This window comes from Cajanus cajan, chromosome 7 (assembly GCF_000230855.2).
Source record: "Cajanus cajan strain Asha chromosome 7, NIPB_CcT2T_4, whole genome shotgun sequence".
NCBI classification, from domain to species: Eukaryota; Viridiplantae; Streptophyta; class Magnoliopsida; order Fabales; family Fabaceae; genus Cajanus; species Cajanus cajan.
The window spans coordinates 13,668,021-13,740,109 of NC_138523.1; the positions used below are offsets into that span (position 1 = coordinate 13,668,021).

Sequence of the window (72,089 nt, forward strand, 5' to 3'; positions counted from 1 at the left end):
GAATTCCCTTTCCGAAGCTCAACACGGAACTTCAATCCACCCAAAGCAAGCTTCTTAGTCCAGAGTCCTTCTCTCTAAAACTTCTCTCTAAAAACCTCTATTTCTCTTCAACCACCCAACTCTATTTATAGACATTCAGGCGTGGCCAAAACGACCTGTTCCGAATCCGAAACGGCCCGTTCTGCACCCCTTCATCATGTGCAAAATTTACATGCAAAACGGCCTGTTCTAAAATCAGAACGGTCCATTCTAGGACTCATCCAGAACGGCCCATTCTCCATCCAGAATGGCACGTACTCCCTCCGAAACGACCCGTTTTGAGGTTTGGAAAGGCTCGTTCTCCTTTCAGAATGGCTCGTTCTCAACTACAATTTATAGGTCAATTAGTAGTTTGGAACGGCCCGTTCTGGGCTATTGAATCACCTAACCTACTATGTTACACAGCGCCGCTAGGTCAGATTCATTCACGGCACGCAGCGCTGCTAGGTCAGTTTCGTGCTTGGCACGAATGCTTTGCAGGTCGACGGCGTGTTGTTGCCGCATCTGTTCGACCTATTCGATTAGTCTTCTCAGTGCTGCTTCGTTGTCCATTCTAGTTGTGCGATCTAGGTCGTCTGATGCTCGTCTACTATGGTTTCGGGTGAAAACCTTAAGCGTGGCCGATAAGAGCTGTCTTGATCGGCCCCACGGTGGGCGCCAAATGTTCTTACCGGAGATCGGTCGTAGGGACGATCTGCTGGGCAAGATCGGTGAGCCTCCTTTGCTGGGTACGGTTGCTGTTCCAAGTGGGGGTGGTACCTGCAAAAGAGACTCCGATGCTAAAGTTAGTGTTTGTGGATGTATGAGTCTTGTATAAGTAATGCACGTACCTTTGTGTAGATTAGGGTTTTTCTGGGCCTTAGGCCTGAGATCGGTTACAATCTGTTTGGGTGTCGGGCTGACGTCGCCTAGCGCGTATCCAAGGTCGTTCTACGCTGTGAAGCCAAGCTGGAGCTCGGCTTAGCGGTACGGATAGTATATATATATATATATATATATATATATATATATATATATATATATATATATATATATATATATATATATATTATTCAATGATTTTACACACGAAATTTTAAATATACCAGACATGTGTAGTAAAGAGATTTTATATATAGTTAATATTTATCTATATTTTAAAAAATATATTATGTATTAAATAGTATTGATACAACATTTAAAAAAATGGATGATATTAATTAACTCATCATAGATGCTTTTAATTTGTAAACATATAGCCACTGGTCCTCCTCGCAGCACCTTCAATAAAATCGCATGAAATTATTATAGCTAGAGTTCAAAATTATTATGATCCTGACTAAATGGATTTGAATGCGTGTTAAAGTTAAGTTTACGAGTACATGCAAGTTTGGATAAATTTGTTCAAATACTTTTAAATAAGAAGAAATAAATAAATTATTTTATAAATTGAAATTAATATATGTATAAATTAATTTGTAATTTTTTTAATGTTATTTTTAACTCATGCATAACTTATTTTCTTAAGATAGTATTAAAGTCTATCTTTGCGATTATTAATGACTCGTTATTGGACTATCTTTAGATAACAAATCCTACAAACTTCTCACCCAAGAGATTCAGTTCTTAGTGTAAGAGGATATGTTGAAAATTTTACATCAACTATATATAAGGTAGTTAAAGAGCATATAAGTGAAGATAAATTTTCACTTTACAAGCCGATTTTATAAAGTTGAATTGGACTTTTAACTCATTTTCTTAATATAGTTTCAAAACCTATCTTAATAATTCCTATTGTTGGACTTATCAAGTTACTCGTTATTGGACCATTATCAGATCATCTATAGATGTTCAACCTTAAAAACTTTATGTTTGAGATATCCAATGTTTGACGTGTGGATGAAGTGTTGAAAATCTCACATTGTCTAGAAATGGAGAACAATCTTTACCAGGGGTGGCAAAACGAGCCAGCCCAGCCCGTTTTGGCCTGGCTCGCCAATGGCTAGCCTAAAACGGGCTGGGCCAGGCCGGTCCACCAATGAAAAATGGGTGGCAGATTATGAACACACCTCCACTCTCCTATAAACACACCACCTTTTTTAAAAAAAAATAAAAAATATTTAAATTACCCTTTAAAAAAATGAAAATTTTAAATTTACACCCTCTTTCCCCCTTTCTCCTGCATCCCCCTTCCTCGCACTACCCTTCCGCCATCCCACACCCCCTTTCCCCGCAATATATAATAAATAATAGTAGCAATATATAGATTCAATGTTACTAGAAGTCATAAGAGTGGTGACGGTGGTGGTACATGAAAGAAAGTGCGAGGTGGGGCAAGATAATATGAAATTGTAAAGCGATCACAATAAATAGGCCATGATATTAGCTACGGATCAGTAAATACAAATTAAGAAGTTGACAGGTGAAGGAGGATTTGAAAAGATTGACCTGCGTCTCCTCCATGCACCCTTTCGTTTCATTTCACAGGAAAAATACAAAAAGAAAGAAAAAAGAAAAAAAAAATGGAAGTGTTCTCCCTGTCCCTTATCCCATGAAACTGCACTTCAAATGGTGACCATTTGAAAAGCCTAAACCCAAAAACTAAAAAGAGGAAAACCCAACCAACAAAATACCATAGAGCCATCCAAGACATAAAAATCACAAGTGCAGTGAATACCAGTCTATTTCAAGTGACCAAAGAAGACTCTTTCATGCTCCATCCATCCCTCCACAATTCTCCATCGTCCATGGCTGCATTTCAAATAGCTTAGCTTAGCTTTAAATCCAAGCACAACCTCAGCTTGTTGGGCTCGATGTGGGACAAACCCGGGACAACCCCCTTGAAGAGGAAATCCGAGGTTAGGGTTCTGAGGATGTCCAAAGGTGTGACCCCATCCACGGTTCTCACATTGGGGTCCGCGTGGTGGTCCAGCAGCACCGCCACCATGTCCGGCGACACCATCTCCGCCGCAATGTGGAGCGGCGTCTTCCCAGGGGGGCCGGAGGGGTGCGGGGAAGGGGAAGGGGAAGGGGTGTGCGGGAAGGGGGTGCAAATTTAAGAATTTTATTTTTTTTAAGGGTAATTTAGACATTTTATATATATCTTTTTAAAAAAGGGGTGTGTTTATACGAGAGTGGAGGTGTGTTTATCATCTGCCAAAATGGGTTAGAAACGCTGGCCCACCCCGCCTAAGGACGAGCTGGCGGGTTGGCGGGCCAGCCCGCATACCACAAAAAAAAATTGCAAAAAAATGGAAAAAAAAATATATTTTATGTTTAAATAAAAAACTGTTACAAATAAATAAATATAATCATATGAAATTAAAAATGCATACATATTGTACATAATATATGTTCAACTAAAGCAAATTACAAACTTAGAACAAAATCAAATAGAAATTAGTCCACTTATACTAAAATCAAAACCAAATTATAAACTTACAAATTACTAATAATCTAAATTTTTTGATAGTCCACAAAACAAGTCCATTACTTATACAAGCAACTGAAGCCCAATTACTTATGCAGGTTGGCGGGTTGTGACAGGACAGCTAGCCATTTGGCTCGACGTGTAACAACCCGCCGTGGCCGTCACACTATGGAACAACACTACATACTGCTCGAAAATATACTAAAATAGTATAATAAATATTTACAACACAAGTTGTTAATCAAGCAACAAACAACTAGTTATATACAAGAAAATATGCTACTATAAGGTAGCCTACAAAAAAATATCCATCTTCAGGCACCTCCTATGGCCTCTAGCAGCTACCTCCCAGCCTATCCCTGCCTGCTCCCATACCACGTATGATCATCGCAGTCCAAACCACATGGAGACATGCAAGGGTAAGCTAGAGACAATAAACAACTCATAATAATTTAATATTCAACATAACAACTATATAATCATCTTCGTATTTGACACTTGAGACAAACAACATATATATATACTATACATCTTAACATTCATTTCAACTTACAACATAACAACACTATCGTCATCCTCAACAAGGTCAACATACAACACAATCACAGCTTAACAACACAACAACAAATATACAACTCATATCAACAACAAATCAACTCATCAACAACTTATGCGTCATCACGCATTTCGACTCAGAGATCTCCTACAACATGGTAAGTTGTCTAAGTGGCTAAGTCCTACCGAACCGACAACACAGCAAATTTGGATATCAATCCACAACACGATAATGGTTTCTCAGACTTTGCCACTTAAACAAGGAAGTATAGTACTCGGTTAGGAACTAAGTTCCTGACTTCGTACTTTACTCAAATTGACCACTTGTAATCGGTATAGATCGACTTGACCCCTATACCGTGGTCGCTTTGTAATCAGTATAGCTCGACCTTGCCCCTATACCGTGGTCGCTTTATAATCGGTATAGCTCGACCTTGTCCCTATACCGTGGTCGCTTTATAATCGGTATAGCTCGACCTTGCCCCTATACCGTGGTCGCTTTATAATCGAAATAGCTCGACCTTGCCCCTATACCGTGGTCGCTTTATACACATGTGCCTCGACCTTGCCCACACACGGGATCAACTAAGTCCTAGAGGAGAACAACACAACGACCACTCCAAGAGACAACTTCCCAAGGAGGGTTTTTCAACAAATTGGGCTCTCAGAGCACCACAACTATCTCAATCCACACAATGGGATAAGCAACTTCGAAAACATCTCCCCTAGTCCTAGTGATCAACAACTTATCATCACAGCTTAATCAGCTTACAAACCAACAACACAGCTCAGCTTAACAACTTACACAACACACAACTTTTCAACTCATCATCTCAATCAACTTTCAACTTGAACAACACAATCAACTCACAACTTTAACAACACATTTTATCAACACAACAACTCATCAACGCTATTTAACAACACATTTTAACCACACAACATCTCATTTCAACTTTAAACAACATAATCAACTCAACAGCTTATTAGCTCAACTCATAATTTACAACTCAATTATCCTAAGATAATATCTTTTCAACACATGACACAACATACAAATTTTTAGCAACATACACTCTTCTCTAACAACTTGACAACACAGTCTAATAATAACATCTCATCATGCTTCACAACATAAACATGTCCACACATAGCAACCTTATCAACTTAATTTCAACTAATTTTAACAATATCATAGATTAACACATAACTTGTAAACAACTTCACAAGTAAACCACAACATGCATCTCATTTACATCCCATTTTCATCATGAAAGCATCACCAACAACATCATTAATAAATATTTAATCATATATTAGCAACACCCAATATTTTCATCACATAACACAACTCATACTACATATTTACAACCCATATATCATGCCAACTTAAATACCTAAACAATACTAATCAACCTAAGCACCCAAATGAGTTCTCAACTCACATACAACCAACAACTTTACAATCTAGCTTCCCTTACCTAAAGATTGGCTCAAAATAGCCAATAACTGAGAAGAAGTAGAATTCCCTTCCGAAGCTCAACCCGGAACTTCAATCCTCCCAAAGCAAGCTTGTTAAACCAGAGTCCTTCTCTCTAAAACTTCTCCCTAAAAACTTCACTTTCTCCTCAACCACCAACCCCTATTTATAGAAGTTCCGGAGTGGCTAGAACGGCCTGTTCCGAATCCGGAATGGCCCGTTCTGCACTCTTTCACCAAGTACAAAATTTACATGCAGAACGGCCCGTTCTAGGACTCATCCAAAACGGCCCGTTCTCCATCAAGAACGGCCCGTACTCCCTCCGGAACGACCCGTTTTGGGGTTTGGAACGGCCCGTTCTCCCTCCAAAATGGACCGTTCTCAACTACGTTTTACAAGTCAATTTAGTAGTTTGGAACGGCCCGTTCCAGTTTGAGAACGGCCCGTTCTGGACTACTAAATCACCCATATTGGACTTTTGGGCCCTCTAAAACAACTTGCTACATTACACGACGAGTTGACAAGTTTGGCGGGTTGAAATGATGGGTCCAACCTGTCAATTTTTGGCGGGCCAACGGGCTGGCCCGTGGGTCACAGCCCATTTTGTCATCCCTAATCTTTACCCTATAAATTGATTTTATAAAATTAAGTTTTTAATCCTCTTTCCTACAAAAAGATAGACTTATCCAAACATATATATATATATATATATGTATGTATGTATATATATATATATAGGAGGGATCCGTATATTCTAGGAGTAAGTCTACTTAGACTTATTTCGTTCAATAATTCATGTTCTACATCAAATTTGAACGATCCAACTGTTGAATTTAAAGTTCTTAATGCATAGACCAAATCTGCAAATTTTAAAAAAATTTGAAAATCATTTGATACTTCATTTCATTAATTCAAATAAATGTATAAAATAATTTTATGATTATCCGTCAATTTAAATTAATGAAATGAAGTATCAAATAATTTTCAAATTTTATAAAAATTTGCAAATTTGATCCATGCATTAAGAACTTTAAATTTAACGGTTAGATCGTTGAAATTTAACATAAAACATGAATTATTAAACGGATAGATTTATTCCTGAAATAAAATGATCCCCTTTGTATATATATTATTTAATATTGACAAGAACTATTCACACAAGACAGAGCTAATAATTTATCCTCTACCACAGTTTTAGATTCAGGTTACAAAAAAATCTAGGGTTGAAGATGATGAAGTGGTGAGCTAGCCTCGCCTACTCTGGATGTGTCGACCAACCACTACCTTGTAGCTGCTCACTAAACTCAGCCTATGGCGGCTGATGGTGACAAGACATGGTTGTTCTTTCTTGTAATTTTTATTTTAATTGCTTCAATTTACAACAACAATATAGAAACTATAAATGTAACTACCAAAAATAAAAATATAAACTATAAATGTAATCATGTAGATTTCAAGAATATTATAGATGTATTGATGGCCAGACCAAAATATTCTTCTACCCACCATAGAATTCATCTTGAAATTTGGTGGAACAGTTTTGCCTTCTTTTTGTCAGACATGTGAACCAATTCAAGGAAAATATGGTCCATTCTTTCATGTTTAGACCAGGTTATACTAATTTGGTTTTGTAAACAAGAATGTTAGATTATGTCTGACTTAGTTAAATTGGCCTAGCATCTTTTTAGGGTTTAATACATTGACTGAGACTGTGTTCGTAATGATTATGCCTTAATTCAAAGCGCGGCATGCAAAGCATATAGATGATTAGTTAGTTGGTTATAAGTTACCAATTCTCCATTCTTAACATTAGGGATTAGAAAATTTGCATTTTTATAATAATTATTTCAAAAATTATGTCAATAATTGTAATTAATTATTAAATAATATAAAAGAAATTAATACACTCGTAATACATGTCATTTAAACTCAAAAATTAATTAGTGTAACTATGACTTTTTAATTTTAATTAAAGGTAATCATATATTATTAAGAAAATTGTCCTATAATAATATATGACGTAATATTTATCTTAAAAGATTATTTTTATATTATATATATAATATATATTAATATATTATTAAAAAGTATATATAAATTATAGTGATCATAGAATATATATTATGAATTTTATTCAAAATAAATACTAAAATTATATATATAATATTTCAAATAAATTTATATTTATATTATATTTATAGTGTGCATAGTATTTTAAATTAATTTATATTTACATATTATTTAAAATAATATTTTTATATATTATTATATATAATATTTTTTTGTAGTGTATGTTTGTAATTCCTAAACCTAGGTGTCTATGAGATGAGTCTGTCACACTCAAAACACGCACCAAGATTAGGAAAAAGGGAGAGAGACTGGGATTTCTTGAACTAGAAGCCTATCTGCTCCTGCTGTTCCCGTTTCGTTCTTTAGGCTTTTTGACCATATTGAACATTTTTAGAAACAAATTATGAAAGGCCTTAAAAGATTATTTACTAATATGAAATGAGATTTATAATTTGGTCAACTTCTATATCATAAATTATTATAAAATTGAAACATGAGGGAGAAAAAGTATTAATGTAATGAACGGACAATCATCTAAAATAATGGACAAAAACATTGAACATATTTTTCTCCAAAATTTTTGTTCATATTTTGATATTGTTTGATTAGTGTCTAGAAAATAAGTAAAGAGAAAAAAAAATATATATTGTACCTGCTCAAGGATACACTCGTAGTCTTCTTGGTAAGAAGGGTCGAACGGATACTTCAAACGGATTCTTCAGAGGGGGGAGGCACCTGCAAAAGGCACTCCAACGCTCAAGTCAGGATAAGCACGATATTCTAGGATAATTAATGAACAGTGACATACCTTGTTACGTGTGACCTATTTATAGCATCTGACATGGGCCTGAGCGTGATGGGCCCTCTCAGATATTTACCAAATTAGGTAATACGGTACTAATTGGTCGTTTAGGCTTTAATCATGTACTTACCTTTCTTGATTGTGATTACTTGTTATGACTTGCTTAACCCTTCGGCAAGAGGCCGAGCCGGCTAATCAATACTAGTCGGAACGGCAAATGACCGAGCCGTCTAGTCCGTATACGGCAGCCTGTATACTTCCGGTATGTTCTATGTCGGAACGGTACCTGACCGAGCCGAATCGATGAGTGATGATGGTCCATATTTTCATTAACCAGACTGATGTCGGTTCTCGGCCTCATGCCGAGCCGACGTTGATGGTGATGCTTGTACGTGGCTATGCATGGGTGTCTGACGAAATGGCACGTGTTGGCCCACGTGACCGATACGGTCTCTCCGGTACACAAGCCCCCCAGCCTTTGAGGAACGAAGCGACGCGAAAGGTTAATGAAATAAAAAGAGGATTTTTGAATCGGTGTCGTTAAGAAGAAGCCAAGGGTTACAACTGATGGTGGGAAGCGAAGGGATATAACCGTTGGTCATTAATGACGCATGCGAAGAGTTGCGCGCCCTAGACCGTTGGATCTTAATGATCCAACGGTAGGCACGAGGGGGTGTCTCTTCAGTTGCCTATTAAGAACGCCTATAAATAGATGTGTAGGAGGAAGGGTTTCCACATGCAAACTTACTAGCTGCTCCGAGCCGAAGATATTTGAGAGCGTTTTGAGTACTCAACAGCAATTGGTCAAGTTCAATCATCAGGTACGTAATGGCTAACCTGGACATTGTTCATGTTGACTCCTCTGGGGACGAAGAGGGATCTAGATTAAGGACGACGCCGAACCAGGAGGTAGCGTCGGCTTCAGCTTCGAATGGGGGCGATTCCGCAGAGTCGGCTTCGGGGTCCGATCGGTCGCAAAGCGGGAATGATTCGGCATCGGCTGTGGGTTCTGAAGATCAGCCGAGTCGGGGTGGGGAATCGTCAAGAGTTTTTCCTCCCATATCGACTCCCGGGTATTCGTGGGTACATGGTGAAGTTGGTAGTGTATACTCTCGGTATACGAGCAAGAAGTCTCTTGTGGACTTCGTATCAGCCGTAAAGTTTTTAAACTTTCCCGAAGATGAAGAGCCTTCTGCTATCTTTTTCCAACCGTGCCGAGGTGACGGGGCTTCGAATCCAGACTTCGTTTATTTGAATCAAGGGTCGTCCAAATACCCATTCTTTTACGTGTATGATTATATGTTCCGGGATCTGAAGATATCCCTCCCTTTTGACGATTACTTCATGAGTATACTTCGACTTCTTAATGTGGCGCCGAGCCAACTTCACCCGAACACCTGGGCCGCTATGCAAGGGTTTAGGCATTTGTGTCTAGGCCTCGGTCTCCAGCCCACTCCACATCTATTCCTGCACTTCTATACGTCTCGGCCAACGAAAAAGGCTAAGTGGCTGTCGTTGATTCGTCACAATGATTGCTTGCTGCAACCTTTTACCACCTCGTACAAAAAATTTAAAGTGGGATTTATGAAGGTGATGATTCGGTCAGAACCAGGAAAAAAGTATTTCTTTGATGCCGAAGGGAATCCCCTATTTCCCTTGTATTGGACCCGGAAGCCGCGCAAGTACGACACGGTTTCCAAATCACGCATGTCCCCGGAGGAGAGAGGAAGTCTTGATTTTTTAAACAAGTTGCCTCGGCCCTTACCATGCCGTCCTCTTGTCCGATTGTTTGATTCGGCCGATGTGGTCGAAGAATTAATCGGTATGGTATTTTTCCTACTTGTTTGAATTCAAGTATTATCATTGATTTTGACTAATGATGTGCAGGTATAATGGCGGCTCATGATGATTTGGATATCCGCAACTTGCTTCGGAACCAACTTGCACCGAATACCGCGAATAGGCCTGCGCCCGCCGCGCGCGTGAATCAACCAGCTGGTCAAGGTAGCGGGGTCGGACCCACGTCTCGGCCGAAGAAGACCACCCGGCCCCAACCTGAAAAAAGAAGGCCTGACTCTAGGGCCGAGGAGGAGAGTCGCCGGGCAAAACAGCGCCGAGTGGCCAGCCCCCCTGTTCCCGAAAGCTTGTCGGCACCAAGTTTCTTGGCTGGCAATGTTAACGCTCAGGATTTCCTGAGTCAAGACCTGACCTCCGAGGTAGGGCAGGGGCTGCTGAGCCGAATGAGTTCGGCGCAGAAATGGAGCTTCTTTTGTGAGTTCCAAGTGCGCGCTGTGGCCATGGCACAGAGTATTGTCATGCAGCCGAACGGTGAGGCTGATGAGTTGCGCAAACAGCTAGCTGAGCAGGAGAAGTCTCTTCAAGAGACACTGGCTGCTTTGACCGACGCCCAGACGGCTAGTAGCAAGTATCAGGCCGAGATGGATCGCCGAGGAAGAACCGCTGATGACTTGGCCTTAAAGGTATAGCGTCTCGAACTTGCTCTGAAGGGCGAGACTGATAAGGTGACAGCTCTGAGCAAGGAGCTGGATGCTGAAAAGGCTGCCTTTGGTGCTTATCAGGAAAAGGCGCGCGCCAAGGTTCTCAGTCAGCATCAGGCCGGTTTTGCTCAAGCTGCTCGGCAGGCTTGCTACTTCGGCGACTTTCCTCCTGACTTCCACCTGGACATGACAAAAGATTTTTTCCAAGGGAAGTTGGTGGATATGACCTCCATTCCACCTGATCGGGAAGCCGACGAGGAGGCTCCGGCTCGGCCAGCTGGGCCGAACGAAGAGGAGACTCTGAACGAGGAGGCTGCGCCTGAGGATGGTCCAGTTCAGGGGGAGGCAGAAGTAGTGTCTTAAATGTTTCTTTTGTATTATGGGGCCGATAGCGCCTATTGATAATGTACCTTTCTCTTTTAATGAAATTTCTCCGTTCTTTATGTTATAACTGGCGTGAACTATTGTGGTGATTAACAACTTAATTTGCGTGAGCCGTCTCCTTGGTCGAGAGATATCTCGGGAAGGAAGACTTGAATAATTAATTAAAGCCACATCCTTGGCCGAGAGATATCTCGGGAGGGAAGACTTGAATAATTAATTAAAGCCACATCCTTGGCCGAGAGATATCTCGGGAGGGAAGACTTGAATAATTAATTAAAGCCACATCCTTGGCCGAGAGACATCTCGGGAGGGAAGACTTGTAGGATTGAGAGTCACATCCTTGGCCGAGAGACATCTCGGGAGGGAAGACTTGTAGGATTGAAAGTCACATCCTTGGCCGAGAGACATCTCGGGAGGGAAGACTTGTAGGATTGAAAGTCACATCCTTAGCCGAGAGACATCTCGGGAGGGAAGACTTGTAGGATTGAAAGTCACATCCTTAGCCGAGAGACATCTCGGGAGGGAAGACTTGTAGGATTGAAAGTCACATCCTTAGCCGAGAGACATCTCGGGAGGGAAGACTTGTAAAAACTTTAATGTTAAAAATGTATAGTAAGTCAAAGATAATTGAACTGTGTTTTTATTGATTGGATGCCTCATTAAAAACCTTGCCGGCCAAAACCTCTTTTCACGATTTTTTAAGAGGAGAAAAGACCGGTTCAAGGAAAAGAGTGCATCATCATAGTTGAAATGTAAATACATGATGTTGATTCAACTGTAATATGTCTTCAAATGAGTAGAATTCCATGTCCGAGGAACGACCTTGCCGGACAGCTCTTCTAACTTGTACGCTCCATTGTTGAGGACATGCCGTATCCGGAAAGGGCCGTCCCAGTTGGCTGATAGCTTCCCTTCTGAAGAGTTGCGTCTGGCTGACCCGGTTGCTCTCCATACAAGATTACCTTCGTGAAATGTTCTCGGCTTAACACTTGAATTGAAACGGCGTGTCATGCGTTGTTTACATGCCTCGGCCACAATCTGTGCTTTTTCCCGTGCTTCATCGAGGACATCAAGCTCGGCTCGGAGTGAATCATTGTTAGACTCCTCATGGAAGTGCTGTCTTCGGAATGATGGCTCTCCGACTTCAACAGAGATCATGGCGTCCGCGCCGTAAGTCAAGCGAAAGGGTGTCTCTTTAGTTGCTGATTGTGGTGTACATCGATACGCCCAAAGGACCTCTGGCAACTCTTCGGCCCATGCCCCTTTTGCCGAACCGAGCCGTTTCTTTAGTTCGGTGAGGATAACCTTATTGGCCGCTTCGGCTTGGCCGTTCGACTGGGGGTGTTCAACTGATGTAAACCTATGCCGGATGCCAAGGTTTTCAAGGAAAGAGTTGAACTTTTTGTCCGTGAATTGTAGGCCGTTATCCGAGATGATGGCATATGGGATGCCGAAACGGGTAACTATGTTCTTCCAGACAAATTTCTGGACATTAGCGGCGGAGATGCAGGCAAGCGGCTCGGCCTCAATCCACTTTGTGAAGTAATCGACAGCTACGAGGAGAAACTTAACTTGTCCCTTCGCCACCGGAAATGGGCCGAGTACATCAATGCCCCATAAAGTAAACGGCCATGGAGAGTTGATGCTATGCAGTTTAGCAGCTGAGGCATGGATGAGGTTCCCGTATTTTTGGCACTGAACACATTTCTTGACAAAGTCAGCGCAGTCCCCCTTCAGAGTTGGCCAATAATAACCGGCCCGCAAGACTTTAGCTGCTAAGGTTCGTCCTCCGGAATGGGAGCCACAAATACCCTCATGGACTTCCCTCATCACGTAATCTGCTTGGAGACTATCTATGCATTTGAGCAGCGGGGTGGAGAACCCCCGTCTGTAGAGGTCCTCGGCTATCATGGAGTACCGAGCCGCCTGTGTTCGCAACTTCTTAGCTTCCAACGGGTCGGCCGGTACTGCGCCGTTAGTGATATAGTTCCGAATGGGTGTGGTCCATGAGGGTGATTCATCTATTGCCATGCACTCGGTTGTTACGCTTGGGGAGGGAACTTCAAGATGAATAGTGGTGCGCAGCTGTCCTGGCTTCCGGCTGCTGGCGAGCCGAGCTAACTGATCAACTCGTTCATTATTGCTACGCAAAACATGGCGAACCTGAACCTCGCTGAATTCATCCTTCAATTTTTGGAATAGATGATAGTATTGTAATAAGCTCGCATCTTTAACTTGGAAATTATCATTGACCTGCTCGGCCACTATCTTTGAGTCGGTCCAGCATATGACTCGCTTCACATCCATCTCGGTTGCCAACCGCATCCCAGCTAGTAGGGCCTCGTATTCCGCTTGGTTATTGGAGGCACGAAAACCGAACCGAAGGGACTGCTCAATTGTGACGCCTGAGGGACTAGCCAGTATCACTCCTGCTCCGCTGCCTTGGGCGTTAGAAGACCCATCGACATGCAAGGTCCATGATTCGTCTTCAAAACGCCCCGAAGGGGTAAATCTCGTTAACAAAATCAGCCAAGTGCTGCGACTTGATTGGACCTCTCGGCTCAAAGGACAAATCGAACTCTGACAACTCGACCGACCATGCCATCATTCGGCCGGCAATCTCTGGTTTTCTTAATACTTTTGCCACTGGACAATCGGTCCGAACAATTATCTTGTGGCTATGAAAGTATTGTCTCAGTCGACGAGCAGTGTAGATGAGTCCTAAGGCTACCTTTTCAATTAACTGGTATCGTCGTTCGGCCTCCTGCAAAGTCTGACTAATGAAATACACTAGTTGTTGCCCTTCTCGGTTTTCTTGTATTAGCGCAGCGCTAATTGAGCTGTCGGAAACCGCTAAGTATATGATCATGTCAACGTTGGCAACTGGTTTGGAAAGGACTGGGGGTGTACTAAGGCGCTCCTTGAAATGTTGGAATGATGTTTCACACTCCTGGGTCCATTGGAATCGCTCGGTCTTCTTGAGCAAAAGGAGGATGGGTCTAGCTATCTCAGCTAGGCAAGGAAGAAAACGGGAGAGCGAAGTGAGCCGGCCTGCCAACTTCTGAACTTCTTTCAGGGTACTTGGGCTTTTCATGCTTAGAATGGCTTGGCACTTGTCAGGATTTGCTTCAATGCCGCGACTGGACAACATAAACCCTAAAAACTTGCCGCCTGAGACCCCGAATACGCACTTGTCGGGGTTGAGTCTCATTTGGTGGTGCCGAAGCGCGTGAAACACATCAGTCAAGTCCTGTGCGTGTACAGATACGCTACTTGACTTTACTACCATGTCATCAACGTACACCTCCATACATCGGCCAATGTGGTCACTGAAAATTTTGTTCATCAACCGTTGGTAAGTGGCTCCGGCATTTTTCAGGCCGAAGGGCATGACTCGGTAACAGTAATTGGCTGTTTCGGTGATGAACGTCGTTTTCTCTTCATCCTGAGGGTGCATTCGGATTTGGTTATATCCGGAATATGCGTCTAGGAATGACAGGAATTTGTGGCCAGATGCCCCATCGACGAGCCGATCAATGTTTGGTAGCGGATAGGCATCCTTCGGACAGGCTTTGTTCAAATTAGTGTAGTCAGTACACATGCGCCATTTCCCATTCGGTTTCTTGGCCATTACTACATTAGCTAGCCAAGTTGAGTAGTGTACCTCCCGGATGAACTTGGCTTCTAGCAACTTACTCACTTCGGCCTCTATTGCCGCCTTCCTGTCCTCCCCAGCCTTTCGACGCCGTTGAGCGATCGGTCTTGCTTCTTTGCTTATGGACAATTTGTGACAGAGGAAATTAGGATCAATGCCGGGCATGTCAGAGGGATGCCAAGCAAATAGGTCACTATTTTTGAGGATCACTTGGCTGACAGCCAATTGTTCCTGCTCGGACAGGTTGGCTCCTATATAAGTGACTTGTGACTCCAACACCCCTACTTGGATTGGTTGCTTGTCATCAACAGGTTCGACTCTTTCGTCCTGATCGATCCGGGGATCAAGGTCCACAGTCGAATGATGGGACACCGAGTGAACCCCACTCGGCCTCCTAGGTACCTCGTCTTTTATTCTTGCCAGTCGCAAACTAGCGAAGTAACATTCCCGCGCCGTCTTTTGGTCGGCATGAACCGTGACGACTCGTCCTGACTCGGCCGGAAATTTCATGGCCAAATGAGGGGTAGATACGACTGCTCCGAGCCGATTCAGTGATGGTCGTCCAAGGAGAATGTTGTAAGATGTGCTGGCGTGTACCACCACATATTTAACTGAAACATCTCGGTATTCGGCGCCTTCAAATCCAAACCGAGTCGACAACTTGATGTATCCCTTGGTCTTGACCCGTTCGCCGGAGAACCCGACCAAGGGTTCATCATACGGAACTAGCTCGGACTCCGGGATGCCCAACTGCTTGAACGTATTCCAGTAGAGGATGTCGGCCGAACTTCCTTGGTCGACCAGCGTCTTGCGTACAATACAATTGTGAATTTCGACGCTGATTACCATTGGATCATCCTGGTCCGGATCGATGCCTTTAAAATCAGCTTCTGTGAAAGTTATAGTGGGAAGGCGGCGACGAGCGGATTCGACGGCATGAACATGCCGGACAGCTCGCAGGTGTCTTTTTTGTGCAGATGAAGACGAGCCACCTCCAGCGAATCCCCCGGCAATGGTATTGATGACTCGCTGAGGCTGTGCCGAAGGCTCATCCTCTCTTCTATCTCTAGACCGACTACGTTCTCTACGAGAACGTGTTTCTGTCCTTTGTTCGAGTTGGTCGCGTCTCCGTGGCCGGTCTTCGTATCTCGATCGATTTGGACGCTCAACGAAACCTTGCAGCTGTCCCTGCTTGACTAAGTCTTCAATCTTATCCTTCAGAGCCAAACAATCGTCAGTTGAATGCCCACGGTTGTGATGATATCTGCATGACTTGGTTGTATCGGCCCGGGGAGGGGTTGATGCTCGTTTTGGGATGACCAGTATATCCGAGGCCAGTGCTTGTTCTAATACTGCTGACCGGCTAGTATTGAGGGGTGTGTATTGTGAGTACCTTGGTCCCCGAGGAGGCTTCTCGCGGGGAACCAACTCTTTCGGTCGACTCCGAAAACTCGGCTCGGCCAGCTTGTCAAGTTTTGTTGACACTTCTACTCGAGCTTGGTTCCGGAACTCGGCCAATTCCTCCATCTGCATATACTTGTCGGCTCGCCGACGCAAATCATCCATGTCTGTAGGGGGTTTCTTACAAATGTTGTTGGCAAATGGCCCTGGCTTCAAGGCAGCGGTAAGGTGGTGTAGAGCTACAGCAGGGTTTAAGTCTCGAATTTCGAGCGCCGCTTTGTTGAATCGGCTCATGAATGTTCGAAGAGATTCCTTCTTCTCCTGACGAATGCTGATTAGTGCCAACGAGGTCAATTGGTGAGGCCGACTGGTAGCAAATTGAATTGTGAACTGGGAAGCCAACGTACTGAACGAATCGATAGAGTTGGCCGGAAGCCGAGTAAACCAACTCAGTGCTCGTCCCTTTAAGGATGTTGGGAAGATTCGGCATAGAGCAGCATCATCGTTTGTGCTTAGAGTAACTTGAGTCAAGAACACATCCACGTCTTCGTCTGGATCGGTAGTGCCATCATACTTGTCTAAGGGCAACGACTTCCAATGGTCAAGGAGTGCCATCTGCATGATGTTCGGGGTAAAAGGATGCCGATGTGCTCCGGCCGGCAAAGGTTGGATCGGTCGACCGACCGAAGCATGCGCAGCTGGAGCGGCGACGGAGGTGCGGGGAAGAGAAGAGTGAGGGCCCTGCGAGTGGAACGACCCCTGTGTGTGAGTTGTCTCAGATGGTTTCCATGTGGGATCCCGGTATTGATTTTTCAGCACAGCATTCTCTTCTCTCAATGCAGCCATTTCGGCAGCATCTCTCTCTCGCTGTTGTTTCATGGCGATCATTTCTTCCTTCATCTGGCGCACCATATCGGTCAAGTTTGTCTCCTCAACCGTCTCGGCCCCGGACTGATGCTCGTCTTCAGACTGTTGCCCTTCGAAATCGGTATTCCTTGTCTTTACCATGATTCTTTTACTCGTAAACTTTCAGTGCTTCTGCAATGCTATCGGTTCGGCCCCACGGTGGGCGCCAAAATGTACCTGCTCAAGGATACACTCGTAGTCTTCTTGGTAAGAAGGGCCAAACGGATACTTCAAACGGATTCTTCAGAGGGGGGAGGCACCTGCAAAAGGCACTCCAACGCTCAAGTCAGGATAAGCACGATATTCTAGGATAATTAATGAACAGTGACATACCTTGTTACGTGTGACCTATTTATAGCATCTGACATGGGCCTGAGCGTGATGGGCCCTCTCAGATATTTACCAAATTAGGTAATACGGTACTAATTGGTCGTTTAGGCTTTAATCATGTACTTACCTTTCTTGATTGTGATTACTTGTTATGACTTGCTTAACCCTTCGGCAAGAGGCCGAGCCGGCTAATCAATACTAGTCGGAACGGTAAATGACCGAGCCGTCTAGTCCGTATACGGCAGCCTGTATACTTCCGGTATGTTCTATGTCGGAACGGTACCTGACCGAGCCGAATCGATGAGTGATGATGGTCCATATTTGCATTAACCAGACTGATGTCGGTTCTCGGCCTCATGCCGAGCCGACGTTGATGGTGATGCTTGTACGTGGCTATGCATGGGTGTCTGACGAAATGGCACGTGTTGGCCCACGTGACCGATACGGTCTCTCCGGTACATATATATATATATATATATATATATATATATATATATATATATATATATATATAATAAGTGAAAATATAAGTTATTTAATTGAAGAGAAATAAAATAATAAAAAAAGATTGAGTGAAAGTTAAAATTTTAAGAAGTTATTTGGTTAAAAAAAATGAAAGATAAAGTATTATAACAATATTCTTCTTCTTATTATTGGGAATCGTGGACTAATAACAATTGCGGAAACATTTACCGAATGCAAGTAAAATGACATAATATTGTGATTAAAAAAAATTACTTCTTTTGAGTAACTTTTGTAGAGTTTGTGTGATCATTCACGTAATCCAACAAAAGAAAGGTAGACCTCCACGAAATCTGCACAACTTCTTCATCGATCCACAACTAGGAGAGTTGGTCGTGCTAACTATGCATGTCCAACTGCTAGGGTTTCCACACACAATAGATATATTGTGTGGTTTCTAAAACGCAAACTCACATTAGGCCTCAAGTGATTTCTATTTATAGGAAAACGACAACACTTTAAATTAATAACTTTTGGGTTCCTTACATTAAGAGTTCTATATTGAGATCTTATCTCCTTTCTCTCATATTAATTTTGATCTGCCACATTTTTTTAATTGTCTCATACATTATGATTCAAATAAAAAAGCACATTACTGTCACAATTCATTTATTCTTCTTCTTCTTATAATATATTTTATGTGCGTAATCTAATATAGGTTCTCATCATGTTAACAATAATATTTAATATTATAAATAACGAAAAATTGCTAGCATACACATCATTGATATCCAAGTAATAAAAATATATTGTGATTTAATAGAATTCCATGACAATATTTTTTATTTATTTATGTAACTTTATCTCATTATCCTAGATATCATAATTAAAAACATGACATAATTTTTTGTCATTGTATAACACATTTCTATTTTATTTCTTGATATTTGAGAAGATATTATAAATTAATATCTTATTGATTTTCTCGTTATGTTCATGGATAATTTTTCTTATTTTATCAAGAGGGTTCATACAAATAATTAATCCTATAATGAAGGAAGAACAAGTCTTATTTAGATCACTTACATTGATCCTCTTAATAATTCGTTTTATGTCTAATAATCAACTTTATAACCACCTTATTATAAACAATGTTTGTTGGTATTAAAACATGTAATTTATCATATAGGAATTATAGTGACTTCAAATTCAGAGTCTTTATACAATATTAATTGTTACATCAAAAATCACTTCAGACAAACATAATTTTTTACGTAGTGTTTTCATAGTAGGTCTCTCTAATAAATCGTTACACTAATCATGTACCTATATGAAGACTCCATATCTCATATTCATAAAAGAAATTAGTCTACTCACATACTAGTTGTAATCTATTATTGACAATAATACTTGGCTACAGATATTTAAGAATGGTATACACTATTCTATGAACTTTATCATGTTCCAATACACACATAATAAATTAAATTTCTCATTTTATTAATAAAACTAGGAAAAAAAATCCAAATATAACAACATAAAAAAATATTAGCCTCTAAAATTTACACCAATTGTATTATATAAGAATGGATTAATATGGGAGGGGGTAATCGATTTAGAAGAGTGGGTGAAAATGCTTTAATCGATTTTTTTTTTTATCAAGAAAGATTACAAAGACAACAATAAATTTAAATTTAGAACTTTATGCATATTAACTCAACTCCATACCACTAGATTGGTTATAGTGATTTAGATGTTTTAATCAATTAATAAAATGGACATGTTTTGATTGATACTAACATGAAGAAAAAACATTAAAAAAATAACAATAGAATTAATTATGTTGCTTTTGATAGCGTAAAAATCATATATATATATATATATATATATATATATATATATATATATATATATATATATATATATATATATATATATATATATATATATATATATATATATATATAGGGAGCATATCAAGTGAGAAGAATTTATTATGAGAGGGTGAGAAGGTTAAAATATAACCCTTAGATTAATTTTCTCTCGCTTGATTAAATCTCAAATTTTCTCTCACTTAATTAATCTAAGGATTATATTTTAACCTTCTCACCTTCTCATAATAAATTCTTCTCCCTATATTATATATATATATAACATAATTGATTATGTGCATTTGTATTGCTTTTTCTTTGTAAATTTGCACTATTTTGCGAAGAAGATTTTTTTTTTTTTTATGGGATCCATGTCGATTTCCTAACATTTTATTGCATCTTCTCATCTACCAAATTGTTGGTGTAGAGCAACTTGTACGAAATTTTTACCTTTGCCTCTCTATTTCATGCTCACTAAACAGTGTTAAAAAACTTCTTAGTAAAACCGTGTAAGGTATAAGGTATAACTTATTGAATTTAGTATTGTTTAATCTTTATCATTATGACTTCATCTAATTTTAGTTTTTTTTTCTTTCAATTTTTTGTTAATATCAATTATCAATTATATATTTTATTCATTTTGACTACTTTCAAATTATTTAGAAACATTTAATGAAGAATATTTAATGCTCTTTAATCACATGATTAGAAATATAATAGAACCATATAATAGTCATATTCAGTGATGGATCTAGAAATTTTAGATAGTGGGGGCAATAATTATTTATATATTTATAATATTAAAATTTTTACATATAATTTTTAAAAATATAAATATATATCATAATTATTTTTTACAAACTTTTATATCTATACTTACGATTAAGGATGAAAATAAATTAAGTCAAACTATATTATATTATAATTTAGTAAGTTTGATCCTAACTTTTTTTTAAAATACATGTCCTAAGTATGACTTATTTATCTATCATAGACATTTTTTAAATATTTAGTTAGAACTACAATCTTAAGAATATACTTTATAATAATTTAATACTAATAAAAACATAAAAATAAATATGTTAAATTGTATAAAAATCAAGTTTAATTTATTTATAATATAAACATGTTTTTAATATCTAATATAATATTTTAGATAATAATTTATTTCAAACATATTTTATAATAAAATTTTTAAATAGAATATAAATTTTCCAATCTTTTCTATTTTGATTTTTTTAATTAACGTATAGAATCTTACAATTTTTACTATTTTGATTTTTTAATCAATGTATACATAAATAAAAAGTACAAAAGGTAAATATATATATTGCAAATTTTATTTTATCAAAAATTAAACTTTAAAAAAAATTAATTCGTTATTAAAGAGTATTTTTTATTACATAAGAGAACTAATCTCCTTCAAAAATTTGATAAATATCAAATAAATGAACAAATCTTTTAAATTTATATTGTATAATATGATAATTTAAATATATATGTTTCTTTAATTAAAATATAACTTTTATTTTTAAAAATATATTTTTTTGGGATAAAAAAAATATGTGTGTAAAATGGTAGTGGGGGCATGTGCCCCCACTCTCTTCTTCGTGGATTCGTGCCTGGTCCTATTCCACACAAATAGAATTATATAATGCATAGAGTATATGTGATCTCTATTAAAATTCATCTTTTTTTTTTGGCATGGCACTAGATTAAGATACTAAAGGAAAATAATAGAAAAAAAAACTATAGATGAATGAACCAAATACCCATGACATCTACCATTGACAATTCCAAAAAATTTCTTGGGGGCATTTAAATTCATGACCTAAAAGTTTATCCTTAATTTAGTTCTAACTTTGCTAAGAATTTTACACAATTATTTTCTCTCTTGAGTAAGTCATGAAGTGTAGGATCTTAAATACTAGTTGGACACAATAAAAATATTAGTTCCATAATTCTAGCACAACTAAACATTTTACTTTGTGAAGAATAAAAATAAGCATGAAATTTGAGACATAAATTGTGTAACTAATTCCTTTTGGTGTAACTAATGCACCTGGAATTTTTATGAACTACATGAATATGATTTTTCATCCTTACCTTAATAAGTTCGTAGTGGTCTTCATAGATGATATCCTCGTATGCTTTAAGAGTGGGAAGGAACATACCGAGCACCTTAGAATAGTGTTGCAAACTCTTAAGGATAAACAATTGTATGCTAAGCTATCCAAGTGTGAGTTCTGGTTAGATAAAGCTAGCTTCCTATTATATGTAATTTCTAAAGGTGGTATAGTTATGGATCCTTCTAGATAGAAACAATACTTGAGTGAGGAGCACCTAAGTCAATGTTTGGGATTATGAGCTTTTCAAGACTAGTTGGTTATTATAGGTAATTCATAGAGAATTTATCTAGGGTAGCTTTGCCTTTTACTAGGTTAATTAGAAATAATCAACCTTTTGTTTTCAACTTTAGGTGTGAGGATAACTTTTAAGAACTTAAGAGGAGATTGATCAATGCACCTATCCTAATATTACCTAACCCTAGTGAGGCCTTTGTAGTGTACTATGAGGCTTTTAACAGGCGGTCAGGAGTACTTATGCAGAAGGGGAAGGTAGTAGCTTATGCATCTAGGTAGTTGAAGAACGACAAGCAGAATTACCCTACCTGTGACCTAGAATTAATTACAATAGTGTTTGAATTGTAATTTTGGAGGCATTACCTGTATGATTCGAGGTTAGTGTTTAGTGATCATAGGAGCCTTAAGTACCTTTTTGACCAAAAAAAGCTTAACATGAGGCAAAGGAGGTTGCAAGAGTTCCTTAAAGACTACATATGACTTTGAGCTTAATAATCATCCTAGTAAAGCTAATGTAGTGGATGATGCCTTAAGTAGGAAATCTCTTCAGGTATCCACTTTGATGGTTAAGGGGCTTGATTTGTTCACTACAAGAAAAAGTTAAATTTCCCACGGATAATTTCCCACGGATAAAAATCCGTCGGAAATTTCCCACGGATTTAGATCCGTCAAAAATTTTCGACGGAATTTCTGACGGAATTTTAACTGATGGAATTTTCGACGGAATTTTCGACAGATTTAAATCCGTCTGAAATTTTGACGGAATTTCCCACGGATTTAAATCCGTCTGAAATTTTTGACGGAATTTCCCACGGATTTAAATTCGTCTGAAATTTCCGACGGATTTAAATCCGTCTGAAATTATTAAATAAAATATAAGCCAATTATTTTTCAAATGCAAGCAATCCTGATCCCATCGATACACACAACAATGCACTATATAATATTTTCATTATTATATGGGTGTTTTCAAAATATAAATATATTGTAATGAATAAGATAAATATAAATCAGAGTGAGTGAGGTATGACTTACCTATATATAATTATATGTTTAGATTATTATAAATTATAAACTAATTAGCGTAAATGTGTTTTTTTTTACTTATCTTGAAAAATACCAGCACATGACGTCCAAATTTAAGAATAACATATCTTTTCTTTAATTTTTAAAAATCACTCATCTCTTTGAAAATAACGTTATTAATTAAATAAGGGGAAAAAAAGTTAAATTATGTTCTGCAAATCATATATATGTATCTATCATTTATTTCTAAATTACATCCAATACTAAGTCATTTTCATGAAAACTTTCATTGATCTTCAATTTTGAAAGTAAGATTTTTTTCAATTCATTTTTAAAATTATTACTTAAATTTAATATATATTTTAAATCACAGTGTGCATGATATTTAAAATAAATTTCAAAAAAGTTGAAATAATAAAATAAGAGATCAAATCTCATTTAATTATTGATATTTGTAATAATAAATTATTTTCTCTTAATTGTATATAAATAGTATTATCTTATATAAGTAGTTGTATGTGCCACTTAAATAAATAAATATGAAAATTAATACTCACTTAAAAATTTGAGAAGAGATATACGTATGACGTTATTGAGAAAAACTTCAAGTAGGGGTTAATGAAATTTTTTCTAGATTAAATCTTCTTTATTTAAAACTTAAAACATTAAAGTTAAAATAATTACACTAAATAATTATTTTTGTTCCTAATAACTGATTGATTTAAAAATATCTCTTCAAGTTGTAGTAATTTCTTAAATTTACATTTTATTGATTTCTGAATTTTGTATTTAAGTAAATCAGTAAAATACAAAGTAACGAGTATAAATATGAGTATTTAAAACTTCAATGAATCTATATATAGAAAGTAGAGATAAAGACAGAGAAAATGAATGGAAGAAAAATAGTTAAATATATAGTTGTTTGATTATCTATAGTAATAGATAAATGGAAATATATGTCATCTTGTAACTGATTTTGTCTAAAAAATAATAGATAATCATACCTTTAATTCTTAAAAAATAAATAAATAAATTTTAATTATTTTACTTTTAAAAAGATTTAAAGACACAAAGTGTCTGTTTCCTCTTTTAATTCTCCTAGTATATATATATAATGATACGTGATAAACTAATTTAATATGTGAGTTTAGAAACATTATCTTAGTATGTGAGTTAACTCTTAGAAGCATTAAATTAGGAACCTTGAGAATGACCAATACTTTGATAGATTAGAATAGAGGGACAGAAGGTAGATCCTTTTTTGTTGAGTTAGGTGGAGAAGTTGAACCAAGGAAATGATAGTGAGTTTAGAGTTGGTGTAGATGGGGCGTAGAGACTTAAGGATAGAATGTGTACCTTGTGTTTCAGAATTTAAAAAGATGATCCTAGAAGAGGGATATAAGAGCAGCCTTAGTATTCACCTAGGAGGCATTAAGATGAACTAAGACCTTAAGAGAATGTTTTGGTGTCTTAGGATGAAGGAAAAGGTAGAAGAGTTTGTGTACACTTGGCTAGTTAGTTACAAGTCTTAGGTAGAACATTAAAATTTGTTAGGAAAACTGCAACACTTAGATGTATCAATGTAGAAGTGGGATAATATTTCCATAAACTTTGTGGTTGGGTTACCTAGAATTGCAAAAGACCTAGATTCTATTGGGTTATAATACTGGATAGACTAACAAAATTTGTCCATTTTTATTCCTATCAATGTTGGATACCTTTTAGAAAGATTGACCAAGTTGTACATAGGGGAGATTGTGAAGTTACATGAGGTTTTAGCTAGTATAACTTTTGATAGAGACCCTAGATTCACTTTTTGATTTTGGGAGAGTTTACATAGGGGACAATGCATAATTGTCACTTGGAGTATTTGCATATTAAAGGACATACCTTTGAGTTAGACACTTCCTTGATTTTGCTTGACTCGCATAGACCTAAGGCTTTTGTCTCTATGATGCCACCAAGAGAAGACATTGAAATTTTGAGTGTTGACTTTGAGGATGAAGTTGAGCTACAACGTGTGGCAAAGGAGGCAACCACAAACAAAGAGTTTGTCGAATCCCCTATTTATGAATCCACAAGGAGGTCCACTTACTACAATATGAAGGAGTACCTTCATATGTGCTACTAGGATGAGCAACACACCACCATCCATCATAGAACATGCACCATCACTAAAGTTTGTCCCCTTAATTTGTATAATCAGCATCGTCTAAATGCTCAAACTTTGAGGCTTATCAATCAACAACACCATGAACTTAAAAAGGAATGTTGTTTCTTGATTGCTTTGGAGCTAAATTATAAGGGAACCCCTCATAATCTTCCTTTGATGATTGATGGACCTGGACTACCATGCATAATCTAGCCTTGGACCAATTTCTTCATTGCTCATTACAAGACCAAGGTTGTGCAACATTTTGTCTACAAAAAGAAGGAGAAGAAGGCTGACTATCTCAAGGATGTGAGGTACATCAAGTTTGCTTGACATCATCAATCTAGGGTCTCTAACATGGAAAATGACTATCTGCTATATGTCATAGGAAGTTGTATTCAACAAACTCCACCTCTTCCAACCACACTACATTTTGACAACAATGTTTTTTACCAACCAGGTTGCATATTCCATTATTTCACTCCTCTTAATATTCAATTTTTTATTTATTTATTTGCCTATAGATATTGTTTTCTTTTATGATTTTTATGAAGGTTCCCCCTATCTTGATCCTCTTGCACATAAACTTGAACCAGCTTAATCTGCAAGTGAAGCACTTTGCACTTAGTGGTTCAATTTCTCATTCTAGTGCTTCTTGCCTCCATTCAAAGGCAATCGGTTTAAGCAAAAATTCTAAAAGTTTCTTGCCATGCTTAAGATAGAGATAAGCCTTGACAAGGATTCTAGTTGATGTGGACTAGCTTTTGTTGGTGCCAAAAAAGGGAGTAGTATTGTTGTTTAGTAATGTTGTTTGAATAGTTTTGGAACATTTTTTTTTCAAGTTTTTAGTCTTTTGAACAATTGCTTCATCTCAGGGGGAGCTACAAATATTTATGATTATTATTGCAAATGCATGATTATATTTTACTCTAAATGTTTTGATACTATTTGAATGATATGCTATGATATATAGATATTTGAATGCTCTAATATAGTTAAATGTATTGATATACTATGCTCTAATATTCAAAATGCTCTAATATATTATGCTTTATTATATTGCTTTGATATATACAAATGATTTAATATACATGCATGAATCTTTCATTGCTTTACTATGATCTAATAAAAATGCACAAGTATGAATGACCTTTGATTTGATGAATCATTGTATGTATGCTTTGAAAATTGTAGGATCTAATGATTAGCATAATAAGCATGTTATTGGAAATTTTTTGTATGAGTTGACTCTGATATTTTTTTATATAGTCATTCGTGATGTTTTACCTTTGATAAAAGTCTTAGTAAAATATCATAATCATCTTAATAAAATCTTTGATTTGATTCAAACACGCATTTTTTACTTTAATAAGACAAACCTTTTATAAAAACGCAACAAATCTTATAAAAAGTAAGATAATGTCTATGGGTTTTCAAAAGCAATCTTTCGTCTATGAGAAAAATCAACTAGATTTGCATCAAACACTTTTTCTTAAGTACATGTTTGTTACCATAAAAAAAAGTGTGATTATTAAGTTAAAAGATAATCTTAGATTTCTCAACTATAAAGTTTTAATGATGACAGACACAAACATTGTTTGAGAAAAGTTTTAAAACCATTTAATAAGATGAATGCATTAAGACGATTCGTTATCTTGACATAAGTGTCTAATAAACAAAATACTTCATTTGTTAGGTAGTTACATTGAATAATATCAGTTATGATGTCTGGTAACTAAATTGATATTTGTGTATATTATTCCTTAATAGATCAAAGAAAAATAACTTCCTTGGTACTTGCAATGACAAAAGAGAAGGAGGACATGCTTTTCAACGAAGAAAGACAATTGGATTCCTTGAATCATGAAAATTCTCTAAAAAAGTTATTTTGAACTGACACATGCATGACTTCACTTGTTTGATACCTAAAAGGTGATAAGTAGTTTTCTTGATCAAATAAAAAGTGATAATTTGGTAAAATACATTTAATGCAAGTAATTAATGCACCAACTAACACTTCTCTCTACAAAGAAAGGAAAACAAAAAATAGACAAAACAAGCCTATGAGAGAAATTTAAGGATTTGCAATGGTCATCTCTATTGAAGCCCTATAAAAGGAAGTTTGAAATCCAAAAAGAAAGAGATAACACACATTGTAAAAATTATATTCATTCTTTCTATAAAAAGTTTTATACTTAATTGGTTGCATCACGTCTTGATGGTGAGAAAAAATAATATTGTTAGTTTACTCAACTTTAACTTTATGTTATTGTTTTGAGCTTAGAGAGACTAGTTTGTTAAAGAATACTCATATATTTTTTAGCCTGAAGAGACTTGACTGTAAAAGAATAATTGGGTGTTTGAAGTCTAAAGAGACTTTGTGTAAAAAAATATTTGGATATTTGCTTGAAGAGATAGGTCAAATATTACTTAGGTTGAGCTAAAAATGGCTTGTAAAAGAATATTTGTATTTTTACAAAAAATAGTGAAACTTGATCACATTTGATTAGGCATGGCAACGGGGCGGGGCGAGGGCAGATTTTACGTTCCCTACCCCCGCCCCCACAAATTTAAACCTCCCCCGATACCCGCCGGGGTAAAATCTAGGTCCCCATCCCTGCCCCCGGCGGGGTTCGGGTTTCCCTGCCCCGCCCCCGCTCCTATTTTTTTTTCTTCTTTTTTTATTTTTTTCTTTTAAATAAATATGAACAATTTATAAAAAATAAAAGAAAAAAAAATAATATAAATTTTTACATATAAATATTTCTAATTTTGGTTTATATATATATATAAATAATTTTTTAATTATATTATTAAGCGGGGCAGGGGCGGGGGCGGGTATGGGGGCGGGGGCGTGGTGGGTATTAACATTCTCGTCCCCGCCCTCGCCCCCGATTTTATCAATTGGGGAAAACCCGAACCCGAACCCGAACCCGATAAACACGGGTTTTTCCCGTCCAAATCGCGGCGGGTTCGGGCGGGTATCCACGGGGACGGGTTAGATTGCCATGCCTACATTTGATCAAGAGTTGGATGTAACCTCGATGGTTGAGATGAACTAATATAAAAATATTTTGTGTTCTTTTGATATAACTCGTTGTTTGCACTCCTACAACATTTCATACTACTTCACTAATTCAAAAAAAATGTGTGTTTTTGATGGACACTATTCAATCTCCTTTCTATTATCTTTTTGTTCTCCACATAGTGAAACATGATTAAAAACTGAACATAGTCTCACTGGTTAAAACAAATTAATATAAAAATATCTTGTGTGATTTGATTTTCTTTGTTCGCATTCTTTTAAGCTTATGTTACTACTTCGTTTTTCAAAAAAAAATGTTAAGTTTTTAATTAACATTATTCAATTTCCTTCTAGTGTATTTAATTATATTCTCCACACGCATAATTTCATTTAACTAGTGTCATTTAATTAGTCCCTAACAATAGTGCCATAAACTTGATGCATTTATAACATGCTTAAGGGCAAGTGTATTCTATTACAATAATAACAATGGACAGTGTCTAAATTATTGTACCCAAAGGACTAATTGTGTCACTTTCTTATATAAATTCAAATATAGTCTAAGCAAATCAAATTGAGTTTTCAGTGTAGTAATTTAAAATATAAATAAGTGAGATTAAAATTATAATTTCAATTGATATAAAAACAAGTTGCTATAGTTCACCAATGTGCTTTCAATCATTTTTCTCATACCTAATTAAAGACTTTACATTTTAATATCAATTGCCAAATTTTCCAATCTTTTGTCAATTATTAGTCATAAATTGAAAATTTCATTTTTTAAATGGATTCTTATTTATTCATTCAAAACATGAACTCAAGAAATGGTTTAGTATAAGTGAAAATAAAATAATTGAAAATTTGATTTGTAATTTGTTCATTAAACGTTCTAAGATTTATTTGTCCTTCATGCCCACCAATAAATTATGATATAATCGCCAATAATTTAATTGATTAAAAACGATTCAAATAGTTATCACATGTTAACAAACTTTATAAATGAAAGTATAATTCAATTAATTAGAAAAACATCAAATCTCAATTATATCGTGATTTTATATGAATTAAGTATGACTACTACAAACCTTATTTATAGAATTAGTTTTTCACAAAACAAATCTTATTTATAGAATTAGTTTCTCACAAAAAAAGGACATAATCTCTTCATTGTGATATATACAAGGAGGGAAAAAGAAAACCTTAAATAATATCCTTTCTACTTTGATCTAAAAATTCAAGGTTGCCTTCCTTTTGTTTCAAGGCTATCTTTGTTTTCTTTTCAAACTAAGAATAAGAGGAAGTAGAATATTTTTTGTATCCAACTTCAAAAATAAGGTAAAAGATATCTCATTTCTCTATCTTCTTTCAACATATATGTTGGGGGCGTATTTTCTCATTATTTGCATGATCTTGCATAGTCCTACATGATAGTACTCTAGATCCTTGATATTTTTTAGTCCGATGCTCTACATGTACAATCATGCTTAAGATAACATGATTGTGCTTCTTTAAAAGGGATAACATTTCCTTTATTTTTAAGGTTTTATCATAATCGGTGCTAACTTAAATTTCTACATCAATATAACTCAAAATGAGGTTAAATTGTTTAAATAATTTATCAAACATTATCAAATTTAACCTAAATTTATTATATATAACCAACAAAAATATGATTTGTCATAATACATTTGATTATTTATTTTTAATCTTTATAAATTTTTTTACCAAAGACTAATTTAAATGAATTCAATATTTAATAAATTAAAATAAAAATATATTTCAAAGACCGAAAAAAATTACAAAAACTAAAGAAAAGGAATTTCTTCATGAAAAAAATCATTTTTTCACATAAATAAAAATGAATAAATAATTAAATAGTTTATCTACAAGACAATATGTAATGATATATATATATATATATATATATATATATTATATGTATTAATTTTATTATATTTTTTTTCTAAAAGTTACATCAATAATAATTTTAAGACTTAAATATGTTTTTAGTCCTTCAAATTTAGGATAAATTTGTTTTTGGTCCCTCAAATTTAAAATTGATGTTTTTAGTCCTTGTAATTTCAAAAAATCTTATTTTGGTCTTTATATTCAAATTTTCTTAATAAATTTATCAAATATTATTGCATAATATCTACCTATTAGTGTCTTATTAGTGAATATCACACTAAATTCAATTGACATTGTATAATCATCTTAATTTATTACTTTCATATATATGTTATTAATGATTTGAGGGACTAAAATAATTTTTTTAAAAATTACAAGAATTAAAAATAACGATTTTAAATTTGAGGAATCAAAAACAAATTTATCTTAAATTTAAAAGATTAAAAACATATTTAAACCTAATTTTAAATAATTAATAATATATTTCTTATACAAAGAAAAAAACTAATATATGAACTAAATTCTCATTTCCATTCGATATAAAATTTTGTACACATAGAAATAAGCTCTTAAAAACAGTATGATGCATAAATAAAAAATATATATCATACCCTCTTTGTAATATTCATTTTATTATCAACCAATGTTTCTCAAAGATCACAAAAATTCTATTGATTTGATAGTAAGCTCCATTAGATTTTGTGATTTTTTATTAAAACCAAATATTTAAACCTTGTTATTATTGTCGCCCAGTCTAAAAGTCTTCTATTCTATTTTCTATTATCTAACGTTCTAAGTTCTAACCTTCCTTTCTCTCTCTCCCTCTCTCAACTCTTAGATCTCTGTTTCCGTTTCAACTTTCGCATAAATCTTTGAGCTTTGAGGATTTTCCGTTCTGTTCCGTTGGTGGGTCTTTCTTCTCTCAAAGATGGCCACCGGAGTGAACAGAAAAATTTCCGCAGCATCAGCGCGTGCTCACACCAGAAGGGCAAAGAAAACCTCTTCCGTGTCTCTCCCTTCAGGTCTCTCTTCACTCTTCCTCATACCTACATCTCATTTATTAGTCAAGTTTGATTTTTGTGCAATATGGTGCTAAAAAAAAAGCATTACATTGTTAATCAATTGGAAATTGCTTTAGATTTGACTTTGGCCGTATAATGTAAATGTAAATTGGTAATCGTTGATTGGATGCCTGTATGAATAAATTTTTAAGCTGCCAATGCATTTTAATTATGTTCTTATTAGTTATTGATGGGAGTTGGTCACTCTTTATTTTGTTCATTCCTTTTTCTTTAGAAAGAGATTTATTTATTTGTTAGTTAAAGTTTAGGGGGGAATTAGTGGTGGGAAGAGTGGTATGCTACAAGCCTTAGGGTCTGTCTGGATAAATAAACAACTTCTGTGAAAACCATAAACACTTATAGGAGAAAAAATTGGGAAGGAAAAATGAAATTAACTTTGCTAAAATTAGCTTATGCACTAGCTAATTTGAAGAAAATTTCTAGTATTAGCTTCTCCAAAAACTTATTTTTAAGCCAATTTAATTTTATGGAGAAGCTAATTTAATTTTGTCTCCTATAAGTTTTTCCGGAGAAATTTATCCAAATAAACCTTAGCATGAGTTTGTAATGGTACCTAAAAATTGCTTGCTATGTGGGATTAATGGTAGGAGTAGTCCAAGCATTTTAAGTAACGTGCTTCGATCATTACTAACTGAACCAATTCCTGTTGGCTTTAGGAGACTTATAGCTAGTCTCACCTGTGTTGGAGCATACGGTAATTATTAAGTTGTATTTTGTTTTTCTCGTGCTTGACTTGTGGAGTGCAACTTGGTATTTAATACTCATGTTTTAAGTTATATTTGTCTATTTTTTAATTTGGCTTTACAAACTCTCAGGAATTCTTAGAACAACACTAGCTGTGTTGTTTATTGGGTTTCTAGCATGGGCTTATCAGGTTAGTCGACCTCCTCCTCCCAAGATATGTGGCACTCCTGATGGACCGCCTATAACAGCATCAAGAATCAAATTAAGAGACGGAAGGTATTTGGCATACAAAGAGCACGGTGTTCCAAAAGAGGCAGCCAAGTATAAAATCATCTATGTCCATGGTTTTGATAGTTGCAGGCATGACGCCACGGTTGCCAATAACCTATCGCCTGTAAATATTAACATTACACTTTACTGTTTTTCATAGCATTATCTAATACCGTTGTTGTTTGCACTATTATATTTAAGATGGTTTATTCCAGGATGTTGTTGAGGAGATGGGGATCTACATTGTATCTTTTGACAGACCTGGTTATGGGGAAAGTGATCCTGATCCAAATCGTACATTAAAAAGCATAGCTTTAGATATAGAAGAGCTTGCAGATCAGCTGGGATTGGGGTCCAAATTCTACGTGGTTGGTTTATCCATGGGTGGTCAAATTGCTTGGAACTGCCTTAAGTATATACCTCACAGGTATGACTTATTTAGGATATTTGTAGGTTTGTTGACGTAATTTTTTTAGCAACATATCACCAATATTTCTTTTTCTTTTTCATTGCATTATTTGCTCTTTTGTAATATTCATCTTGATTGCCTATACATGTTAGTGGTGTGAGGTACCACTGTCAACCTCCTTTTGAAAAAATAATTTTCAATTCTGACAGGCTGGCAGGTGCAGTACTTGTAGCCCCAGCTGTCAACTACTGGTGGGCTGGTCTTCCTGCAAACTTAACTACTGAAGCCTATAATCAAAATAAATTACAAGACCAATTGGCGCTTCGCGTCGCACACTACATGCCATGGCTAACTTACTGGTGGAACACTCAACGATGGTTTCCAGGATCTGGTGTAATTGCTCATAGTCCACATATTTTATCTCATCAAGACAAAGAACTTGTGTCTAAGTTGTCTCATAGAAATAGTTATTTGGTAAGTATCTAATCTAAACTTTGGTGATTCCAAAATTTATGAATTTTTTCTGAGTGCAATTTGGTGTGTGATTTAGTTGATAAATTTGTATTGGTTAAATTCATAAAATGTGATTTGATTTTGAAATATGTTGGTGATTGTTTTGCCAAAGATCAAAACTCTTACCAACTGAACAAACTCATGTTGTGACTTGTGAATATATTCTCTTTGAATTTGGTGGATTTGACCACCAAAACAAGTCTTATTCAGATTTTTTAGCTGTTTAATTTAGTGTGGATGTCTGCATTTTTTGAAGTTGGTTGTAGCCAATGCACACCACCTTATGTTTTTGAATTCTTTGTACTCGCACTCTGTTCTTGTTTTTTTTATGTTATTATACTGATAAAAAAAAGTTTTATGGTTTTTGGAATTAATAGCTAAAGTAGTTTGTCTTTGATTACTTTTACTTGTATTAAAAGATATATAAAACACAGAATATACACTAGAGTATTTAAACTATGATCATCAATGCATTATGTTAGTATCAATTTTGGGGTAGATGCAATTGCAACATTTATAGGCAAATACTAGACTTCTTAATGATACCTTGTTTCATAAGTATGTGGTTTGGATCATGTTATTGCATGGACAATTGTGTGGAAAAAATGCCTGAAATTTCATTGCTGAATGTTTATAAACTTGTTGTTTGTATTGTACTTTTTGACATATATAGAAGATATAGTTATTAAAGTATACCTAGTATAGTTATTAACTATACTTTGATGCTTTTTGTAATAATTAATAAAATTGATATATGATAAAAATATTTATCATGTATCCATGAATAGCATGAAAAATGAACTGAAGTATCACTTTATAGTTGGAACTTGATGCATATTTACATGATACATCATCTTTCAATTTAAGGCAGAGTAAATGGGTTGCATGAGAAATATTTTGAAGCAAATTCTTATCAGAGAAGCAAAATGTCTGTTTGTGCTAGAGGTTTTTGGTGCATTGTTCCTGTCAAATCCCCTTTCTCTGTATTCTTTTTTATCTTTCAAAGTTCAAACTACCTAAGCAATTTATTTAGAAAATTTTTAGAGCATGCCACTGTTGACCTGTTTAACTTGGCATAGCAGGTAAATCAATCTTCATGATGTTATTGTCTTGTATTTGTCAATTTCTCTCTGCATCCCATGAATAACTGCCTGAAGCTTATTTAAGTTGTTTTGCAATTTGTAACGGATCTTTGAGTAGCAAATTTAGTTTTAAAGGCTTCATTGTAATTAAGGAACGTGGAAATTCTAAAATTCTATGCATTATTCTCTTGTTGAAGTGAAGCATTGCACAATGACATCATGTGATCCATGGAGTTTATCCGACCTACTGAGGAAAATACTTTTGCTGTGTGTAAAACAAGATAATTTGTTACTTGTGCACACTATTTGACTTGATAATGCTTTACTAGCTTGTCCTTTTGATATTGCTTTTACAGTTATATGACTAATGCTAAAACACTAATAAAGAAATAGTACTGTGAGAAATGGGTTCATTTGAGAAGTGGTTGATTAATTGAATCATTGAATTTGATTAGCCTCATTTTTATTGATTGGTCTTGATGTTCTGTAGTTTTGTCTTCAACTAAATATCCCCTCATAATATCTAATAACACGTATTGTTTCAGTTAGAATATTGGCATGAAAAACTTTTAGCTTCAAGTCCCTAAAACCTAGGTTTCTTACCTCAATTCAGGATAGATTTAATTATAAATTTGTGTTGTGTGGCTTCCACAGGCACAGGTAAGACAGCAAGGTGATTATGAAACTGTCCACCGTGACTTAAATATTGGATTTGGTAACTGGGAATATAGTCCCATTGATCTTGAAAACCCATTTCCAAATAATGAAGGTTCTGTCCATCTTTGGCAAGGAGACGAGGATGTGATGGTTCCAGTTACACTGCAACGTTACATAGCGCAAAACCTTCCATGGATTCAATATCATGAACTTCAAGGTTCTGGTCACTTGTTTGTTTATGCTGATGGAATGAGTGATACTATCATCAAGTCACTTTTACACGCGAAGTAGGCTTCTTCTGTGTGGGTTATTGTCTGTGAGATGTAGGCTTCTATGTTGGTTACTGTCTATCTCAAGTCAGTTTTGGCATTTCATATCTCAGTTTTGGAGAATTCAAACTGTTGAACAGAATGATGTATTATCAACTTTGAACAACATTGAGTACACTTAGTGCATGTTTGCTTTAGTGTCATGTTTGTCTCTATCCACGTCTTGCAAATGCAAGCCATTGTAGCTTCTATGTACGTTGACGTGATATTTCTAGTGGATGTGGTTTATGTACGCAGATCCAAACATTCACCTAACGGTAGGGAGAATCGAATTACTTAATAATTGTATGGACTTTTTTTCTTGTGTGTGGAAAGTTGTTTAAGAGAAGCTGATTTGTTTCTCTATAAACGGCGATGAACAGTACTATTTCACAAAACCAGTTTTAGGCTTTGGTTACTATTTGGAAGCAGAACAATGTTCACCACGATGCAATTCTTATCAACTCTCACTATGTTTGGCTTTTAACCGACTGTTTCATTCCAAAAATCAGTTGTTTACGCCGTGTAGTTGACATTAGTAGAACAACAAATGAATTATTAAGGTTAAAGACAGAATGTCTTGGACTCTATTAAGTTTATTTATTCCATGGTTGTGTTGATATTTCTTACATGATGTGATGTGAAATGCTTGCCTGAATAAATCTTATTAGGATTGCTATCTTTAACGGATTCCTTGTAAAATGATTCAGTGCTTTGCTTTACTGCTGAAAGGTTCTGCATAGTTCGTGGATATGTCTAACTAGATTGTCTGGTTTTAGTTATTGGATTAGGGCATTGGCTTAATTCGCTAGATTGTCCAAATTCTCCAAAGGGGTATATAAATTATTGTCAACAATGTTTTTAATTAGTCCCTTGTACCCTTTTCTTTGTGACGTAAACATAATGTCACCCATCAAATTTCAGAAGCAAAATTGTAGCATACGAAAGAATTGAATGCAGTTTATAATTCATGCACGTTACTGGTTGTCTCAGGTTGGATATAGCTTTGGCTTTTCTCAATTGTAATCAAAACCATGTCCTCCACTTGCCAACAATAGGATAAAAAAAATGGTGGTTTCATTAATTTATAGATTTTGAAGCTTGATAATGTCGTGTGCTTGCTTTGGCAGTGCTGCCTATCATATCTTTCACTTGATTTCTGATTTCTTCTTCCCACTCCCTTTCCCTTTTAAATAATTGCAAAAGCCTTATAACTTTTATCATCTCTTTCAAAATGATTTCCAGCATATTTGAATACAAGTTTAAAAGGATTTTGTTTGAGAACTTTTATATTAAAAGTAAGTTTTATTTTCAGTAGAAAAATCTTAAGCGACAAACCCTTATAAAATGTATCCAAACAGGATTATGACAACTTTTTGAAGTAAAGTAATAAAACAGTTTGCCGCACATTAGGTTGGGATGCAGCTCTGTTCGTTGTCATCAATCATATCTTCATGTGCTTAACATCGAAAGCAATCTTCATTCCATCAAAGTTTCACCACCCCCACCCAACATCTCCAACTCAATGCTCTTTTTCTCTCACTATTTTTTTTTTTAATATAAAAACCATCGAACAAGTAGATCAATTAATATGGAAGATGTTTTATCTTAATTAAAATCCTTGCGTTTGAGTCTTGAGTCTTGACTCTTGAGACATGTGGTATTTACAAAAAGCGTATACTTAATAGATATTAACATTACACATTACTTATTTTATTTTTAATAATTTAAAAAACTCTTCTCAAATTCAGTAGTATTAAAAATTTAACTAAATAAATCCCACAATTAATTTCATGAATATTAATTTTTAATTTCACAAGTGGCCCTACAACAGCTGTGTTTTTTTTAAATACTGTTAAGCATGTGTGCTTAAATATTTCATCAATATTAATTTTTAATTTCACAGGTGACCCTACAACAAGTATTTTTATTTTTAATACACTTAAGAATATGTGCTTAAATAAGACACTGATGCTTACTAAGCACACGCTTCCAATCTTTGAATGCTTAACATTCACTGTTCTTGGCCTTTTCAGCATCGTGATAAGATATTTTACTACCTTCTTGGACAGAACTTTCATAGACTTTATGTTTACTGCTACTCTCTAATTAGAATTAATTTTGCATTGGTAAAACTTTTAAGATAATTTTTTTATTACACAGGTTATTAAGATGAAAGTTTAATTTAATTAAATAAAACAACAAGAACACTTGAGCAACTGCATTGAATTTTTTTCTTTCGATCTTATCTTTTTAGTTAATTTTATGAGGAGAGAAGGGATTATTTGCTGCTTAAGAGTTTCAATACAAGGTAATTTGACCAACCTGCACTCCATATTCTTCACTTATAATATATAGTATTGTAATACTACAACGAGAGACAAAAACTGGGAGAAGAAGTTGAAAACTCTTCAAGACACAAAGAAAGGAGCAAGAAACTTACACCCCAAGATATGACTCAAACCCTGAAAGGCAAATGCACAAACATGACTACCTTTGATGATCATCTTATCTACCCAGCTGTCTTGGGATCAAATTTTTTTCTCATGGTTCCGATCTGCTTAGGAGTCAATCCAAAAGCCTTCTGCAGAAGCTCCTCATCAATCCCTGAACCAAACACAGCAGAAGGTATCTTCTGAATCCCAGGGTTTTGGCTATTGAAGCTTCCAAACAACGTGGCAGGTTCATCACCAACGTTCATCATGAAGTGCACTAGGCCCTTAGGGAGCACCATGACCTCTCCTTGTTCAAGCACTCTAGCAAACACCCTATTGCTGGAATCAACAAAGCCTGAGTACACTTTTCCTTGCACCACATGGACCAGCTCAGTGGCTCTAGGATGAAAGTGTGGAGGGTTGATGCCACCAACTTCAATGTCTGCTCTTGCAAAAGACAACCCTAGAGTGTTGAGCCCTGGAAAGTTTGTAGGACTTGCTGACACCACAGCTAGGCCTGTGTCTGAGAAGTTGTTCCCTGAGGCTTTCATGCCAGAGAAGACAAAGTCATCAGTGGTGACCTCTGAGGAGTTCTTGCATGGGAGAGTGTAGTGCATGTTGGCATGTGATGTTTTCATGGCACCAAATCTAGGGTTTGGTATGCAGAAGTCTTGAACTGGATCAGGGTCTGAGGCTAATGTGATGGCAACACTGAGGGAGAAAATGGCAAGCATGAGCCAAAGGGTGTTTTCTGAAAACATGTTTCTCTTGTTCCTTTGCCTCTTTCCCTTTTTGGTTAACTTGTGTGTTGAACCAAGAGTGAGTTGAGGTGGCTTATATAGAAATGAAATGGATGTGTTGTTGTTATGTGTTATATTTATTAGTTTAGAAACTCCTTAAATGAACTGCACTACGCTCTTGGAATGATGACATGGTGGTATAAGATGCAAGAGCTTTATTACAGGATCTTAGGCACATATTCTGCAATTAATGTTTCTAAACCATTATTCTAGCAAATAAGGGTCCTACTAAAGGTCAAATTTTATTACTAGTACCTTATAGTTACAAATAAAAATAATTAGTTAGTACTCTATTCAATCTTTTTAAATAAAATTTTTAATTATAAAATATATTAAGATTATGACTTAATAAATTAGACGTAAATGTGTGATTTACTTCCACTTATCTTAAAGTCTATCATTATTGTTTCATTCTCATATTTAAGAGAGAATAATGTAAATATATTGTGAATGTTAATATAAAGGATGTCTTACATAATAAAAGTAATATATCTAAAATGTTCAAAATGGGATGAGGATGTATACAATTGACCACACAAGCTTGTGTTGAGCTTACTTCCACCCCTCTAGGAGGCATATGAGGTGAAAGCTTCATGTAGAAGTTTGTGAACAAAAAAATGTGGTTAATGAAAAAAATTCTGCTAAAAATTGGTTAACCAAATTTTTCAACAAAAACTATTATTAAAAAAAGCCGTTGAACATTTTTTAGGTCACATATTCTGCTATTAATGCTTGTAAACCATGATTCTAGGATATACTGGTCCTACTATAATAGTCAAATTTGATTACAAGTACGTTGTTTACTGTATGATATATAACATACAATATACTTATTTGAATTAATTAACAGTCATAAAATGATAAGGTGTTCCACGCGTTGTATAAAGCGGCGCTGACAATAAGCATGATTAAAATGATTAATGAGGAATCTGTCTTATTTAAATAATGGGAAATACTCCCTGCGTGCACCACCACGGGGATTAAGGTGTGGTGGCATTGTTGCATTAGTAAAGCATTGAATTAATGTGCCCGTGCCATGTATTCATCGATTGTATGGTCCTGTTCTCATTGCTTTGCTTGTTTGTGAAGCAAAATTAGAATGATGAACTTTAATCCACGCATTAGTGACGTCATTATTTGTCAGCAATATATATAATACTATTATTGGGATTCACTGCTATAGTTGAAGCGTAGAAAATGAGACAACATATATAATACTGTTATTGGGTAGTAGTAGAATTGTGGAATGCAATTTATACATCTATTTTATTTTTTAAAAATACCAATTAGAGGGCAAAAATTTTAATGCCCATGTATCACTATTTATTTATTTTAATTATAGTCACTAGTACATAAAGGGTCTTTTATGTCGGGTATTTTGAGCCTTTTACGTCGAAAAAGGTTTTGACGTTAATACGGGAGACGTAATATTACGTCGCCTCTAAAACGCGACGTAAATTTACATCGGATATTATCCCAGCCCGACGTAAAAAGGGACAAAAAACATGCCATAATTTTACGTCGGACATGGCTTTGTCCGACATAAATTTACGTCGGTCATTGCAAGGCCCGAAGTAAATTTACGTCGGACAAAGCCATGTCCGACGTAAATTATGGGTTTTTTTTTTAAAACGTTTATAAATTTTTTATATACTCAACACCTGCATATATATAGTCCAGAATACCAAATCTAAACCAGGCAGTCCAGAATAGAAATTCAAATTATTTTTCAAAATTGAATGACAAAAAGAAAATAATATATAAATCTTAAAAAGCATAAATTATGACAATTAAATCCTATTATCCTAAAAAAGCTATAAAACATATGTTTGTCAATGCTATCTAACTAACAAAACTAACTAACTATCAAACTATAAATATAATATCTAACTAACTAATAACTTAGAAATCTAACTATTATATACTTTGAAGAAAAAAAGTTGTCCATTGTTCTCTTATCTTTAGCATCTCATCTTCGGGCAATGGAGATGAATCTTGAAAGACCTGAAACATTAATTTAAGTGTCATTAATATGCAATGTTAATTATCCTAAAGGTAAATATACTTAAATAAATTTTGATAAGAATTACCTGCGCTCAAAAATCAATAATACCCGCAGAAACTATGGCTCTCATCCAATACATGATGTAATAGCCACATTCAAACAAGTCTTGTTGCCTATTACACTAAAATGAGAAACAAATAACTATTATTTCCAAAGTCAATAAATTTAAATATTATTGACTATATATTTGCTAACCTTAGGGTATATGAAATGCAATGACTTTGATGATCTGGCTCTTCTACTTAAAATATTAGCTTCAGACACGATTCTAATTAATTGAAATAAAAACAAATGTTAACCAATATATATAATTACAGTTTTAAAACATAATGAAAAAATTTAGTTACCCTTGTAATTGGCATTTAATTTCGTGGCTTGGTTTTCGATGTAGTGAACAAAATCACACCACGGTGTATTCCTTAGGAATGATTACCATTAACTGCCAATGGGACCTACATTGTATGACAAACAAATTAGTTATAAAATTACCATGATTAAAAAACCAATTAAAAAACTAACCCGTCAATGTATGGAGCCATGTATATATCTCTTCTTGAGTCACTCATCCATGTTTGCATATATTGCTGGATCTGGACCTGAGTGTTTCCTGATTTTTGGACAGATTGAGGCTCAATAAATCCATATACTTCTGCTTGTGCATGCTCCACACTCAATTTGTCCATGTACCTAACACAAATAATTATTATAAGTTAAATGTAATTATTGTAAATTTAGACTCATAAAAGAAAATATGACTTACATGGCCCACAGCTGTATGATAGAAATATTTAACATGGAGTTCCCCAACAATCTCTAATGCATCAGGCATAGATATGTATAGTGGAACAACAGCGCTATCAACTCCAAAAACTCTAATGTCCCACTACAATTGAATTGGCTTCTTCTTTAATCGTGGTAATATGATTAGAAGCTTAGATATGGGATCATCCTCAGCTGCTGCGATATTAGCATCATCAACATGAGGTTCTCTCATGACCTCCTTACCACGATTGATAAAATCCAAAAGAAATAATCACAATTAGTTAAACAATAATAGAATTATAAGAATATAAAAGAGCAATAATATAATTACCTTTGCCCGTGCTGAAAGCGGCATGACCAAACGTTTTGGCCAAGCTAAGAATGTGTCGGTTGCCTGCCCCACTAGTTGAACCTCTGTATTGGGCAAAGGTACTAGAGCAGCAGCATCTTGAACTTGGTCAACCACAACCCGTGTCCAGTCTGGCTGTAGAGGGACACCATGGATGGTTGAGCCACCCTCAAATACTCGGCCAATAGCCACTAACCGTGGGGGGTCATCCTCAACATATAACTCACACTGGTTTGGTACATCAGTGTGAGTCTGATCCGGTGAGGGATCTGGAGCAACACAACTCCCTTTAGTGCTGACTCGAACACCATCATGAGCAACTGTAGTCTGTTGCTGAGAACGAGCCAAAAGTTCAAACTTCTGTTCAAACTCTTTTTGAATATTCTTCAATTTCTCTTCAAACTGCATCTCCAATCTCTGCTCCATTCTTTGCATAACCTCTTGACTGCAAGAGTCAACAGTGCTCCTCGATGATCGGGCACCAAAGAAATCTTGGTGGCTCCAAGAACCACCAACACCACGCACACGGCCTCCGTGCTTTGGCCTTCCTATGGCCGTTGTGAGGATATCATCCCGACCATGGGAAACAAATGAGCCCTGGGTGCTCTGCTCAACTAAACCCTCCTGCAACATATTAACAATAAGTATACCCTAAACTACACTTATGAATTAAATGAGTTGAAATGAAGAGTCTTAGTTTGTATATTTTTACTTACTATTTTATTAACAACGACCCTTGCAGACTCAGAAGTCATTTGCCCATCTGATTTTGTCCGGGCTGCTATCCACATCTCATGGCGGGGAGGTGACTCCACACGGTCAGCAGACTCAACCCCTGCTGCCTCTACCCTAGCCTTCTTCATTTCCTTTTTTTTTCTTTCATATCCCCCTCTTGACAATAGATGGGGTGCATCATTCTTGGCCTGTCGTTCTTGGGCAGCTATTCTTTTAGCCTGCAATAATACAAAAAAGAAAATGAGATTAATTAAAATATACCTTAAGTATTTGTGTTAATGTAAGAGTTATCAATAACTAACCTGCCATGAAGGGTCCAATCGAGTGGCACGAAATTGCATCCACTCCTCATCAGTGATCTGGTACTTTAGACAGAGAGTCTCATTTTGTTGCTCTCCAAATACATACTCCCATGTCAAGAAAGTCTTGAAGTCTCTCCACCTGGTGGCAAGGGCAGATAACATCTTCCTCCTCATGACCTCAGTGTTGGGAATGTCAAAATTTTGCTATGAAAATAACAACAAATAATAAATAATGTATTTAAGTTATATAATATTGAAGGGATGTGAAAGTATATACCTGAATATCCTGCCACATGAGGTTCTTGTCAACCTCTTGAACGTCATCCCATGATGGAATGATAATAGAAACATGTCGTCGAGCTAGGACTCCCAAATAGCTCTTAAACTTGGCAGCATTTGGGCCTGATGCCTTGCCAGAATGAGGATCCACCTCAACCGGTGTCCTCTCCTTGGCAATGCGTCCAGCTGTCAACCTAGACAATCGGGTGACAGATCTACCTTCCTTCCTTCCACCTAAAGCTCAATGCCTAAAAAGATCCATCTTTAATGCATCTGGAACAGCCCATACTAAAATCAGAACGGGCCGTTCCAGATCAACAATTTACAATACAAAAAATTTAAGCAGAACGGGCCGTGCTGCAACCAGAACGGCCTGTACTGCTTGCAGAACGGCCCGTTCTGCAAGCAGTACAGGCCGTTCTGGTTGCAGAACGGCCCGTTCTGCAAGCAGTACAGGTCGTTCTGCTTGTAGAACGACCCGTTCCAAATGAACAAATAGCAGAAAATAAACCAAAAATTTGCGTAGACAAGAAACTAACCTCAAACGTGTAATGTGCAGACACTTAGAGAGTTACAAACGTCCAATGTAGAAACAAACGCACTGGGAGACTTAGAAAATGAGAGAAAATGGATTATTAGTTTCCGTAAACAGGGAGCGCGGGAATGAAAAATGAAAGGTGCATGATTTTAGGGGCATATTTACGTCGGGTTAGGGTGGTGCGACGTAAATTTACGTCGGACTAGGGGGGGTCTGACGTAAATTTACGTCGGACAGTGAGAGCTCCGACGTTAATGGGCTAATTTACGTCGGACCCCCCTTTGTCCGACGTAAATTAGTTCCCATTATTTACCATTCTGCCATCGCGTTTTTATAACGTCGGTGGTGCCTTGTTCCGACGTCATTTAGGTGACGTAAAAGCGTCTTTTTGCACTAGTGAGTATTATATGAGATATCCAGTAGTGACTAATCTTTGTCAGGAATCGTGAACACTTATAATATAAGTATTTTTCTCTTAACATAATCTCTTCCATATTTAATATCAAAATTTTAACTCTAGACAACTTGATTGAAGGATATAAATTGTTATCACTTATACTAACCAATGTTGATACGTGTATCACTTTTTATGATTGATTTTGTAATTTTTTAAATTCTTATTTTGTCGGTATGCATTATTGAAAACCAACAAATAGTTGATATTATCCTTTTAAGTAAGATTTCTGATTTGAGACTTATAAATAAAAAAATATAATTAGAATAATAAACTTTATTAAAGGTGGGTCATTTAGGTTTTTCAACAAATATTAATTGGCAAAGTTGATGAATACTTTGTACTAATAAACTAAATTCTCATTTTTAAAAATATTACTATAAGCAAAAGTTGAGTCAAATAAAAGAGATTAGATTTTACAACTGCACAATCTAAAGTTTGAATTTTCTTTGAGAGATATATACTCACATTTAGTGTTGAAATTTATCTCAAAAGAAATTCTTGTTTGAAAAGAAAAAAGAAAGTATACCTTGATTATTCTTCGAAATGCATCTGGTAATAATTAACACAAAATAAAACATTTTGAAAGAGGACAATTCTTTTTTCACTGATGTGCACAAGATACTAATTTGATTTGAGTATTATTAGGCTCATAGATACAACCCAAACAATAGGAATTTGCTTGGGCCATGATGGGCTTCGATGCCCATTGATTAGAGGAAGGCCAGCCCATAATAGAAGGGATTTCACTAAACTAGTTATACATCACTAGCCTATTTTGACTCGAAAATGATTGAATGAGTTTAAATTTTAAAATTATATTTTATATATTTAAATGAAATTTAATATCCTATATAATATATATCATTAAAAATATTTTTTAAAACAATTTTATATTAATAAAAAGTTATCTTATTTAATAGGTAATATTTTGTATTATATGATATTATATTTATAATAATATCATTTATTTTAAAATATATATCATAAAATATACTTCTTTATTTTATAATTTAATATAAATAAGTTAATATTAATATATTATGTTAAAAACTTAAAATGTCATATTGTCCAATATCATTTTATATTTTCAAGTATTAATTAGGTTAGTTTGTATTTTAAATAAATAATTCTGTCAAAATTTTGGACTAGATATGGACAAATATAAACTGACCCAACTTCCCTATGCTCAGTCCTGTCGTGTAACATAACTGAGTTCCATATATGTTTCAAGAACCACTTAAACCTTCTTAGTAATACTACAACTATTATTTAATTTTAAGTAATTTTCCTTTTATCTACTTTAAAATATACAGAAGCAAAAAATGTCTTTTAATAATAATAATAACTCAAATTGGTCACTAATTTACTGTGTGGTTGATCAATACAATAAAAGGTTGGATCAAAAGCAATAAAAGAATTGGTTTTCGGTTCAACTAGTTGGACCCACGCATTGAATTCAATTTATTTAACATAGGTTACATCTTCTATAAATGCTTTTTCATGTATTTTTAATTCTTTTAAATATTTTCAACTAAGTTTCTTATTCTAAAACAACTGATCTTAACATTCACCTTAATATATTGTTCATAGTTATTTTTATCACTATTCCTACTTCCTAAAATTTAACATCAAAGAGTCCGTGGCTTAAAAAAACATTAAAAATTACTTATTTGTTATAAGAGATAAAATAAACATTCATATTTATCATTAATACCTTAAAAATCAAAGAGTTACAATTTACAATTTTTTGTATCTATAAAACTTATAACAACAACACCATTCGAACTTGAAGTCCTATAAATATTACTTTAATTTTTATTATTATATTGACTATAATAATTAGATGATTTTATAAATGTCATCATTTTAAAACTAAAATAAAAAACTAATAAATAAATACGATAATTCTAAGTTCTTTCTTTAATATTCCATTTAGTTATATATATATAATTTCCCCCTTATACAATAATCCATCCTATCACACTTAATATATAATTCTAAGTTCTTTCTTTAATGTTCCATCTAATTATCATCTCCCCTTATCCAAATGTTTGCATTTGCAATAATAACACATCACGTTTGTTTCATCTCATTGTAGAATATCCAAAAACAAAAGAGAAAATTAATGGTGAGAAAAATGTATAGCCAAGAAAAATGGCATGGCAGAAAAGTAATTGAAAGGATTCAGAATCACCACTACCAAGGCACGTTGTTCACCACAAGTCGATATCCTTTTCGTGGTTTGTCGCAGTATCAGATACCTCACAATCAAGCATATATAATAAATACACACACACTCACGTTTTCAAGGGAAAACAATTAAATAAATTAAAAAAAAAAAAAAAAGTGAGATTAGGAGATATACGTGTTGAACCCAAATCAGTGACTGCACCAAAACGACACCTGTCCTTAACGTGGCGAAACATGCGACAATTTCGTCTCTGATTTTTTCGCTCTCTACATCGGACAATTTCTTTTCCACTTACATGTTGCACCATTTTACAACTCTTTTATTCTTTAATAACGCCGTTCTTTTCTGGCGTCTAAATCCACTTTTAACACTCTCTCAGTAAGTGTTGCAACACTCTCTAAACTAAAACTCTTACGTACCTACGTGTTCTTCTTATTCAGGTATCTCTTTTTCCATGTACTTTGTTATTACTATGCAACGTAATTATGTATATGCTTGCTAATATTGTGTTTTCGTTGCACCATCTTTTGGTTTGAATATGAGATGTGTGGATTTAACAAAGTCACAAGGTGCATGCTTGGTTATTTAGAGTTAATTTGTCTTATTTTGATAATGTTCGTGTGTAAGCAGTATGATTTGGTAGTTGCTAGCTTCCTTTATTTTTTGTTAAGATGTGATTGGTGTAGCTGGTTTGTTATACCTTAATCTCGTTTCTCATCATGGTTTATTTTTTCCTTTCAAGTGTATCATATATGGATATTGAGCCACTATGTTTTCCAAGCCAACGGAAGGAAAAAAAAAAAAAAAAAAAAAAAAAAAAAAAAAAAAAAGACAAAGACAAAGACAAAAAACTATTATTTTTTTCTTGTAAAATCGGGCATCTAACTCGTATCTACAAAATATTTCGCGAATCAATTCGTACCAACTAACTTAACTAATAGTATATTGAGTTTGTGTCTTATACTATAAGTTACATTAAATATTAGGGTATAATTTTATTTGTCATAATGATTTTATTAATCATTATTAACTGGAACAGATTCACTCGTTAATTTATAGAAGAAAAAAAAATAATATTTTCTTTTTGTAACAAAATAAAATCATATTTTTTATTAATTTTTTTCAAAATTTGTTATCAAAAAATTATTTTTAATTAGTGGGTAGTAAAAAAATATTTCACTTTTGATGTGTGAAAATTAATTTAACTCATATTAAGCAAATGTGAACACGACATATTAAATATGTTTTTTTTAGTTCTTGAATTTTTCTTTTTCAATTTTTCACTTTTAATCCATAAACAAATTTTATTTGATTTTATGATTTTTTTTTTACAATAGATACTTAAAATAATAAAATCGATAAAATTCAAGGACTAAAATTACCTTTAAAAAAGTACTAAATGAAAAAACAGTATATGTATTATATTTTATTATTATTATTCATTATAACTGTGGTTGTATGGTACATAAAGAGTGAAATTTCTCCTGATAAAAACTTAAAGCTTAGAAAAACCAAACACGACCCTAACAAGCTTGTGTGTTTTGAGCTCGTATATGGCACACTATTAATGGTTATGGTCCTGATGGAGGTCCATACCTACTACTGCAGTTCTGAATGCCAATAAAACTGGTAGTTGCTTCAATATTTATAGACTCTAGACAAAGGGTTGCCATAGAGATTTCAACTTTCTGTGCTATGTCGATCGATACTCATAATATTCTTGACTTTGCATTGCATATGTGATGTGAGTGGGATTCAGTGGAGGGAAAGAATTTCTCAACACTGGAACAAGAATCAATATCACCATATATTATATGTACCGTCATCTAGATTTGGATAATATTAAATAATGTGCAAAATATTTTGGAATACTTTGTTGCACCCGACAAAAGAAAAAGGACTTGATTCTGTGGGAAAGCCACAAGCTCTCCCAACTCAATTTTATATTATTTCTAAGTTTTGTTTCTTTAATTTGATACATTACTAATCGTACGTTGATATTGCTGCTCAACAGAATGAAGTAATGTTTTGTTATGTGGTTCAGAAGTGTATAGATTAATGTGGGGATGCCATAGGAAATCTAGAAAAGGAAAATTAAGAGTAGATAGCTGAAAAATATAAAATAATATTAAGGCTTAATTTGTCCATAGGTAATGCATGTTCAAACAGTGTTACTACTTTAGCATCGAGCAAATTATCTTGAAGCTGCCCACCAATTAGAAGTTGTTCAAAATCAATTGATTAGAAGTTTTCAAAATCAATCCAACCCAAATGAGAAATCGTGTAAATCTAAATTGATCTTAAAAAATTATAAAAATCAATTCGTTTTGATGGTTTTTAAATTTTCAAAATTTCACGGTTCAATTCGAAAAAGATGAATCGTTCCAAACTAAAATTGAACTTATTTATAAGTATATTTTTTTTCTTCTAAATATATAGTACATGTATATAAAATTGATATTATGTATTCTACAAAATGGTAAGTTACTAAAAGACTTTTAATATTTAAGAAGTATTTTATAAAATTTTAAGCTACTAAATTAAATTTTAAAATAAAAAAGTATGAATTATTTATAGTGTTTGAAAATATTTCTTTTTCAATGGCTAAAAATATTTTATATGATAGCTAAAATTGTATTAAAAAAAATATTTTTACTAAAATAATAAGATAGGAATCGGTGTTAAATACATTAAGTGATCAAAATATTTAAATATTTTAAATTTTATTTTATGTACAGATATAATATAATATTACATATTTTAAATAAAAAATTTAAAAATCATAAAAGCTGAACTACATAAAATCATTAAAAAAAATTGATTTGATTGTATTTAAATTTCATAATTCATTTAAATTAAATCATACTTAATTTTCTTATTAGATTTAGGTAACTTTTAAGAAAATATCAAATTAAATCGCGCTTTTACCATTGATTATTCACACATTGATTAAATCGCACTTTTACCTTTGATTATTCACGCATTGAGTAAATTAAACTTTTGATATTTAGATTTCTATCTAGCTAGAGTAATAAAATGATAAATATGATAGGTTGATCTAATAATTAGACATATTATTTTTCTTAACTATAGAGATGGTTTATTTAGCGAATAATTTCATATTCGACCCTACTGTTCAAATATTTAGGATTAGTTTTTGTTTAGTAAGTTAGGGATACTCGTGAAAAAAAAAACTGTGATAATTTGATAAATATAAGTTAGAAAAACTGGCGGGTTATTATTATTATTATTATTATTATTATTATTATTATTATTATTATTATTATTATTATTAATTTGTGTTCTTACATTTCAACTACTTTGTGTTTGCTATGTCATCTTAAAAAGTTAGAGGCCGGGGAAAAACGAAAAATAGTGAAATGTGTAATTTATTTTTAACCATAAATTAAACTAAAGTAAAATATATTTACATGTCAAAACAATATTAAATTATCGTAACAAATTACTTTTTTTTAAAATTAATGTTCCACTATATTTTTACAGTTTCTTTCTTTATATAACGTCATGAATTTTATTTTACAATTCTCCCTTTTTTCTCATCTTTTCTTTTCACAATTTTATAAAACTAGGCTGTTATAAAAATGAAAAAAGTGAGAAAAAAAAAAGAAAAAAAAAGTGGGCATGCACTATGCAGTTATACGTGTCGACCACTGGAAGAATTTTATATTTTTAGGTTTTAAAATTATACATAAAGAAAGTAAAGAGAATATGTTGGAATGTGCATACATTTTGTTTTTTATTGAAAAAATGAGTTTAAGGGGGGTGTATTGGTTTAGGATTTCGTAGGATTTTAAAAGACTTTTTTTGAGTAAAAAAGTCCATTGGTATTCAATCAGGATTTTATGTCACTTAAAAACAATCCAGTGGTATTCAATATGGATTTTTAGGATTTTTTAAAGAGTCCATTAAAATCCACTGGTATTCATTTGAGATTTTTTACAACTTAAAAACAATCCATTGGTATTCAAAAATTTAAGGATTTTAAAGGATTGTTGTGTGAGAGAGATTTTGAAAGACTTTCTAGTGTTATCTATAAATACCAGATTCATAAAACAATCTCATCCAAACCCATCGGATTTTGAAGGATTGTTTGAAATGATTTTTCAAGTGTTTTAAGAATTTTCAAGTGAATTTTTCATCTTTTTTTTCTATGCTCCTGTCTTCTCCATTTTTTCTCTACTAATAATACTACACTATTATTCATTGCTCATATATAATACTATTCTCATACCATTCTCCTATTTTGTGAAACTCTAATATCTAAATGATAGTGTCATTGACTTGTTTTATTTTTCTGTTCGTTCTCTTTAATTGACTTACTTTATTTTATTCTATGTAGTTGAATTTGTTCCTTTATATAACACAAAAAAATACTTGAAATTTTAACTTTTAAGTGGTAATTTTTTTTATGACACACGTTAAGAAAAGAAAAAGGTGAAAGATGAAATTGATATCATAATCTCAACAATATATATATATATATATATATATATATATATATAAAAGATGAATTTGTTAGGGTTTTTGTGAGTAGAATGAGATAAAAATGGATCTTAGTAGGGGGAAGAACCCTCTTAGCATAAAAATTGCGAATTCTCTCTTTCCTTTGAATTTGTTACTCTTATCCCTCCTCCTTTTATGACTCAACAATTATTTTATTTTTTTTACTATGAATTTTTCTTTTTTATTTTTATATTATGAAATTAAGATTTTTTATATTTTAAAAAAAGAAAATTAACATAAGACATTGCAATATCTAATTTTTTAGGATTTAGGATTTATGCCTTCATTAACTTATTTTTTAAAAAAGAAAATATTGTTAAAATATTTGTTAGAATAATTTATATTTATAAATATCGTTAAAAATTATCATATATATATATATATATATATATATATATATATATATTCTCTATATCTAAATACTTCTGTTTATATAAAAAAAATTATATATCTAAATATTTTTTCAGTATCGAATATACTAATTTTTTTATATAAAAAATTATCTTATGTTTCTATATTTTCGTTTTTACATTTTTTTTATAATAACTGAGGTATTTGATCCATTTGGATAGCAAAAATATATTCGATCTTGTATGATGGTGTGCTTCTAAAAATAATAATATAATTTTATTGATTTTGTCTATTATCCGTAATTATTTATATAACTATTTTTTAACATATATTGTTTTAGTAATTCAAATGGGAGATTCACAAGGAAATAATAAAGAAAAATGAAAAGAGAAAGAAAACTATGAAGCTTGGATTAAGGATGATTCTGATGAATTGTTACAATTGATAGTGGATGCTATAAAAAGATGATAGAATATTATAGAGAATTATTATTATTATTTATCTAGACATTATTTTTTTTATTTATTATTTTTATCTTTGACTCTTTTTAAATTTGAATGTATAATTTTTTTTAAATCTTATCAAATGTCAAAACTCCACAAAATCCCACAGAATCCATTAAAATCCTAATTTAAAAGTCTTGCAGAATCCATTAAAATCCTGATTTTAAGTCTTGTAGAATCTTGCAAAATCTTAAAAGTCATGAAAATCCTGCAAAGTCTTTTAAAATCCGCAGGATTTTTTTTAACTAAAAAAGTCCTTTAAAATCCTAATCCAATACACCCCCCTAAGTGTAATACATCAATAGTTGGAGGACGAAAAATAATTTTACACAGTCACAATTTAATTTAATTTTTATATAATAATTATTTTAAAAGTTATATATATTGTAAAGTTTTTTTTCAATTACAATCCACATAAATGATAAAGTTGGTTGATTTTAATAATAATTACATTTTTCTAAAAATTGTATAAATTGTGATTTTTGATTTGATAATTGTGTAAAATTTTGAATAATTGTAATTCATTAACGGTGTATCACCATACCCTTAAAAAAATATTGATAATGAGAAAAATTTGATTTGTAGATGCCCAAATATAGTGACTGATGAAAATAAAAATAGTGATAGCTCCATTGACTTGGTGGAAAAATTGAATGACACATAATTTACTGCTTCCATAGCAAGAAAGATCACCATCATAAAGTTTTTATATTATCTTCTTTTCTCCAGTATTCCTCTTTTTCCTTGAGTTTACTAGAGTTGATTTAGTTAAGAAGTTGAGATGGGATTCCATATAGTAAATATTAAATTGATTTTATTTGGTTAAGATGAAATTGGGAGGAAAGAAATAAAAAGTGAGCTTCACATAAAATTAAAAATATTTTTTAGGTGAAATGGTGTGAAATATCTTTGACAAAACAAGAAATTGGTGAGTTTTCAATACCGTGTGTAATAAGTCTCGGTTTTCAATATTATAGCGTGTTTCTCGATTTTCGATATAGTGTGTCCAAAATAACTCGTGTCTTGTTTGATCTCTAATTTGCTTAAAATAGTGCGAAATATCGTAGAAAATACAAGAAATTGGTCAGTTTTCATTATGGTGTGTCCTACTCTCTCTCACCTATCTTCGATCTTTGGTCTCCATTTTCTTTTCTGATCTTCCATCTGCTGTGCTTGGTAAACACAAACTACTAATCTTCGATTTTATTTGAGTGAATAATGTTCTTTCCCTTTCACTATCCATGTATGTAAGTCATTTATCTCATGCTTGTGAGCTATAATTAAAGCTTCTCATCTTTGTGTTGGGTGATGATCAATTCGTTATGGTATTGTTGCGTTGATAATTGATTTTTGGTCAAGTTACATTCGAATTAGATCTCGTCAATAATTGGTTGGGTGCGTTAATTATCCTTTATGTAGGCTTGTTTTTTTTTTTTTTTGTAAAGAATGAAATTTAAAACAGCAGACAATGACATAGAGTCTCTCCCTAGTGCTAACAGGATAAAATCAGGAGGACTCTTCCAAAATACAATGGAACCTACATTCCGTACACCCCAATTAGCAAGCGTATGAACTACTGAATTCATCTCTCTAGAGATATGACTTACATAAACAATCCAGTCCCTAACTACCATGTGCTTTATCCGGCGAATCACATCATAGTGCTTATGCAGATAGTCCCTATCCAATGGCTGTATGTAGGCTTGTTAAATGTTATAAGGGTAAAACATGTTTTTTTTTAATTATTTGTAGTCTAATTTTTCTCTGAAAGGTGATACTTAATTAGCAACAATTTGTTTTGCACTAGTCGAGTCATATTCAAATTAGATCTCATCAATAATTGGTTGGGTGTGTTAATTGATTATATAGACTTGTTAAATGTGATAAGGGTAAAACATGTCTTTTTTTTTATATATTTTTAATCTATTTTTTTCTTCAAAAATTTATACTTATACAACGAATTGTGCTATATCAATTTTTTTTAATGAAAAGCAAAACAGATAAACACAAAAGCTGACTTCTTACAAATTATTATATGTGTATCATTACACAGAAAAACTTCATAATACTTTTTAAATTTCTCTTTTTATTTATCTCATCAAATTAATAACCCAAAATTTTATTTTAATAAAAACTTATTTCTCTCTTTATCTTCCTTTTTCTTACTTTATTTATTTTATTTTGAGTTAATCACTTATATATTATTAATATAAAATTTTTTTTATACTAATAATTAATCATATTTTTTAATATTATTATATCAAGTTATTTAATGAAATAAAAATAAAATAAAATAATTTAAAAAATAGAATTAGTTGTTGTGAATAATGTATTGATGACTGACTAACTTGTTTGTTTTTTCCATCGACACATAGTGATGAACTTTCACAAACCCGGTGCAAAAATAAAGAGAAGAGCACTTAATTATAGTTTGTGTTTGACTTGACAAGTAACATATCTTTGCAGCAAAGAGAAAAAGAGAGAGAGAATAACAACAACATGGTGGTGCCTGAGTCCGGTATGAACACCCAAAACGAGGTGGAATCGCCGCTACAATTGGATCAACACAGCAACAAGAACCAATTTCCGTTCTCATCACTGGGAAGACAGAACTCAATATACTCCCTCACCCTCGACGAGTTCCAGCACACGCTATGGGAGAGTGGCAAGAACTTCGGGTCAATGAACATGGACGAGTTTCTCAGCAGCATATGGAATGCGGAAGAGAACCAAGTGTTGAACAACTCCAACGTCATCAACAACAACAACAACAACAACATGAACAACTTGTCGCTAAGTGAAGCTTCCACTGATAAAGGGTTGATAAGGAAGCAACCGAGTTTGCCTCGACAAGGGTCTCTAACACTTCCTGCACCCTTGTGTAGGAAAACAGTGGACGAGGTTTGGTCTGAGATACACAAAGGACAACAAGAGAATAACAACAACAACAATTGTGGCAGTGTTGGAAATACCAACAATGCTCCAAATACCGAATCTGCCCCTTGCCAACCCACCTTTGGAGAGATGACTTTGGAGGATTTCTTGATCAAAGCTGGGGTAGCAAGGGAACATTGTGCAATGCCACTCCAACCTCAGCCTCATCATCATATGCAGCAGTATGCCATGTATCCAAATGCAATGGGGCCTTCTTTTGTGAGTAGGCCAATGATCGGGATCGGCGGCGGTAGTAGTGGTGGGAATGTGGTTGCACCACGGCCTTATCAGGCCGTGGTGCAGAGTGGTGGTGGTGCAATTGGGGAGCCTTCTGGGTATTCGGCGGCGGCAGTTTGCTTTGGAGGGAGGGGGGTGAATGGTGGCGGCGGTTATGCGGCGGCGGTGGCGGCGACTAATATGGGAATGGCGGCGCCGGTTAGCCCGGTTTCGCCTGAGGGGATAGGTACTGGTGAGAACTCTGGTGGGCAGTTTGGGGTGGAGATGGTGGTGTTTAGAGGGAGAAAGAGGGTGTTGGATGGTCCTGTGGAGAAGGTGGTGGAGAGAAGGCAGAGGAGGATGATCAAGAACAGAGAATCAGCAGCCAGATCTAGAGCAAGAAAACAGGTTGGTACCTTGTTTTCACAAACTGCATTTATAATTGCGTTATGATATTTAGGCATCTAAAATTTACAAACACTCAAGTGACATGACATCTTTGATTCCTTATATCACATCATATCAATCACTTATATTTCGTTTTTTCTTATCTTTCAAGGTGTGTACACTCACAGTTGTCTGAAAATCTTTTTCTTGGCATTAGATGTCTTGATTATCATGCATCTAATAAAAAAACTTGTTGCTGCTTATCTGGTTCTCTGAGATTACTGTGCAATGTGCACTGCAGTTTGTGTAGTTTCGATCTATATATACTCTTTTAAGTCCCTGAACTAGCTACTGGTTAAGATTTTGTTATCTTACCTATAAACAAAGGCACCGGGACTAGTTTTTTTTTTCTTTTATAGGGTTGTAAGGGTAACCCACATCTCAGGACTGCTATTAAAATCAACTACTGATTAATTGGCCACAAGATCTGGCCAAAATTGTGATTCTTTTTCTTAAGTTGTAGTTTGGTATTTAAAGATGTCAAATTGTCAACATAAGAGTGTTATGGAGTGCAATGTATTTTTCAGTAAGAGAGTTCCAGCATAACTTATAATTTGGTGCAGGCAAAACAGTTAGAGGCAGAATAATTAACAGCAACTTTTTCTTTTTTTACGTTATATTGTTTTACTCTACTCTTTACATCACCTTTACTGATAGACCCTCTTATCCTTTATTGATCAAAAAGAGGATATAGAAGGGGTAGGGAAAAAATGTGAGAATAACACTTATAAATGATAAACTGATTACTAGAGATGGGGAAATAGCAGAGAAAAGGTACGTCACTCATGTATACCAGGGATCACCACGGCCAAAGAAAAAAGTAGGGGTTTACTTTTGAGAGTTTGAGTTGTTTTACCCTTAAAAGAGAATTTCCTTCTAACTTCAAGCAAAATGAATGAAATTACACTGGAGATATAAATCATTTTTAAACTATTTGATACAAAGGGGAAAAAGTCGTATGAACCATTGGATGCAAAGGGGGGAAAAGTTGAAGATGCTAACTAGGATGTCATAATCTAGCATAAATATTTGACAAAGTATTGTTAATAACCTTCATTTGCGTGACATAACCATTTCTATTTTTGTCTTTGCAGGCATACACTGTTGAATTAGAAGCAGAATTGAACCAATTAAAAGAAGAGAACGCCCAACTTAAACTAGCTGTGGTATGCCAACTTATTTGTACTTTGATCAAAGTTCAGGGTTTTTTCTTTTTTCCTTTCTTTATTGTACTAATAATAACAATTTCATATCTGACATATGCTTCTATCTCTAGGCCGATCTTGAGAGGAGAAGAAAGCAACAGGTAACTATTATGCTTGTTCAATTACAAACCCTTTTATTTGATCTCACATTTAGGTAAACTTCATTGTAAGTTTGTCCTTTCAATTTCCACAACCACCAGCACAATTCAATAAGAGAACCGTATATTTATTATTATTAATATTTGCTGTGCTTGGCTATGCATGGTCCGAAGCAAATTACTAATAATAATTAGTATGAATCAGTGTGGTTGATTATTTTATTTCCCATGAGGATATGTTATAGAAAAAGCTTATATAGTCATATCTTTATTTTAACTAAACAGCCATAGTTTCTTTTGGATGATGAACTTGTAATCACCTTATTGTGCAGAATTTAGAGGAAGTGAATGGATCAGTTCAAACCAACGCTCAGAAGGCCAAAAGGAAATTGGCATCACTGAGAAGGACCCAAAGTTGCCCTTTATGAACAAAGGATCTACATGTGCAACCAGTGACAGTTCTTAGATTTTAGTATGCAGGTGCATTTTGCATGAAGAAGAACACAGAGAGAAACTCATGCCAAAATCAGCTAAAAGGAATAGAGACACAAGACAAGTTGTGAATTTCATTTTGAGAATCCAATTCCGCAGAAGTTAGTGATCAACAAGGATTTGTTGAGCGAGTAGTTAGAGAAATATGGTAAATATAGTTGTTTGTTTTATTGATGTCATTTTCCCAAATATACAAAATCATAGTTGTAGTTTTCTTATACAATATATATAAGCGATATGCATGTTAATCATCATTCATCGGTGGCCCTTTGCGTGTTCATATTTGTGAAATAAATCCAGTGGCGTCAAACAAGGAATAGATAGCATCAATTCATTTATTAGTATGGTTATAGAAGCTTTAGGACTTGATGCATTAATTACTAGCTAATTACTGTAACTGCTTGCATGTTTCATCTTCGTGAAAGAAAGTAAAGTAGAAACCAAATTGAAATATTTATTGCTTTAAACAATGCTACCAAAGTACTATAATGCTTAACTATAAATATGCATGGATAATGTACATTGACTTTCTTGCCCCAATCATTGCTTGGTTTATGTATATTGGGGATTAATTTCTTGCCCCGGTTAATATAAAAAATTGATAAGAAATTTTAAGTAAGTTTTAAACATAAATAAATAAGTTACTCTTAAAAATTGTGTGAAATATATATTCAATGTAAAAAAGACAATTTAAAATTAGTAAGAAATTTTAAATTGATAAAAACGTATTATTAAATTGAAATAAAGTATTGAAATATATATATATAGAGAGATAAATATATTTATAATATTAAAGGTTAATTGTTTATTTTGATTATTTATGTTACATATTTTTCTTGGTCTAAATTTTTATAATGAAATTTGTGATTTAAGCAAGTGATTGATGGATATAATTGTTCCTTTATAATATTGTTGACATTGAAAGATTAATCAACTGTGATACAACATATCAAACATTGGCATAACACAATTTAAGACAAACAAAAACAAAAGTTACAAACCATGAAAATGCGACGTTTATAAAAAAAATAATAATAATTGTGGAAGTGTTTAGGGTGGATTTCGTTTTATGGATTCTTTTTATTTGAATTAGCACTACAACGGTTTCAATTTAGGTATGTAATTTAAGGTTCGAGAGTGTAAGAAGACAATTTAATAATCTCTACTTTCCAGATATTAGAAGACAATTTAATAATTTTCGCTTTCCAGATATTCATCAACGATTATTAAGAAACAGTGTTCATGCACGTAGATGCTTAAATAAACAGAATGAACAACAGATATAATTCCTAGACAAATCATGGTTCATACTTTTCAAGCATTACAACATCATCAGAAATGTACGTGAATAAAAATGAAGTGATTATAAGGAACACTAAACTAAACTAATCCTACTCTAGAAAAGAAAAAAAGAAGAGTGGTCAAGAAGCAACCATACCCAAACACGATTCCATGCACGAAAGTCATAGCGTAGGCAGAGAGTGCTTCAGAGTGTAGTTTTAGTATGAAGTTTTCCGACTCCCGTGAAGGTACGTAGCTTCTGTATTTATAGAGCCAATCAAGAACGGTTAATTTCATGCATGTACGCCACTAGGGAATAACCGCTATCCACTATGCTTGTTACGTGACTCTAAATTGTAACTTCCCATAACCGTTCGCCTCACGCTTCAACTTTACTCGATTCGACCCTTAATAACCACCTTAGTGCGCCTTAACTGTTAAGATCCCTTCAATAACAACTCTCTACAATTTCGAGTTACTATTACATTTTCGAGTTGCTATCGAGACCGCATTCTAGCTTAACCCCTCAATGAACAACAGATAAATTTTCGAGCACTCCTTTGTTCAATTTAATTAATTCTATTCGAACACATTCACATGTGAACAAATAAGGCTCTCAATTTAATCTTGGTAGGTGTTGACCTTTATCTTTTGTTTCGAGTAATTTTCACACCCTTTTTCGAGTCACATGATTTTCGAGTAAGCCTAACAAATGCCCCCCTAGGAATTTTGTTTCGATGAGCATCTTAGGAGAGAACTAAATTCCTATCAAGGTTGTTCTTCGATACTTCCTCGATTTGTTTCTTGATGTTAACTAATCATTCCTTCGATGAAAACCTATTCTTGTCATCAATTAATGTACTGACCATTTGGATGTGACATTGATGGCTCTGACGGCGCATACTTCCGTTTTTCCATAAATTTGTCTTCTGATATGAAACGTTTTGGCGGTTGTTTTGGAAATTCAATTTAAATTTTAAATAACCTTGCCCAACCCGTTTCAACTTAGGCCCATTTACCTCGTTTAAGACCTTTTTTCACCCTAGGGTTAAATCGTTTTCACCATTCTCTTCCTTCGTGCCCAAGTTTTCTTGCTCATTGCTCCTTCTTTTGCTCTGGTTCTTGATCTTCTTCTCCGGCCGTTCTCTCTATTCTTGCTTTTGTTCGTTATGGCTTCTTCTGCTGCGTCCACTTCCGCTGCCGTGGCCTCTTCATTGTCTCCTACTGCCGCTTCTGCCTCATCTCCAACTATGGCTTCTGCTTCGTCTCCCACTGTGATTTCTTCATCATCTCCTACATTGGCCGTTGCAACGTCCCAAGCTGTAATGGCGATTGCAACCTCCAGTCAGTCCATTCCTTTGTTAATGAGTAATGCACAAGTTTGCACTGTCCCTGAGAGCAATGAGACCTTCGTACCCATTCCCAGCATGGAGGAGGCCAGCCTCAAGATTTATAATTCTCAGGTACTTCTTCCCTTCTCCCTTGAGGATGGTAATTTGCATGCTTTTCTAGGATCGTTTATTGATCAAAATACTATTTTACTCTCGCCCAAGCCTTACATTTGAAAAAGAAAGTTTGTTTAAGTAAACTTTTATTGGCTTCCTTGTACACCTGTCTCGATGAAGCCTCTGAAAGCCTTTTCCGAGAAACTAGACCTCAAAATCTCTCTGGACCATTATGGCTACTCCAACTATGGCTCAATGCCATCTTCGAGAAGAAACTATCCCTTACTTCAACTTTCACTCCCACCTGTGAACTTGAGGGTGCACGTTTAACCACTTTGACCCCTCGAAAACGTTTAATTGATAATTTTGCAACATATATTGACGCCATTCTGAGCTTCACTGAATTTAGTGAGGATTTAGCTCCTTTCATTCGACCCACCTTGACAGGTCCATCTTGGCTTCGACAAAATAACCAGGTTTGGAATATCACATCAGCTTCTGTTGAGATGTGGGCTAGATTTTTATCTTGGGACGTAATCATGTATGGCATGAGACAAAAAGAAGTTAGGATTTATCCCTACCAGCCTCAAATGTTTGCTCGCCAATTTGGTCTGTGTCAGATGAAGCCTCTTCCCCTTCGGAGAAAAGAAAGTATTGACTCTGACATTTGTGTTGATACGGGAAACTATGAGGAAGTTTTAGAGTTTATTCTTCGACCTGAAAAAGAACTTAGATTTACCCCATGCCGTTTCTCTCCCTCTTTCTTAGTGTCAAAGTGTTATCTTCGATGGTGGTGTACATATCATATGGATAAACTTCTCGATTTTGATGCATTTTTTAAGAAGCTGATTAACTCTCCTCTTTCCTCGCAGGGTCCCAAACAATCACGTACTTTCAAGAACCGAATTATTATTTATCAGTTTGAGCAATTTTTTAAAGTGTGTTATCGACCTGACAACGTTGGTCGAACCATCTTCGAAGCGTCTGTCTCTCTATCGAAAATGGTACAGAGGAACATTCGCTCGAAAAAGGTAATTAACCCTAAAGGAAAAACTGATTTCGAAAAATTTTGTCCTAAAAGGATACCTTCTCTTCCAAATGCTCTTTTTGGCTTGGCTAAGTATTTATCTCACCCTCCTTGGGTAAAAACGCTCGACCCATTTTACCTTGATCATAAAGCAATCCCTGTAAAAGATCGAGTTACTTACGCGAGATGTTCCTTGTACGATTTTCCTCGAAGAAGATGGTGGCCTCTATGTTGGGTCGATAACACTAATACTCCCCCTGGTAAATGACTATACCCAAGAACGTTTTCGATTTCTTGGCTGTCATAACCTCCTTCACTCACCACGTTCTTACATAGCTGCTGTTTTCCAACGTGTTCCTCAACACGAAGAGCAAAATTCTTCTTGGGAGAGTGATGATGATGTCCAAGGAACATCCTTGAAGGGTCGAAAAAGAAAGACTGCTTCCGAAAAAGCCACCCTTCGTTCTAAGGTAAGGATTTTTCGCCTCACCATCTCTTTGAACCTTTTCGATCCATTCTCTTCGTTCATTTTCTTTTCTTGCTTTTTCGTATTTCAGAGTATCGAAACCTCGAAGAAACAGAGAGTGGATTCAGGCAGTACCAAGACAGTAAGAGGAATCTTTGCCTTAATATTATTATTTTTTATCCCTTTGAGTCCTACTCATATCTTGTTCCCTTACTTTTAGGTTTCGACCACGAAGAAGCAGGATAAAGGAAAAGGAAAGTTGGTGGTTTCTCTTTCCAAGAAAACTCAGAAACCTCCCACTGGGAAGCTTCTTCAAGATGCTATGAAATCAGTGCCTAAGGTATTCCTATAAACAATTTGATTTCGACTAGATTTTCTCATGACATAAATCTTTCTAAAGTTGCTTATTTATCATAGGGTACTGAAATCATCGACGTTGATTCCTCTCGAGAAATGTCGAGAGATGTTCCTCCTGTTACTGAGGCGTCCCAACAGGTTCGCTCATGTTCTTTCCTACTTTTTTTTTCTCACTCGAGGTATGTTTAATAACACCAAATGCTTATCTTTGATTTGTAGTTGGTTACGTCTCAATTCAATGTTACTGAGATGGCTTCGATGATGGCCTCCATCCAAATCCCTCCTCAGGTCGAAGAGAGCAAGGTTCCCCAATCGGAACCTTTAGTCAATGCGGAGACCTTACAGGATTCTGCTCAAGGTGAACCTTCTTTCGAGCTACAACCTCCCTTGAGTCCGAACAAGGGTATATTTCCTTCGACTTTACAAATTTATCATGACCCTTAATGAAATCCTCTTATGTGTTCTTCTTTTGTACAGGTTCGACTGAATCGCCTAAGCCTTTTGCCGCTTCTCTCTCGACTCAAGGAGGTGCTACCTCTTCTGTCCAAGGTCTCTCATCTATTCCTTCTCCAGACTTAGATTTAATAAGCTTCTTCAATGAAGAAGATGAAGATATCGACAGTATCTTCCAAGTTCTGGATAACTGGACGAGTGGTCCTTCTGAGTCGGAAAAGGAAAAAGAAAAAAACGTCGAGCAAGTCTCTGAGGCTCCATCGTATCAACCTTTGCTTGATTCTTTTCAAGCAAAGGCATATGTTGATGATCTTGATCAGGCCTTCCTGATTCCTGATTTCAAGACAGAGGTTGAACAAATGATGGACGATCTGTTGTCTTACTCAAACCTTCCCCCTGAGGTCCATTCTGAGCTGCAAGAGTTCGTCAAACCCTTTAGCCTCACATGGGACCTTCAAACTCAATGGTCTACTATATTTCAAGAGGTAGCCCAAGTCGAGGTTGAAAGCGAAGAAGACCGTGCTAAGCTCGAGAACCACCGTAATGACTTGATTTCAATCAAGAACTCAACCGCAGAAATGATTTCTTCTTTGCAACAATTACAAAAAGAAGAAGCATACATTGAAATCACTATCAAGGCTCTGCAGCATGAGTTAGATAAGACTCGCTCGAAGAAGGATGCCATTAAAGTTCAGAGTCAAGACATCAAGCAGCGTCAGACAGGTCTTAAGGAGGAAGGCAAGGTCATATCCTCTCGACTTGCGAGGACCTTGGAACAAAAGAAACACTTGGAAGCCCAATGCAATTCTCGAAGAAAAAATTTGGACGAGGCTTACAAAGCTTTTAAAGATTTTAAATCCAAAATTCTGTAATAACTAGATTCTTTTCTGCTTTTCGACTCCTTTTAATTTATGTTTGGCTCGTGTTGAACAATTATTATTCTATCCTCTTATGAAAATGCTTCAAGTATCTCCCATTCATGACTTTGCTCGCACTCGAATTACTTATCTCTTTAATCACGTATGCGTTTTTTGAATATACTTGTTCTACTACAAAGGGACCTTCCCAATTATATGACCACTTCCCCAAGTATCGAGACTTCTGATCCACAGGAAGAATCACTTTCAACACTAAGTCTCCGACTCGAAATTGTTGTGGTTTAACTTTCTTGTTGTACGATTTCTCGACTCTTTCCTTCTGTTGAACAATATTTTGCAACGCAATTAACCTTTCTTCCTCCAAGGAAATCAACTCATCATACATTAGATTCCAATAATCATCAATAGGTAATTCATTTTGTTTCTATATGTGAATTGATTGTAAGTTAATATCAATAGGAAGAATAGCCTCATGCCCATACACTAATTTATATGGGGTAGTTTGTGTAGCATCTCTCGGAGAGTTTCTATAAGCCCATAGTATTTGAACAAGAGTTTCATGCCAACTTCGAGGCCTATTTGATACATGTTTTTTAATTAGCCCAATCACTACTTTGTTAGCTGCCTCGACTTGACCATTTGCTTGTGCATAATATGGTGTTGAAGCTATTAACTTAATTCCTCTCGATTCCGCATATTGAGCGACTTTTCGACCCGTGAAGACTGTTCCTTGGTCAGTGGTAATTGTTTGAGGAATCCCAAACCTTGTAATAATGTGATCTTCGACGAAATCAATTATGTCTTTTTGCTCGACTTCTTTTAAAGGAATAACTTCAACCCATTTTGTAAAGTAATCTATGGCAACCAAAATATATTAGTGATTTTTCGAGGAAGGTGGGTGTATTTGTCCGATTAAATCCATTGCCCAACCTCGAAATAGCCAAGGTTTGATGATCGAATGCAACTCACTTGCTGGTACCTTTTGTATTGGTCCATGTTTTTGACACTCTTCACAACTTTTTGCGATTCGATACAATCCTTAATCATAGTTGGCCAATACAAGCCTTTCCTCGACAAAACCCATTTCATCTTCTTTCCAGCCTGATGTGCTCCACAAATGCCTTCATGTATCTCTGCCATGGCTATATAACTCTCATGACTTCCGAGGCACCTGAATAGGATTCCATCGAAACCTCTTTTATATAATTCATTATCTAGCAATACATAATTGAGGGCTTGGAGTTTGACCTTTCTTTCCACCTTTATATTGGGATTTTGCAAGTATTCGATCAATTCACTTCTCCAGTCTCGTTGATTCGAGGACCCAACATTCAGAATTTCTCGATGATCTATCAATTCACTTTCTATATGCAATAGACGCTCCAAACACTCTTTACTTACTTTATACCCTGAGGCTGTTTGAGCTAACTTATTTGCAATGGCATTTGAGCCTCGAGGAATATGTTGTAATTCAACTTCATCAAAAATATTAAGCAACTTCACAACTCGAGTTTTAAATTCAATTAACTTCTCATTTAAACATTTATACTCTTGTGTTAATTGTTTGATGACTAATTGTAAATCGCCTCGAATTAATACATTTCGAGCACCCAATTCTACGAGCATTTCGAGTCCTGTTATTAGCGCTTGATACTCAGTTTCATTGTTCGAGTACCTCTTGTTCGTTTTAAAGGATAATTTAGTCGGGAACCCTTCTGGGGATACGATTAAAATCCCTATTCCAACGCCTAACTCGTGTTTCGAGCCATCGAAATATAATTGTCAAGGTTTTGTGGTTAAGTAAATAACTTCCTTTGTCTCTTTCGAGTGGTCAGCGAGAAAATCTGCAATTATTTGACCTTTAGTTGCTTTTAATGGCTCGAAAGTTAACGAATATGCAGTTAATGCAAGTGCCCATTTACCAACTCGAGAATGTAAAACAGGTTTACACAACATATACTTAATCACATTACTTCGACAAAATATTACAACATCACGAGTCTTAATATAGTACTTCAACTTTGTACAAGCAACATAAAAACTTAAACATAATTTCTCTAAAGGGGAATATCTAATTTCTGCCCCTACTAACATTCGACTTAAATAATAAATGACTCTCTCGATGCCATTATCATCATCTTGCGCCAGTATGCCCGCAACAGTCGAATCGCTAGCCGAAATATACAACTTCAGTTGTTTTCCTTTAGAGAGTGGTGAAAGCACTGGAGGATGAGCCAGGTAAACTTTAATTTCCTCGAACGCTTTCTGGTACTCTTCATTCCATCGAAATTCTTGCTCCTTTTTTAAACGTAACAGAGGAGAGAACACTTTAGTTTTACCAGACAAATTCGAGATAAATCTTCTAAAAAAATTTACTTTACCTAAGAGAGATTGAAGTTCCTTCTTGTTCGATGGAGGTTTAGTCTCCATGATAGCTTTCGTCTTATTTCGATTAACTTCAATTCCTTTCTGGTGTATGACAAACCCCAGAAATTCTCCTGCTGTAACACCAAAAGCACATTTTAGAGAATTCATTTTCAAACCATGCTTTCTCATTCTTTCAAAAGATAATTTTAAATGGTTTAGGTGGTCCTTTTTTCGTTTCGATCCAACAATTATGTCGTCAATATAAACTTGTACAAACTTACCAATTAGATCATGGAATATCAAATTCATTGCCCTTTGATAAGTAGCACCTGCGTTTTTTAATCCAAATGGCATCATCACCCATTCGTACACGCCTAACGCACCTGGACATCGAAAATCAGTTTTTGATACATCATTAGCTGTAATATAAATATGGTTATATCCAGAATAACCATCAAGTAAACTCATAATTTCATTACCTGCAGCTGCGTCTATCATAGTCTCAGCAATGGGCATGGGATACTCATCTTTGGGAGTTGCCATGTTAAGATCCCGAAAGTCAATGCATACTCTGAGTTTCCCGTTTTTCTTCATAACCGGCACTATATTCGAGATCTACTCGGGATATCTTGAAGTTCTGATGAACTTCGCTTTCAGTAATCTCTCAATTTCTCCCTTGATTTTTTCAACTATTTCAGGAGCAAATCTTCGAGGATTTTGCTTCACAGGTTTCTTTCATGGGATCATGGGTAGCCTGTGCTCTACCAACTCTCGATCTAATCCTGGCATTTCATCATAATCTCATGCAAAGCAATCTTTGTATTCATGCAAAACTCGAATTATTTCCTCCTTTAACTCCCCTTGCAAGAACTTGCTGATATAAGTTACTTTCCTATTTTCGACAGTCCCCAGATTAATTTCTTCAAGTGGGTCTTGGGATTCTAACTTATGTTCTTCATTGGCGGCCCTTTCGAATCCCAGAGGCGAATCATCGAAAATACAGTCTAACTTGGGTTCTAGTTCTTGCTCCTTGCATTCTTTGGTTTTTTCGACCTCCTAGTCTCTTTCTATTTTTTCTTTTTCTGTTTGTCTCGAGGAAACTTGGTCCTCTCGGTTTTTCTCTATTTTTTCTTTTCCTTCATTCTTTCCAACCTCGAAGTCTACCTTTGTTTTTTGTTTTTCTTCGTTTTTTTCAACTCCGAAGTCCACATTTGTTTTCTGTTTTTCTTCGGCCGAGGTGGCCGTAATTTTTTCATCCATTTCTTTCACTTTCAAACGTCCTTCTTCACCTTCAACTTCTTTGGCCATATTGGCCGTTCGATCGGCCACGTAGGCCGATATTCGAGCTAAGAAGCTCGAGTAAGGATCTTCATCCTTCATTCCTCCAGTGGAGCCGAATCTTTTTCGGCTCAAATGACGAATCCTCTCTTCATGTCCCAGCAGAAAGTTTTCTTGACCCCTTCTTCTTCATCCATCATCCCAGAATTATAAGCGTCGAACGATTTAGTTTTGGCAAATGCCGTCAATTGTTGATCAGCAAAATACATGCCAACTTCGTATGTCTTCTGGTCGGCCTCGAGAACCTCCAATCCTTCGTCATCATTCCAGAAGAAAATCTTCTGGTGCACAGTGGAAGGAACAACACCTACCCCATGGATCCATTTTCGACCTAGCAGAACATTGAAATTTTCCTTGGACGGCGTCACTATAAACATGGTGGTTCTCTTCACACTCCCAATTTGTACATCGAGCAGAATCATGCCTTCAGGTTGTGATGACTTTCCTGCGTAGTCAGAAATCATTATATTGTGAGGCTTTAAATCAGTCAAAGATTTCCCAAACCTCTTGAGCATTGTCTTGGGCAAGATGTTCACAGCTGCGCCTCCATCGACCAAAACCTTATTCACCTCTTGCCCTTCGATCATCAATGTCAACAATAGGGGCTTAAGGTGTCCTTTCATTTCCTCCGTGGGAGAGTCGAAGACAGCAGAATTGAACTTGGGGATAACCCTCAAGATTTGATTGACCCATATGATTTTGGATTCATAGTTGGGGTCATCAAAGAAGTCTTCTCGCTGCATATCCTCTAGTTCATTCACAGACTCCATAGCCCCAGCATACTCGGAAGGTAAAATGGAGACCACCCCACAAATATCTTCCAGGGAGTCCTCAAAACCACTTTCGAAACAGTCAGTAATCATGTCTTCATCATCCTCGAGGAACTTTTGAGATGATTCCCCTTTCTGAGGTATAGGAATCGAGAAACGGTTTCCCTTGACACCTTCAAAGGTAGCTTTACGCATCCTTTGCTGTCTCCTCCACTGAGTTTTGGTTAGATTGTTAAAAGGTTGTCGAAAGCCACGCCCATATCCTCCAGTCGTAACTCTATTAGGCCTTGTAATCGAATTTGGAGCCTTCCCAGGCCTTCCTTGCATTGGGTGTGCAGTATAACCCATTACCTGTTTTCCTCGACCCATGCCTCCCATCGTTGGCCTTGGTGGAGCGGTCCATTTTCCCACAGGCACATTCACATTCGGCACATAAGTATTATCGAATCTCGAGGAGTTATACATCTCCATCTTCTCTATTGGAGCATTATATTGGGGCATATGAACCTGCCTCATAGTCAATCCAGCATTTGACTGAGCGTTGAGTCTAGCTTTCTCACGCAGCTTTTCAGCCTTATAGCTCTTCATCATTTCCGATTCTTCGAATGCCTTAGCCGCAGCTCTATCGAAAACAGCACTGCATCGAGGGCACAACATAACCTCTTTGTCAGCTTCTTTTTTCTTCGATAGGAACTCAACCAGACTATCCCCTTCTTTTGGGTAAATGGGTTCCTGCTCCTTAGCAAAATCCTCCATTAATTCCTCGAGCTTCTCATCAGAAATTGGTTCGATGTTCTCGTCATCCTCGACAACAACATCCACCATGTTGATCCCCACTGGAACTGGTTCGACATATCCAGTATGAGCAGCGAATGGGTCTGTGTCTACTTTCATATCCTTCTCTTCGAAAGCAAGGCAACCATCAGTAATCGCCCTTTCCATCAAATCCATGAAACGCACACAGTTGTTAGTCCAATGACCATACATATTATGATATTTGCAAAATTTCTTTCCTTTTCTCTGCTCGAATGATGGGATCTTATGATTTTCTGGGAGTACAATTTGTTTATCTTTTAGTAAGATATCAAATATATTTTCTGCTTTAGTTACGTCGAAACTATATTTCTTAGTCGAATTTCCTTCTACACTATCTCCCGGTTTTAACATTTGACACTGATACGTGGGGCCAGGACGTAGTTCTGCTAGATTGATCTCAAAATCTTCACTCGAAAACTCACAGTTAGAATCTTCACTAAATTCGAAATTTTCTAAGTAAGCGACCTTTTCTTTTCAAACAAACTTATCAAATTTTCTTAATCTTTCTTTCTCAAGCTTAATCTGTTCGATCCTCCTTACCTTTTCGGCCAACTAGGCCATATCTCTCAACTGTTCATTTACTAATTTCTTGCGTATCGAGAAATATAACCCTGTCGCTGCAATCCTAACTAATTCATGTTCAGGTATATTAGTATAACATCGAGATTTTAATTGCCTGAACCTATTTAAATAGTCATCTAAAGTTTCCTGGCTTTGTCTCTTAATGTTCATTAGATCGACTATACTCACTTTCGTTTCCTCTCTAAAGAAATGTTCATGGAAACTACCTTCTAACTGAACCCAAGTATGTATCGAATTAGGGGGCAGGGTTGTGAACCAAGTAAACGCGTGTTTAGTCAATGAACTTGGAAAATATTTCATTTTTAAATACTCATTATTTGCCAAATCCCCACATTCGACCCCATACCTCGCTATGTGTTCGACTGTTGACTCGGTTAACTCTCCCGCAAATTTCGAAAACTTTGGTACTTTTATTCCTCGGGGTAGTTCTACCTGAGTTATATAATCTGGGAAGGCTGACACAAAATAAGGACGTTCGTTTCGACCTACATCGAATCCGTGTCTATTTAATATTCTTTCTACCATTTGATCTAAGTTATCATTGGGATTCCTATTCGGTCGAACTACGTTCTGATGAAAATTTCCATGTCCCACAGGATTTTCCATCTCATTCAGGTTTGCACTCAGGGCTCTCGAAGGTGATCCATCCCCTAATTTATCTCCTATTTTGTTTATCAATTCGTATAGAGGAGTCATAATATTATGCATTTGAGTCGATAATAAATTAACCATGTCATGATTACTATGGTCCATTTGTTGTCGAAGAGCCATCATAGCTTGATTACTAATACCCGTAGGTACATAACTGCCTTGTCGAATCAGAGAACCCTCCTGACTTGTTCCTATATGTTGATATGGGTCTTGCATAACAAAACCCATGCCATTCGGCCCAGGATTATATCCCTGTGGGGATACATGCATTTGTGAATTGGGTCCTATTAATGGTATTGGCATTTCGACATGCACAGGTTGGGTATTTCGCCAATTCTGTGGCATACCCCAGGGATATTCCCTAGTGACATTCGCTAGTTCCTGAGTAACATTTGTTTGTCTAGCTGTGTTTTCGAGTAACACAGGGGATGAAGACGTTGCCCCCCTGGTCACATTATCAGGATTAGAATTTGTTTGTTCTACATCTACGTGATTATTATTGTTAGTGCCTGTTTCTCTATTAGACGTAGACATTGTTCTTCCACTCCTAAGTCTCTTGCAACACACATACCCAAAACTAGTCCAATTATGTTTGATTTAAAATGTCCCACCAGGCGTGCCAATTTGTTTACGGTGGATTTTGTTTTATGGATTCTTTTTATTCGAACTAGCATTACAACGGTTTCAATTTAGGTATGTAATTTAAGGTCCGAGAGTGTAAGAAGACAATTTAATAATCTCTACTTTCCAGATATTAGAAGACAATTTAATAATTTCCGCTTTCCAGATATTCATCAACGATTATTAAGAAACAGTGTTCATGCACGTAGATGCTTAAATAAACAGAATGAACAACAGATATAATTCCTAGACAAATCATGGTTCATACTTTTCAAGCATTACAACATCATCAGAAATGTACGTGAATAAAAATGAAGTGATTATAAGGAACACTAAACTAAACTAATCCTATTCTAGAAAAGAAAAAAGAAGAGTGGTCAAGAAGCAACCATACCCAAACACGATTCCATGCACGAAAGCCATAGCGTAGGCAGAGAGTGCTTTAGAGTGTAGTTTTAGTATGAAGTTTTCTGACCCCCGTGAAGGTACGTAGCTTCTGTATTTATAGAGCCAATCAAGAACGGTTAATTTCATGCATGTACGCCACTAGGGGATAACCGCTATCCACTATGCTTGTTACGTGACTCTAAATTGTAACTTCCCATAACCGTTCGCCTCACGCTTCAACTTTACTCGATTCGACCCTTAATAACCACCTTAGTGCGCCTTAACTGTTATGATCCCTTCAATAACAACTCTCTACAATTTCGAGTTACTATTACATTTTCGAGTTGTTATCGAGACCGCGTTCTAGCTTAACCCCTCAATGAACAACAGATAAATTTTCGAGCACTCCTTTGTTCAATTTAATTAATTCTATTCGAACACATTCACATGTGAACAAATAAGGCTCTCAATTTAATCTTGGTAGGTGTTGACCTTTATCTTTTGTTTTGAGTAATTTTCACACCCTTTTTCGAGTCACATGATTTTCGAGTAAGCCTAACAGGTAGTAATAGTGAATGTGAGCAAGAGTCATTCATGAGGTTTCTTTTGAGTAGTTAGAATTCAAAACTTTTTGGTTAATATATGGCAACTCCATCAATAATTCTAATTTCTTGTCTATGATTTTTTTGAAGTTAGCCATGAGATTCTTAATATTGTAGTAATTATAGTCACTGATTATTTTCCTAATTGTTGCAAGATGGCAACGAAGTAAAGACATTGGAACATCTTCCCTAACATATTGTTAACCTTATCTACAAATTTACCAAGACAAAGATGAGTCCTAATATCTCCATTTTCTTGTGTTCTATAATATCGAGTATATTATATTTCATTTATTGTCTTGACATCATATAAGTGAATATTGGCTAAGTGTAGTGAAAGGGCATACATATGTGGGATAGCAGTTGTTCCATGCATTATTGCACAAAAAACACATCAAAAGTGATATTGGTTGCGGCATGCCCCTACTCACATCCTTTTTTTTGTAATACATTACTAAATCAAACCACATTAAAATAAATGAAAATGAGACAAGCATGGATGAAATGTTTATTGGGATGACAATGATAAATTTTGTCTCACCCTATGATTGAGATGAAGGGCGGCCGAGTGGATCTTCCATTTTTGGACAACAAGGAGGAGCATTATTGGATTCTTGTTCATGGGTCCATTTTTGTACAATATGTTATGCATTCTGTTTTTGCTTCTTCATAACTAGCATATGATCTATGTTTGTTTCCTTTAAACTTTCTAACTTGTGTTGCGTTTTATTTATAATGAATAAATTTCAAGGTTATTATGTCCCTCAAAGATGACGTGAAACTTTTGGTTAGAGCTCTTATCACCCATTTAGTTTAGCCCAAAAGGAAGGACAAAATGTTATCCTTTTGTAATGAGTTACCATACATATATGGATTAAAACAAGCATCTTGCCAATGATATTTAAAACTTCATGAAGTTATTTCTTCATTTGATTTTGAAGAAAACATCATGGATCAATGTATATACTAAAAGATTATTGCAAGTAAGATTTGTTTTCTTGTTTTATATGTGGATGATATTTTG

The 72,089-nt window shown here is 35.1% G+C and overlaps 4 protein-coding genes across 5 annotated transcripts; 2 read left to right on the plus strand and 2 right to left on the minus strand.

The window, feature by feature from the left end:
* Nucleotides 1-13,725: 13,725 nt before the first annotated feature.
* On the minus strand, nt 13,726-17,301 carry LOC145949840 (uncharacterized). Its single transcript, XM_083060732.1, has one exon. It carries the CDS (start codon nt 17,299-17,301, stop codon nt 13,726-13,728), a length of 3,576 nt encoding a protein of 1,191 aa, XP_082916858.1.
* A 13,789-nt stretch (nt 17,302-31,090) lies between these two features.
* LOC109787831 (alpha/beta-Hydrolases superfamily protein) lies at nt 31,091-35,654 on the plus strand. The gene is made up of 5 exons (XM_020346406.3): nt 31,091-31,358; nt 32,234-32,496; nt 32,588-32,799; nt 32,991-33,255; nt 35,031-35,654. The coding sequence occupies exons 1-5, from the start codon at nt 31,265-31,267 to the stop codon at nt 35,322-35,324; spliced, it is 1,128 nt and encodes a 375-aa protein (XP_020201995.1). The 5' UTR covers nt 31,091-31,264; the 3' UTR covers nt 35,325-35,654.
* Nucleotides 35,655-37,656: 2,002 nt separating this feature from the next.
* LOC109787833 (RmlC-like cupins superfamily protein) lies at nt 37,657-38,628 on the minus strand. The gene has a single exon (XM_083061124.1). The coding sequence runs from the start codon at nt 38,535-38,537 to the stop codon at nt 37,854-37,856; it is 684 nt and encodes a 227-aa protein (XP_082917250.1). The 5' UTR covers nt 38,538-38,628; the 3' UTR covers nt 37,657-37,853.
* A 7,921-nt stretch (nt 38,629-46,549) lies between these two features.
* LOC109787827 (protein ABSCISIC ACID-INSENSITIVE 5) lies at nt 46,550-57,278 on the plus strand. 2 transcript variants are annotated; one of them, XM_020346400.3, is made up of 5 exons: nt 46,550-46,694; nt 54,099-55,190; nt 56,324-56,395; nt 56,506-56,535; nt 56,865-57,278. In XM_020346400.3, exons 2-5 carry the CDS (start codon nt 54,132-54,134, stop codon nt 56,958-56,960), a joined length of 1,257 nt encoding a protein of 418 aa, XP_020201989.2. In that variant the 5' UTR covers nt 46,550-46,694; nt 54,099-54,131; the 3' UTR covers nt 56,961-57,278. The 2 variants fall into 2 exon arrangements, with proteins under 2 accessions (XP_020201989.2, XP_020201990.2); XM_020346401.3 differs by lacking the exon at nt 46,550-46,694 and adding an exon at nt 52,684-52,808.
* Nucleotides 57,279-72,089: the final 14,811 nt, after the last annotated feature.

What these genes read in the sequence shown, in the direction of transcription:
- LOC145949840 (XM_083060732.1), bottom strand. Translation starts at nt 17,301, where the DNA reads ATGGTAAAGACAAGGAATACCGATTTCGAAGGGCAACAGTCTGAAGAC.
- LOC109787831 (XM_020346406.3), top strand. Translation starts at nt 31,265, where the DNA reads ATGGCCACCGGAGTGAACAGAAAAATTTCCGCAGCATCAGCGCGTGCT. An exon ending in TTGCCAATAACCTATCGCCT is followed by an intron (nt 32,497 to 32,587) that starts GTAAATATTAAC and finishes GGTTTATTCCAG; the next exon opens with GATGTTGTTGAGGAGATGGG. An exon ending in CTCATAGAAATAGTTATTTG is followed by an intron (nt 33,256 to 35,030) that starts GTAAGTATCTAA and finishes TGGCTTCCACAG; the next exon opens with GCACAGGTAAGACAGCAAGG.
- LOC109787833 (XM_083061124.1), bottom strand. Translation starts at nt 38,537, where the DNA reads ATGTTTTCAGAAAACACCCTTTGGCTCATGCTTGCCATTTTCTCCCTC.
- LOC109787827 (XM_020346400.3), top strand. Translation starts at nt 54,132, where the DNA reads ATGGTGGTGCCTGAGTCCGGTATGAACACCCAAAACGAGGTGGAATCG. An exon ending in GATCTAGAGCAAGAAAACAG is followed by an intron (nt 55,191 to 56,323) that starts GTTGGTACCTTG and finishes TTGTCTTTGCAG; the next exon opens with GCATACACTGTTGAATTAGA. An exon ending in CCCAACTTAAACTAGCTGTG is followed by an intron (nt 56,396 to 56,505) that starts GTATGCCAACTT and finishes TTCTATCTCTAG; the next exon opens with GCCGATCTTGAGAGGAGAAG.